This window comes from Humulus lupulus, chromosome 5 (assembly GCF_963169125.1).
Source record: "Humulus lupulus chromosome 5, drHumLupu1.1, whole genome shotgun sequence".
Classification (NCBI taxonomy): Eukaryota; Viridiplantae; Streptophyta; class Magnoliopsida; order Rosales; family Cannabaceae; genus Humulus; species Humulus lupulus.
In genome coordinates this window covers 176429310-176501398 of record NC_084797.1, presented here as the reverse complement: position 1 = coordinate 176501398, position 72089 = coordinate 176429310, and the positions used below count along the sequence as shown (strand labels likewise).

Genomic DNA, 72089 nt, shown 5'->3' with positions numbered 1-72089 from the left:
AACTAGTCAGCAACATAATCAGCAACCCAGAAATTCAATTTTAACTCATTTCATAAAATTGACAATAGCTCTCTTATCCTACTCACTTCCAATCGATTGTTTGTAGCAACCTAAATATTTACAGCAACCCATTCAGATTCAACCAAATCAATCAAGAAAATATAAAGAAAATAGAGAATATGTTAAGCAAGCTAGTCAGCAACCTTCATTAAACTTAAAGAAACTAGTCAGCAACATAATCAACAACCCAGAAATTCAATTTTAACTCATTTCATAAAATTGACAATAACTCTCTTATCCTACTCACTTCCAATCGATTGTTTGTAGCAACCTAAATATTTACAGCAATTCATTCAGATTCAACCAAATCAATCAAGAAAATATAAAGAAAATAGAGAATATGTTAAGCAAGCTAGTCAGCAACCTTCATTAAACTTAAAGAAACTAGTCAGCAACATAATCAGCAACCCAGAAATTCAGTTTTAACTCATTTCATAAAATTGACAATAGCTCTCTTATCCTACTCACTTCCAATCGATTGTTTGCAGCAACCTAAATATTTACAGCAACTCATTCAGATTCAACCAAATCAATCAAGAAAATATAAAGAAAATAGAGAATATGTTAAGCAAGCTAGTCAGCAACCTTCATTAAACTTAAAAAAAACTAGTCAGCAACATAATCAGCAACCCAGAAATTCAGTTTTAACTCATTTCATAAAATTGACAATAGCTATCTTATCCTACTCACTTCCAATCGATTGTTTGTAGCAACCTAAATATTTACAGCAACTCATTCAGATTCAACCAAATCAATCAAGAAAATATAAAGAAAATAGAGAATATGTTAAGCAAGTTAGTCAGCAACCTTCATTAAACTTAAAGAAACTAGTCAGCAACATAATCAGCAACCCAGAAATTCAATTTTAACTCATTTCATAAAATTGACAATAGCTCTCTTATCCTACTCACTTCCAATCGATTGTTTGTAGCAACCTAAATATTTACAGCAACCTAAATATTTACAGCAACCCATTCAGATTCAACCAAATCAATCAAGAAAATATAAAGAAAATAGAGAATATGTTAAGCAAGCTAGTCAGCAACCTTCATTAAACTTAAAGAAACTAGTCAGCAACATAATCAACAACCCAGAAATTCAATTTTAACTCATTTCATAAAATTGACAATAACTCTCTTATCCTACTCACTTCCAATCGATTGTTTGTAGCAACCTAAATATTTACAGCAACCCATTCAGATTCAACCAAATCAATCAAGAAAATATAAAGAAAATAGAGAATATGTTAAGCAAGCTAGTCAGCAACCTTCATTAAACTTAAAGAAACTAGTCAGCAACATAATCAGCAACCCAGAAATTCAGTTTTAACTCATTTCATAAAATTGACAATAGCTCTCTTATCCTACTCACTTCCAATCGATTGTTTGCAGCAACCTAAATATTTACAGCAATATGTACTAGATTCAGAGCAACCCATAAGCAACTTATTCAATATTCAGAGCAATCTTTGAAACACCAAACAACAAAAAACAGAGCAACAAAAGTAATAAGAACTTACCTGAAAGTTGCAATGATTTGAGTGGTTGGGTTTGTTTTTGAAGTCACAATGCAATAGGATTTCAACCTAATTGCAGATTTTGATGAGATTTTGTTGGTTTTTCAATTTTTTGTTGCGGATTTGAGTGTTTTGGATTTGACGAGAGGAGATTTCTGGTTGCTTTGTTGAAGTTATACAGTTCGGCAATGGCTGGTAGAGAATAAAAGATGAGATCATGAAGATGGGAGAGATGGAGATTGTGTAGAAGGAAGAGTGAGAGACCCACTTGCAAACCGTAATATTGAATACAATCTAAAATACATATATATTAATGAATTAAATATATAAGAACCGTATTTTTGCAAAAAAAGTTCCTCATATATGTATTTGCAAAAAAATCCCTATAATTATTAAATAAAAATTAGGATTATATATTATATGTTATATAATATTATAATAATAATAATATTTATAACATTTGAATTTATATTAATATAATTATTAAATATATAGTTTTGTATTAAATATTATTAATGATATTTTATAACATTTGAATTTATATTAATATAATTAATAAATATCTAGTTATAATAATAATATTTTATAATATTTAAATTTATATTAATATAATTAATAAATATTTATTTTTAATATATTTTAAAAATATATTCTGCTAAATATTTAGAATATTCTGTTAAAGTTAACAAAAGAAACCGTTTAAACATTTTTTTATATATATAAATATATATATGTTTCAAACTTTATTTTATTAAAAGGTCCTTGAAACTTTTTTGTAAATGAATATTTTTAAGTTTATTTTTGTTTTGCATCTTTTAATGTAATTAATTTTAAAAAATAAAAATCAATTTTAATTTATTAAAAAAATCTATTTTTCTTTAATATTTCAAACTTTATTTTATTAAAACGACCTTAGAACTTTTTGATGGACCCAAAACGGGTATGTTTTAAAAATTTATACTCATAAGCGCACGAATCGTATATGGAATATATTGTTCGTGTAAGCACGAGATCGAACCCAAAGGAGTTGTCTAAAATAGAAAAGAAAATTATTTTAAACCAAAATTAATAAATTCTAACCTAGCTCCAAAGATTGACGAGTTTTAATGTTATGAACATAAAATAAAAGATTGAAAATAAAACTATTTAAGAGAATAAAAATAAGTCAATAATGATTTGAAAATAAGTGGTAAAAATAAAGATTATTAAGATACTTGAATCTACAAAATGTAAGTTTAATAATATTTATTAGTATATTGATTCTCAAGTTTTAGTGATAGTTAAAATAAATCAAACTATCATTTTCCAAATATATTTATAAGTTTAAGCACAAATTACTTCTAAAAATATAGGATTTTTCTTCACTTTTCAAAATTTATAATTTCAAAGTATTTAATGTTAATCAACCTAATGAAACAAAAAAAAATCAAATAACATTATTTATAAGGCAAAACATATTATTTTTGTTCTAAACATGGATGTGTACAATTTAATGACACATCTTACACAAAGAATATTATGTTTTTGCAAAATAAAGAACAAAGTGCATATTATCTAGCAATCCAAAATATGAGATATTAAAGATGAAAGACATATATGAAGAAGAAAAATCCATAAACTTTGTTGCATTACAAGGGGAAATCAACATACAAAATAAATACTATATAGTTACAAATTGTTTTATCATCACCTTAATAATCTTAAAAAGATTAGAAACTCATAACTAGAATAGCAAATACACAATAAAAATTACAAACATAAATAGGAAAATTTGGAGGAGAAACCCCCAAAATTTTCCTCTAAAAATACATAGATAAAATCACCAAAAAGAAGAAGAAGATGAAGAGAATAGAGAGGTTTTGAAATGTGTAGAATTTGTGGTATGGTAACCCGCTCTAATATGCCCCTAAACTCCCTTATTTATAGCCAAAAAATGGGCATTAAACTAATCAATTTAAAATAATTGAATTGATTGATTAAATTAATTTAATTAATTATAATATGGCAAATATGAGTAAATTATATGGTGTAATAATGATGTTTTGGGGTAAAATGTGTAGAAAGTGTGGTAAAAAGTGGCATTTTTTAACATAAGGGACAAGAGTACATTGTGACATTTTTATGGGCTCAAGAAATATAAATGGGGCTGGTTGGGTGGCTAGGACAGGAAAGATGGGTGTGTTGGGAGAGCAGGCCGAAGGTGCTGGCAGGTGGGCTGGCTTGGTCTTATTGATGGCTGGCCCAGGCGGTTGGAGGAAATGGGGAAGCTTGGAGGCTAGGTGATGTTGGCAAGTGGAGGGAGCTTCGGTGCTGGTGAGGGAGTTGTTGGAGGAGTGCCAGGCGGGGCTTCAGAAGGCAGGCTGGAAGGATGGGCTCGGTTTGGGCCTGGGCAGAAGGGAGAATGGCTGGGCCTGGGCAAGTGCGGCCCAATCCGTGGCTGGGTAGGGGCCTGAATTTCAAAAATGCCACACTTTTTCATTCTTTTTCTTACTTTTTCAAGAGCAAAAAATACAACAACTTCTCTACAAAAATAAACATAAATTAAATTAAAACTAAATATTTTCAATAATAAAATATACAACATAAGTTCCATGAAAATATTAATTAAAACTTAATTTATTTAAGCTCAAAATTGCATCTTTTTACCTCAAATTAAACAACAATAATTCAAATAATTAACTACAACATTTTATAACAAAATAACTATAAAAATACACAAAAATCTATAAAATTAAAATAAACCTAATAAATTCAAAATTACTTAAAAACTTAATAAATTACTTAAAAACTCAAGAATTAAGCAACAATTATCACATAAAAAGTGGTAAAATAACTCTATTTTGTAGAGTTATCACTTTTTTAATTAATGAATATTTTTAAGATTATTTTTTAATTGATTTAAAAAAAAACATTTAAACTTAAAAAAATATTCATTAATTGACATTTTCTAAGACTCCTTTAAACATCTAAAATGAACACTAAAACACACAAAATATAGACATGTTAACAAAAACTAAAATAATATATGTAGTATATATATAGGAAAACTATTGGGCAGTGATTGTTTTTCATCACTGCCTATACATACTTTTAGTATTTTCGACATATAGATAAATTTTAACTTTAATTTTTTTATATGACCATGTATAATGCAGTGATAGGAGATCTTCCACAAATTTTCAAAAAATTCGGAGTAATTTAAGATGTTGTAATTAGGATTGAAACAGCTTATTGCATGCATGCTTGTTTCGAAATTTATACGTGTATGCAATAAACTATTTGAATTTTGATTTCGGCATCCTAAATTATTCTGAATTTCTTTAAAAATTATGAGAGATTCTTTCTAACTGCATTATATACCACCATATAAAAAAAAATAGAGTTGCAACTTATCTATGTACCAAAAATACTAAAAATACATATAGGTAGTGATTAAAAACAATCACTGCCCAATAATTTTCCTATAAATATATATACCTACATATATTATTATAATTTTTGTTAGCATGTATATATTTTGTGTTGTTTTAGTGTTCATTTTAGATATTTAAAGGAGTCTTAGAAAAATTTAATTAATGAATATGTGTTTAGTTTAAATGAATTTTTTTTAATTAATTAAAAATTTTGGAAAAATAAATTTAAAAATATTCATTAATTAAATTTTTCTAAGGCCCCTTTAATAAAATGTTTTAAATATTAAAGAAAAATAGATTTTTTAATAAATTAAATTTGATTTTTATTTTTTAAAATTAATTACATTAAAAGATGTAAAAGAAAATTCAACTTAAAAATATTCATTAACAAAAATATTCCAAGGCTCCTTTAATAACATAAAGTTTGAAATATATATTTATATATATAAAAGCACTAAAAACATATTTTTTAAGGATTTTTTAGTAGATTAATTTTATTAAAAATTAAACTTAAAAATATTCAATAATTAAAAAGTTTAGAGGTTCTTTTAATAAAATATAATTTGAAATAAATTAATTTTAAAAAAAAATTAAGAATAGGTATACAAGTGCAGCCCTCTTAAAATATTTGATATTTTCACAGCTAATTTCTCATAAATTCTAATTTCTTTAATGGATTGATACTAATATCTGCACCTAAAATATAACTTTTGGTATTTTTTGCTATCAAGTGCGACTTTTTTAAAAAATTAGGCATTTTTACCGCTAATTATATATAGATTCTTATTGGTGTTATATTTGATGAAATAAAAATAATTTAATCAAGTTTATTAAGTTAAATAGTTTTTGTAACTTACAAAGTTATTATGCAAAAGAAGTTACACAATAATTTTATCAATCATATTGTGAATTGAATTTAAAATTTTGTAACTCTGTACTATTCTCAATTAAACATCTGATTAGTCTCTCAATTATTGGAATTACAAAAGTATGCGAATTTTTTGAGATGGTAAGAGTTCTTCAAAACAATCTATTATAGAAGGGAAATTAAAAAAAAACTATGCATCAAGTGGGGGCATAATTAAAAACTATTTCACTTAATATATTCATTGGTAAAATATGCCAATTTTCATATTCTAAGAGAAAAATACCCTCGTCATTATTCTATGCCCGATGTTTTTTCTTCTTTCTCCTTCTTGGTCTCTCTTTACATCTCTTACTCACCACCGACCACATTGCCCTAACATCATCATCATGTTCTCAAAGAACGTTGAAATCGACCCAAAGATTGAAGTGAGCCCAAATCCTCAACCCAATACCATCAATTTTGAGGGTTCTTGGAAGAAAAAATCTATGGGTAAGTGTAGGAAAAACATACCGAATCGTGTTTATTATCATGTGATTTCTCATTTAATCAAAACATAAATAGAAATCCTAGAACATGCTTCTACTGAAATAAACAATAAAAACAAAGATAAAGTAAATTACTTACTTATATGAAGCGAAATTAATGAGACTCTACCCTTTCAGCTCTCTATCTTTTTGTCCTTTTTTTATTGCTATGTGTTTATCCCAAAAACTGACATGGTGATGTGGTATGACAAAATGACACGTGGCAACAAGAAACATTAATTTGACCAGCCTTTGTCGATAATACTCGACCAGAAGATGAAGAGGTGCATCCTCTAGTTCATCCAAATACGTCTAAAGGTTGTTGATCGAATAGTGTATGCCAACTACTTGCAACCTGCTCAAAGGAACACTGATCGCATGAAGATTCCTGAAGCAGCTCTAACGACCAGATCAATTTGCATTTCACGAGATATTTGTTTAACTGCAATTTGAATGTATTTTTTATTGTATAATCAGTTGTAAAAGACCCACATTATGCATGTAGGGCCCGTTTCAAACTTGTAAGGTCCAAGGCTCACTAGAAACTCTATAAATAATACCTCTCACAGTCATTAGAGGGAAGGGAATTGAAAAGATACACTTACATATAGAAACTCTGATCAAACTGTATTCTTTGTCTCAAGCTTAAGAAACTCGGTTGAATCTTGTTCTTTTGATCTTGGTTTTGAGACCTTTGTGATTAATAAAAGTGCAAGTGGACATAGGTCATTACCAACTCTTGGGGTTGAACCACTATAAAAAAAATTGTGTCGTTTACTTAAGTTTAGTTATTTCATTATTTATCATCATTACTTAAATGACTAAGTGTCAGTTGAGCAAATCGATGGTCAACATTTTGCTGTTATCGGTGAGAGTTGAACTCAATAAATAATTCCTCTCGTCAATCCACTGGATTCTAACAAATGACTATAAATACAAGAAGCCAAAGCCAAGAACCTCAAGGGGTAAACCAAGCCACTGGACAACATGATTGCCCTTCAAGCTGTCAGTTTCCTCCCTTGCATCCTGGCTAGCAGGTTCCTCTGACTGAGAATCTGCCTCATCGTGAAGTACTTTGTCATGAATGAGCCCCATGTAAACTTGGGGGAAGATCTTAACCCCGACATATAACTAAAGGAAGTCGTGGGCTAAATGCAAGAACAATTTGTTGCACTGCATGAAAATCAGGCAGCAACACAAGAGGCGGTAGCTGAAGCCATAAACAAGTAGAGACAAGACTTCCAAGCTTGGATGGATCAACTACAAAGGGCCTTTATGGCTCGACAAGATGAAGTTGGTAGTAGGAATGCTGAAGCATCTCGATTTCTAGAAGTTGTCTTACAACAAACTCAACTTAATGGGAATCAACCAATGAATCCACAACCTGACAAATGTTGGTGGAATTAGTGATGCTGAAGGACAAATTGGTCGAGTCGTTGGACCTAATCAACCAACAAGATCCTGAGATCAAGTTGTTCATCGTGGACAAACTCGGAGTAATCGAACAAACAAAGAAAATCGACCAGTGCATTATCGTCAGTTGCATCAAGATGAACAAGTCTTGCCTAATCGCAACTAAGAGCATTGTCATGGCAGACAAGTCTATGGAGAAGGAAGACATGTTGATGGACGACAACTGAGGTGATCAGTCTCAAGATGAGGAAGTCCTCCTAATCAACAAAATCAATGTTGGTCAACAATTCCAATAATTAAGGAATGAACGACCAACAAGTCAGAATCGAGGCCAACAACCTCAACATAACCGGGCAGCTGGGTATTATCAAGGTCAACAACCAAGGCATTATCACTGAAGAAACAACCAGAAAGTAAGCAGTGGATACCAGTCATCTTATAGAGATGGTTATAATGATGATGAGGGAGATAGTGGATATTACCAACCTATAAACAATCAGCATTATGATGCCCGCATGAATGATGGACCATGAGAACAATATGTTCCACCAAGGTTACCTGGTCCTCAAAACATACCTCCTCAAGACAACGTGCATCCTGAATGATTGTTTGTCCCACCAAGGCAGCCCGAGCAGCATAATCATCCTACTGGACCACCTCTTGTAGCCCCCCAAGCAGATAGCCAAAACGTTGGGGGTAACTAAGTGGAAACAATGTCTTTAACATACTTGGAAATAGAAGACAAGATCTTCACAATGTCCTCGACCAACTCAGAGAGGGAAATGGGTTGAATATTGTTGGACTCGTTGCACCATTAGACCCTTTAGCACCAAAACGAAGTGTCAGCAGTACCTGTTGTGTTACCTGTTGATGCGCCTATTGTTGCATCAACCATACAAGCGCAGTTAGATTCTTTGACTCGAATGGTTTAGGAACTAGCAGCCCCATAACCTACCGACATTGATATGGAAAGAAGGAAAAAATCTCTATTTTTTGATCGAGTAAATGCCACAGCAATCCTTATTGGGAATAACTTATACAAGATCTTACTTATTTTCATCTAAATCATATATTAAACAATTCAATATAAGAAAACCTAGAACATGTTTCTATAGTTGAATTTAAACAGAGATAATGATAAGAACACTTACATTATATGCAACGGAATGAATAAGTCATTCCTTGAGTTTCTCTAACCCTTGTATCTTTTAGGTCGCAAGGTATCACCAAGAAACCGAACCGATATTCAAATTTCTTTACAGTCTTCCATAGTATCCTTAGAATCACCTAGACTAGAGTGGAAAATTCTCAACACATGAGATAGATACAGAGAGAAGAAGAGAAGAGAATATAGATGCTTAGAAAAAGACTTTTGTTGTAGAGAGAGTCTAAAACCCTAAAACATCAAAGCTAGATCTTCTGTTTTCAACTTCCTCTTAACATTCCTTTTAAAGGCTCAATCAGGTCGCTTATTTAATTAACAAAACAATAAAATAATAGGTTAATTCAGCCCTTAGGTTGAAATTCTCATGGGCTATAGGCTCGTAAAATCTTTAATTTAATTATAAGCCCGTTGGACTTAAATTCAAGGCCCATATTATTTTTTATTGATTAATTAATTAAATAATTATTTAACTCCTTTATTAAATTAATTATTTATAATTTGAACCTTGATTTAAAATTATTTATTAATTTAGACACCAATTTATCTTAATTAATAAATATGCCATAAAATATATTTTCTTTTCTAAATTGCATAACTTTGTGAAATTATCCAAAATTGACCTGGTCAATTTTGATAATTCTAATTCATAATTGAATCAATTAATTGAGATTATCTAGATGATTTTATCCAAAGTACTGTGGGGACCATGAGCCTATGAAATCAAGTTCCAATAAGTTATCACAAATTTAACAAATAAATTTACTAACTTATTAATTCCTAGTGACTCCACTAAAGACTCGGAATTGCACTATTGAATTCATAGAACACTCTATAAGCAATATAGATATGTTATTAGTTATCCATTGTTACAACCATAATTATTACTCAATCATTTATAGACGGTCTACAATGAGATAAGACTAAAATACCGTTTTACCCCTCGTTGTATTTTATCCTTAAAATACTTAGTTCCTTGTAAATGGTATTTCAGTAAACTAATATTAATTACTGAAATGAGATCTCTATCATTTAGCACCTCGAACTAAACTAAAAGGAAACCATCGTTTTATTTCTTCATCAAAAGCTATAGATGTTCATATTTATGATTAACACTTCCACTCAATTATACTACCGAGTTCCCAAGATGTAAGTGGGCTAGTCTGTAGGGTAAGCTGGTAACGAACAAGTCAAATAACTCAAATAGTACAATCAGTTAGAATACTAACCACTCACAATTGAGATTGAATTAACCTATGGTCAACTATATGATATGACTAGAATAGATAATAACGACATGTCTTCTTATCTTATCAACTGTCAATATCGATCCAGTCCGATGTAACAAATACATTCAATCTTATCTACTTTGCTAATGTTATGAAAAGAACATAACACTGCAATGTGTAAGTAGATCATATCGTAGATTGGCAAGTCAGTGTAAATTATGTGCATTGACTAATCTTAGGACTAACTTATTTTTGAACATATAATCATATTTATATTCCATTGTGATTACGTCACTGTAAATATGATTAGCTATATGCTCAGGATTTAATAGAATTTTATATTAATAAATAATCATGAAAATAAAACATGTGAGTAAAGTGATTGACCAAGTAAAAAAGGATTTCTATTATTTTATTAATAATAAAATGAGATTACAAAGAAATTGAGTTTTAATTAGGGAATAAAACCCCAACAATCCCTCCCAAGTTTAAAATGCCAACTTGAAAAAATGTATACATGAAAAGAAGATCCAGTTTCACATGTGAATAATTTCAAAATCCAGACTGACCTGCAAGGCATTAGAGATGATGTTCGGTGTAGATTTTTTCCTGCTACATTGGTCGATCCTGTTGGTTTTTATTGATTAAATCAGAGATTATACGCAGCGGAACAACAATCAAATTGTTAGATTAATCCCATAAGATTTCTAGATCTACTTCTTCACATGCATATATATATATATATTGAATCAAGGACATGAACAGAAAAATGACCTCAGGTCCTTCCTTGCTGCTATCTTTTTGTATAGCTAAATTCCTTGAGATCTCACACCAAGATCTTCCAAAATGTTCTCAGGCACACAAAGAACGAGTGTGGGCTCGCTATACAAATAATAGGTAATAACTATTTATCAGATGTTCTCAACACATGAGATCTGATAAAGTTTGGACATAGGTTTTGTGAAGAACAATGACTTTAGTTTTTGTCACTGTTCTCTTTCTTTGAGAGAGATTCCTAGATATTTTTCTATCCCTGAAAAGTTACGTTCTGTGAAAAAACTGATATCCAATATTTAATAATATCCAATATATTCAAATATTTGTTATTTTAAACAAATTCAAAATAACTGATCAGTTATCAAATTTTTGTTTAAATAATAATATTTTAATCATATTAAAATATCTCATTATTTATTTAATATTTAAATAACTAAAATTGTGGAATCAAGAGACTGAGTATACTCTCTTATGCGTGTAGCACAGTGCATGTGCACTGTGCCACACGTGTACCACATGCCTGCGATGGCATGTGATTTTTCTCAATTTTTATTATTATTTAAATACCAAAAATCCCAAAAATAAATTAATTATATTTTTGTTAAATCAAATAATTAAGTAGTTAATTAATTACACATAATTAAACAATAATTATGTTTGATACATAGAAAAATATTTTACTTATCACATAAGTCATTTTTGCCCATTTTTTGTATTTGCCTTTGACAGTGATTGTTTGAGCCATTTCGGGGACCATAGACCTATAACATTAAGCTCCAATAAATTGAAACTAAATAATTAAACTCTTTAATTATAATAGTTAATTTATTAATTATGATATTACTCCACTATAAATTCAGAATTGCACTTTTTATGTTATAGATATACTTTTACAGAAATCTTTTTCTTAAGCCGTCCATTGATATAACCATCTTACAATAGTTCAACCCTCTAATTAATTAGTTCATAAATTAGAATGGAAGAATTACCATGTAACCTTTCTAATTTACTTCTTATTCCGTAAGTACCATTAATTCACTAGTGAATAATTAATCTATAATCTAATTATAGATTTGAGCTCAAAATCATTCAGTTCCAGAATTAACCCTTAAGGGAACTAATATACGATCCATTAGGAAATATTAGATTCCGTATTGTTGATACATGTTCCCAGCCATCCATGATATTAAATCTCCAAAACAAAAGTCATTAGCTTCATTCTTTGAAGAGACCTTAACAAATGAATCAAAATATTTAATAAACATGAACAGGAGTTCATGAACACTCAGAATTTAGGTTGATCTATAAATGATCATCAGTTATGATATGAATTACAAGTCTTTATTATTAAATGGTTTTTGGATAAAGACTCTAATTCATATCGGTCCATGCCGTATATAATCATATTATATAAATCACCTTTACCGAGATGTCTTTCCACATCAATAATCTGAATCTAGATTATTTGTATCATTATGATACTCAGTAAACCGTACTTACAACTCCAATTAAAGAATACCATAACTTTAATTTTTTGTTGTTGACTATTTTTATTCATTCATGTGATCTTAATTCTCTCGTACTAATACAAGATTACATCCTCAATAATGAATATGTAATTTTTCTGATATTTACAAAATTATTCAAACAATAATTTAACAATCTAAATACGACAATAATAATAAACCATCGTATTTATTTATTCACAGAAAAATAAATGTCTTTACATGCTTTTAGGACACACTCCTAACAGATCCTGCCCAACAATAGTTCTTTAAATAGAACCTGGGACCATCAATTATTGGGAAGCATTGGTGAGACTCTTATACTCACATTTTTTGCTGCTTGAACCCTACCTGCTGAACTCAATGACCTTGTTGATATTAAGCAAGGCACAAACGAGCCTCTTAAAGACTACGTGCAACGATTTATGTAAGAGGTTGCTCGTTCAAAAACTGTAAGTGATGATGAAAAACTGATGGCCATCATGGCTGGGATAAAGGTTAAGGAACCATCTATTGAGGCCAACAAGGCCATCGAGAAAATACAAATTAAACCATCTATTGAGGCATATCAAGATGGATATCATTAATCGAAAATATGCACAACATGAAGATATATTGAGATGAATCGAGCATTGAGATGCATCGAGCATTGTCTTTTCACTTCTTTTTGATCAAATATCATGAGCCCATCGAGAATAAAAAATGCAGAAAATCACATAAAAATTTAGATAAAAAAATCAAGAAGACACACAAATACAAACACAAATTTGTTGAAAATATGAAAATAAATGTTTAGAAACAACACCCATCACTACATTGAGGCCCTAATGAAGTTTTTTTTTTTCCAAGAACCCTCAAAATTGATGGTGCTTTGGGTATTGGGTTGGGGACTTGTGTTCACTTCATTCTTTGGGTCGATTTCAACATTCTTTAACAACGTGGTGGTGATGTTATGGCAATATAGTCAGATTGGGTAGAAGAACCATGAGAGAGTGAGAGAGATGGAAAGAGAGACCAAGAGGGAGAAAGAAGAGAGACACAGGGCATAGAATAATGACAATGATATTTTTGTATTAGAATAAGAAGATTGATATATTTTACAAACAAATAAATAAAATGAGATAGTTTTTAATTATGCCCCATTTAATGCATAACTTTTCAAATTTTCCTTATAGAATAGATGGCTCGGCAGCGTTGCCATTTGTCCAACAATTTTTTGTTCGAGCGGGTTCAACAACGTTTCAACTCCATAACCCTAATGCTCTAAAATCATCAAAGTGACTAATGAAAGTACATGGTTTCGTTCAAATTCAATTTATTTGAGAAAAAATATCATCGAGGGTAATCACAAACAACCATGTAGAGTATTATTGCACTCTCTTCTTTTCTTGAATTCTTCTAAAATTAATAATAAGAATAAATAGCGTTTTTGCCCCTTGAACTATGACCACTATATGATTGTGTCCCCTGAATGATTCACAATGTTGAAAATTCATCTCGAACTATGCACATTACTGAAATATAGGACTTCTGTTAAATTTTGTCCTAGGTGGCTTACGGATTGATGATGTGATATTTTGTCTGTTGATGTGACACTGTCATGTGTAGAATAATTAATAATTTTGCTCCCCAAACTTTGATCACTACCAAATTGTGCCATTTTTATTAAAACTAATTTTCTTTTAAGAAAGCCTAATTTTTTTTCTTAAAAATAATATTTATATCCTTAAAAAATAAAAAAATAATTGTAAAAGATTAAGAAAATAAACAATACTAAAAGTTTCAAATTAATTAAATAAATTTTTAAATACTCAAAAATAAAAATCTAATTAATAACAAATAATTTATTTTTTACTTTTTATTTTCTTTTACAATATAAAATAAATATATCTTAAAATAAAAATTAAAAATAAGTCCTAAAACAAAGTTTGTTCCCTTTTGTTCTCCTCTTCTTAAATTATTATTTTTTTAATGTAAGCCCTTCGTTATTCGTCATTTTTTTAATTAAATGTTTTTTTATTTGTTTTACTATTTATTTTAAATTTTCATTCTAAAATATATTTATTTTATATTGTAAAAGAAAAGTAAAAAAAGTTATTTGTTATCAATTAAAATTTTAATTTATTAAGGATTAAAACTATTATTTAAATTTTTTATTTTTTTTTTGATAAAAAGAGTATTGTTTGGTAGTAATCAAAGTTCGGGAGGCAAAAGTGCTAATTATTCTACACATGATAGTGCCATATCAATCGGCAAAATGCCACATCATCAATTCGTTAGCCACCTAAGACGAAATCTAATAAAAGTCACATATTTTAATAATGTGGATAATTCGTGAGGAATTTTTAACATCGCTAATTATTCGGGGGCACGATCATATAATGATTATAGTTCTATTGGCAAAAATGCTATTTATTCTAATAATAAATAGGCTTGAGTAATCCCAAAGTTCATTTCTATAAAAGTGGTCCAAAAGAATTTTAGAATGTGGGAGGAAATAGAACTGTTGGACAGATTTCTTATAACTTGTTCAAACTTATTTCTTTTCTTGTTTTTGTAATTTTCTTGTTCCTTTCTATTATACATTTGCATTTATATTTCCCTTTATAATTGTAATCTTTGGGTCTTTAATCTGATCTGATCTGATGGAGAAGTCTCACTCTTGTCCTCATTGGGAATTAGGAATAGAAGGGGTGAGGTCAAAGACGAAGCATTTTCTGCCCTGCCCAATTTTATCCTCTGTTTTTTTGGGGGTAAAATATAGTAAACGGCGGAAGTCACTCCGTTAAAATGAAGTAGCGTTATTTGACTGAGGATCTCCGATCTCGTTCCGTTAGTGTTTGGGAAAGAAAGAGTGGGTCACATAACATCATTGTGAATTTTAGCGGGAAAATGAGAAACCATTAATGCAGAGCAGAGATGTTTTCCCTCTAAAACGTGTGGTTGGATTTACAGCAGTGCAACACGTACGGGGATATGTGTTTTTGGCTGTATCCACATTCCCAATCCCATTCCCACGTATAAAGTTTTTCATTCCTTAAGCTGTGGAACAAATTTGACATTTTTCTCAACGACAAACTTCTAATTTCATTCCTTTTGTTGTATATTTATATAATTTTTCATTACTTCCCATATTTAGCATTTTAATATTGTGAAATTAAAATTAGTCGAAAAGAATTCGACTATGTATCATATCCTTTTCATGTCAGCTAAAGTATAGTACAATATGGTCAATGTTCAATGTTCACTAATATGGTTAATTAAGGATAGTAATAACTAATATTCCGGTTTTTATGCAGATAATTGTGGTAGTTTTTCTTTCATCAAGAATCTCAAATACTTGCCACCTCAATTGAACAATTGAATAAATATTTTTTCTTGAATATAATTAAAAATTTTAACCGTCAAATTAATGTACTATAGTTTTTTTCACATTAAGAACCATAAGAAATTAGAGTAAGAATAAACATTCGAGTTAGATGATGAACAGATTCTAAATTAATGTAAGAATAACTATAAATAATTACAAATATGATATGAAGATTAAAGTTTAATATTCTAATTACATATATAAAACTATTCTTAATTAGATGACACCACATTGAACGAAGAATTATAAAACAAAAAAAAAATTATTTTAGAGAATAAAGATAGAACTCATTAAAAAAAAAAAAATCACTTACGAGTAAAATATTATCAAGTCAACATTTTTAATAATATTTTGTAGAGGTTTTAAGTTATCCTAGAGTTAGCATTAATTTTTAATGTATTTATTCCATATGATTTTTTTGTTGATAAAATATTCCTTATGAATTGAGTTACTCAAGAATTAGTTAGGACATTCATCCAATCTAATATGTAATTGTTTTGAGACACTAAATTTAGTAGTAGTATAAGTTATAAAACACAATTATAATGAAAGCACAACACAAACAATTTTCGACAAAACTATTGAGTAAGAAAAAATTGAATTTAAAAAGGGATATACAAAACATACCTTATAAAAATTTATACATAAAAGTTAAAATGTTAAATATAAAAAAGGGGAAATCATATAACTGAAATTTAGATTTGAGAATTGAGAGGGTGAGTGAGAGGGAGTCCCCATTTTTGGTTAAAAATCAGAAGAGCGCGAGTTTTCCCTCCCTTTTCAAAACCCTTCGTTTCTCTTATTTTCGTCTTCCCTCTCTTATTTTTTGTTCACCGACTCTTTCAAATTCTCAGTTTCAGAAAGCCAAACCCCAAATTCATTTTCATTCTCGCTCCTAACCTTATTCATTCTTCCATGGATCCCAAACCACCTAACCCTATTTCCTTCAATTCGTCGGATGAGGAGTTTCCTCATCGATCGCAGCCGTCTTCTCCTCAATCGGACGCCATGCCTCGTCAAGATTTCCAAACTAGGTCTTCCTTCGATTCTGAATTGGCAGCAATTGATGATCTTTCTTTGGCTCCTTCCGATTCCCCTATCCAAACCCTAGCTAGTGGTCAGTCTTCCATTCCAATTGAGCCCGAGCCGATTTCTGCTGTAGATGGCGAGTCGTCGTCTTTGGTTCCTTCATTAAAACAGGGTTTAAATGGTGATAACTTATCTTTCGCTAGGGTTGAAGAAAAAGAAGCTCAGAGGGAAGAAGATTCGCCCACTTCGCCTTCTTATTGTGTTGAAGGTGGTTTATCGAATTATGATCCAAACCCGCATTGGTCTCCATTTGCCGACATTTCATTTTATATTCATGAAGCGAGACCCTCCATGGTGGTAAGAGCTTTCTCTTTACTAGTTTTCACTTTACGTCTTAAATCCTTTGTGGGTCTTTTAATTATGTTCATGTTCTTGTTTTGTGCAGGGTGCAGGACTGATCAATTTGGGCAATACGTGCTTTATCAATGCAGTTCTGCAATGCTTTACTCATACCGTGCCTCTGGTGAAGGGGCTTCGTTCTTGTAAACATGACATGCTCTGTAGAAGTAAGATTTGAATTCAATGATGTATATTTCCTTGTTTTTTCCCTCATTATTTATACGTATACGTATCTTATTTGGGGGTTAGTTGTTATTTTGGATTATTAATTATTCCAACTTTCATATATGATACTGTATTTTTATCAGGTGGATGCAGAGAGTTCTGTGTTATTTGTTCTATGTACGACCACATTCAACTTTCCATAGAATCTTCGGGAGGTTGTATTTCGCCGTTGAAGTTTGTTGATAATTTGAATCGTATCCTTTATTGTGAAGTATCAGAATTGATTGCACTGTTGTAATTCATTAGTCACTGCCTATCCTTTTTCTTGTTTTTGATAATTATCTTTCCTCTCACAATGTTTATTATTTATTTATTTATTTTTGATTCTTTGAATTTGAAAAAGAAAGTATTTATGTTTTCTTGGATATGCATAATGAAAGAAATTAAAGTTCACACCTTGGTGACCTTGACTTTTAATCAATTAGACTTCTCGACTTCTTTCATGAGATACCAACAGGAAGATGCCCATGAGTTTTTGCAGTGCTTCTTAGATAAACTTGAGAGGTGCTTTTTAAATTTTAATAAAGAGGAAAAAACTACTCCTCCAATTGAAAACCTTGTGCAAAAGGTTTTTGGTGGTCGTCTTATAAGTAGAGTAAGATGCCTTTTTCTGTTTTTTTTATTAAGAATGTAATGTGAAGTTATTGTTTTAATTCATAAATATCATTTTAACTTTATGTTCTACCTCTACTCACTGATTCTTCTTATGATGACTGGTTTTCAGCTTCAGTGCTGCCACTGTGGTCACTGTTCGGACACTTTTGAACCTCTGATTGATTTGAGTCTGGAGATTGAAAATGTAGAAAGCCTACCTAGTGCTCTGCAGTCTTTCACTAGTGAAGAAAAGATTGGAGATTCAGATACTAAGTTCACATGTGAAAATTGTAAGGAAAAGGTGGCAGTGGTGAAACAGCTTATGGTAGATCAGGCCCCATCAGTTGCTGTGTTTCATTTAAAAAGATTTAAGAATGATGGATCTTATGTTGAGAAGATTGACAAACATGTGAAGTTCCCTTTGGAGTTGGACTTGCAGTCATACACTACCAGTGCTAGTAGTGATGATGTGAGTACTTTACTTTGTATTGGTTTATTTGTGGTGCTAGCAGTGAGTTGACAGCGATCTAACATAATTGGTACATAGCAACATCAACTAAACATTACAGCCACATTTTTTTTTTTATCAAATAATCTTATCATTTAATTGGTCACAGATAATGTACATTACTAATTTGCTTTGATAATGATCCTATTTATATGGTATATTTAAATAACTTTAAGATTTGAAAAATCAAGACTGCCTAATGCTGTCTGATAGGTGTGTTTAGAGAAGAGCCTTATTTTCTTCTAATGCTGTCTGATAAGTGTGTTTAGAGAAGAGCCTTATTTTCTTCTAATGCTGTCTGATAAGTGTGTTTAGAGAAGAGTCTTACTTTCTTTATTTTTTCCTCCCTTCAAATATGCAAATTTTACTTTTGGTATTAAATTGAGAAAGTTTTGATGATTCTCTTAACTTTTTGCAATAGGTGGAGTTGATATATGATCTTTATGCAATTGTTGTTCATGTTGGGTTATCATCCATGTTTGGGCATTACTTCAGCTTTGTTCGGTCCTCTCCAGACACATGGCACAGGTTGGATGACTCTAAGGTAATATTTGCAGGTTATAATTTGTAAATCATTTTCTTTTCCTTTTATGTACATTACCTTTGATTATCATCGTGGAGTAGTTTTAGCATTTTTGCTTCAAAACAAATACAGGGTGATTAGTTACCTGCTCCTTTTTTTTGAATTACATGAACTTTCAATCGAGTGATTTAGTTATATATGCATGCTATTTTAACTGATAATTTGATAATTTACATGGGCATTGGCTACTATCTGTTTTGCTTTCTTAGTTTAACTGGTTAAGTTTATGTTAGCACTTCCATTTGATAGTATCTGACCATCATCCACTGTTACACAGTTTAAGATGTGATTTGGACTTCTGATCTTTACACAGATTGCTTATGAGAATAAAATGGATATGTATGCAGGTTACTAGGGTCGAAGAAGAATTTGTTCTATCTCAGGATGCATACATTCTTTTCTATGCAAGGCGTGGCACTCCCTGGTTTTCAAGTTTAGTAGGTGCAGAAATGAAATCTTTAGATCCAGCCATTTTATCTACATCACCTCAGTCGGTTCTAGATGCTGTTGAGAATACTTGTCCACTTCCTAATTCAGCATATATCAATGATGCTTCAGTTGCACCTGATGTTGTTAGTTGTTTACCAAAACTATCTTGTGTCAATCAAAATTTCATTACTACACCTATTGGAAAAAATGATTGCCCTGGAGTTGAATCCAGCAAAGCAGAAGCTAGTGGTGTAAATTGCATTACTACACCTATTAGGGAAAATGATTGCCAGGGAGTCGAATCCAGCAAAGTAAAAGCTAGTGATTTAAATTGCAATGCTACACCTTTTAGAGAAAATGATTTCCATGGAGTTGAATCCAGTGAGGTAAAAATTGGTGGAGATGATGTTTTCCATCCTCTTACACCGCCAAGATCTCAGAGTCCAGAATTGTTTTCTTTTGAGACTCCAGGTAAGAAAATACATAAAGTGATTTTATTTGCTTAAGATGTGAAACTTTTGAATGAAACCAACTTAATGAGGTTTGTGGTGTGGTTGATATCTTCAGCGTCAAGTTTTCAAATTCCACGTGACCATCTGAAATCTGAGGAGCGAGCTACTACACGTAAAAGATTGTCGAACAAGGTGCCTGATGATTCAAAGACCAAGGAGGCAATAAGATACCTTTCGAAGAGTATGCCTAGCTCGAGGGGCAGTAAACTCTTGGATGCCATGTGCAGGCCTCAAAGTGCAGGTGCTTCAAGGAAGAAGAAACGATTGGTCTCGCCATGTAAAAGGGCTGGCCCTGCTAATGCTCGACATAAATCAAGCCATGGATCCGTAGTGCATCCTGTGGCTGCAGTTCTACGCTGACTGTTTCTTATAGAGATCGGTTATATTTTTGGCCTTGTGTTCTTTACCAAAGTGTATTTTGTTCATATGGAAAGGCTTTGAATCTATAGAGTACTAAGAGGGTTTGTCTCTTTATTGAGTTTCAACTTTGTGGTTGGTGTAACCTAGTTTGTAGAATCCGACAACCAATTTTATAAACTAATAATATTTCACAAATGTAAAGTTCTTTGATTGTGATATACCTGGTTTTAGAATCAGTCGGCAATTGAGATAGCGTTTTATTTTCTTTCTTGGATACACCAACTAAAAGTTGGGTGGTTCATTGCTTGAAAGATGTTGTCTTGTTGGAGGTGACGTGAAAGTTGTAGATTCACAAAACGTTGTGGTTGCTTGTATTAAAACCAAGATAATTTTTTATTTATCTAAAAAAAAAATTAATCTAGGGTCTTAGCATTGATCAATAAATTAATTCCTATGCTATAAGCTATTATAATCATACCGAAAGATCTGAACAATATATTCCTTCACCAGATAAGTAAACCGAGGATGTTTTTTTATAGCTTAGTTTGTTGGTCCGTGCTAGAGTTTAGTATTCTAGCATAGGTTTTGTAATCCATTTTCGACCTTATCCTAAGGACACTACTTTGAATACAAGTTTAGTTTTAATTAAATAAGATCTAGAGATAAGAATGTTGAATCTTTTGGGAGATATGTGAATCATAGACATTAATTCACATATGGGAATCCTCAGAATTGTCGAAAAACAATGCTTCGTTTGTGTAATAATACTTAAAAGAAGTAACCCTTGATTTGATCGTATCAGATTCCAAAATTTGCATTTATCTATATAGACAAGACGAGTACACATGTATAAGAGGTAAGAGAAGTCGATCCAGCAATTTCCCTTTCCGCAAATATTTTTTACTTAATTTGATTTTTCTTTATATTCGTAAAGATTGCAGAAACGCTCAGTATAAAAACGATGGTTTTTTCTAAGTTGGGAGGCAAGAGACACAGAAATTTGAGAAGGCCTTTTATAAGGAGCATGAGTACTTCTCAAGGAGGTGATCTTAGATTTCATCTGGTTGATCCAAACGGGTCAAGCCCTACTAAAAATATTGTCATCGTGATGGATGGCCTGACCGAATTTACACCTGAGGTTCTTGAATGGGTTCTTCAAAACATAGTCACTCGTTCGGGATGTGCCATCACTCTTCTTGGAGTCATGCCTTGGCTAAACATTCCATGTTAGTATACTATTTCTTGAGTTTATTGTAACGTTTCTACACTGACTTATTATGATACACCAAAAAGAACTTTACCTTATTAAAGAAAAATAGCATAATAAAGTTCTGTACTAAAGACAAATGTGTCAAGGTAATTTAAAAATATATGGTTGATTCATGTAGTTCTATTCGTTTAGTTTTGAGTTATCTTGTTCCTATTCATTGCATGGCTGTTTTGCAGTGTCTACCAAGACTTGGTTGGATATTTGGTCAGTAGATTTAGAAGAACTTGCGAAAGAGAGAAGTGAAAACATCAAGAGCGATTTCAAGTATCTCAAGTTGAAGGCTGTTCTCGATCTTTGCCGAAGTTATGGGGTCCGTATTTATATAAATATATATATATATATATATATAAGATTTATTTCATGATTTAAATAGTTAAATCGTGTATATAACAATATTAATACTCACTCTATGTTGAACTTGCAATGCAGGTCGTGCTGCAGAAGAAAGTTGTAATGGGATATCCCTCACGACTTCTGGTTGTCGAGCAAATCATAAGCCTTGGTGCAACATGGGTCGTGTTTGATAGGTAGAGCTCTTTAATTTCAAGATTGAACAATGCGAAGGTTTATATACTCTGTGCAACATGCTTGTATTTATTTTGTAAAAAATAAGTATAGTATATTTATACTCTGCAATATTTTTGATGGCTCATAGCTAGGACTGCTATTCTCACAATTATAGCTAAGATATCTCTTTGAATTTTTATTCGGTTGCAGGCATCAAAAGAACACAGAGTTTTATGCCAAAAAAGTTCCATGCAACATGGTTGTGATGAACGAAAATGGTGAGGCAGACATGATTAAAGGACGAACCGTAGTAGAAAATAGCGGAGAAATGAACACTGCTACTGCTACGGCTGGAGAATCGCCTACTGTGGTACCACCTCCAGAGCTCGTTATTTCAAACCAACTCAAGGGATTCATTGAAAATGAGCGTTCTCAAGGAATTTACGACGACCAAGAATATGATGACAATGAAGTAGTTTTATGTGTTTAAAATATTACAAGCTATAGCCACCTTCATATACTTTTTACATATATATATATATATTAATGTGTTTTAGTATGTAATGCATTTGTCAATCAATGCGCATAACAAATAATAATGGACACATAAATTAGAGCTTAAAGATTATAGAAAGTATTTAGTCCTATCAGGATTCTTTGCCATCAACTGATATCTATGTTATGACTTTTAATGCTATCTATTAATAAATATGTCGCAGAAGAATCTGGATCTATCTCAACCTAGTATAAGTATCACCATTAAGAAAGAAACAAACAGAGAAACCAGAGAAGAGAAAACTTTTATTGAAAGAAAAAATGAAGCTCAGTTCATGAGCACTTGATTAGAAAGAGTGGTATTTATACATGATACCAGTAAGAGAGAAAAAAGTGGTATTTATACATGATACCAGTAAGAGAGAAAAAACTACTGTCTAACCAAGAATCAGTTACAACACACTAACAGACTATACAACCAAGCCTAAACAACCTCTAACTAGTCACAGCTGTCATTTGCCTCAGTTACATACTCAACAATCACTCATCTCAGTTACTTTATTATTACAAAAGTAATTACACCAAGATTTTAATACAATATTTTATCACAACACACTCTAAACATTTACATACTTTGTTTTGGAGCACTCACTTAATAACTTATCACACACTCTTTTTAGACACACTTATATACTACTCACTTAGACTCACACTTTTGCAACACTCTTTTAAACACACTTTTCTACAAATTTAGACACACAAAATACATTTGTATTTATAAAAAACATCCAAATCTTTCTAGAATTTTCTAATTTTCTAATTTATTTAACTATTTTCTACTTTTTTCTAAATAATTCTAGAACTTTCTATATATTATTTAATTAGTTCTAAGTTTCTTCAAGAACTTTCTAGAATGTTCTATGTTCTTCCTAGTATATTCTTGAACATTCTAGAACTCTAAAGCATTCTAGATAATTCTAGATATGATAGTGACTTTTAACAACTAATACTTCTTAATAAGTTGGTATAAAAACTAATAAATGAATTTTAATGGTGTCAATTGCTTCCTCTTCCTCCAGTACTCGTCGTTCTTTCCAATGTTGCCGACTTAGTTGTTTCCAGTTTTCTTTACCGTCCATTTGTTTGATCGAATCTGAAATACTGAAGGGAAAAAAAGGAAAAGGTAAAATGACGAAAATTTTGTATATCGAATTTTCTCCTCCACTGTTTACAACGAGAGCAATGCTCAGTACTTGTACACCTTCTTCAACACGCCCCCTCAAGCTCATGTTTGGTGATAGCAAAACAAGAAGTTTGTTGTTGTTGAGAAATGAGTGCTGAGTGATAGACAATGCTTTAGTTAAAACATCAGCATTCTGTTCTTCAGTAGAGGGACATATCGAATGTCCAATTTGTTGTTTTCAATTTTGTCTATGATGAAGTGCACATCTAACTCTGTGCTTTGTTTTTGCATGGAACACAACTTTATTTGCTAATTGTTTTGCTCCTGAATTATCACACCATAAAACAGGAATACCTTGCAATTGCACACCTATTTTAGCACACAAAGATTGTATCCAAGCTAGTTCAGTAGCACTCTGAGCAAGTTCTCTATACTCGGCTTCGGTGGTACTTGACCGAGCTATGGATTTTTGCTTCTTGGAACGCCCTGAAATCAAATTTCCACCATGATTATGCACGGCATAGCCAGTTGTAGATCGTCGGTCATCCAAAGAAGGTGCCCAGTCAGAATTACAAAAAACTTCTAAGTTGAGAGACTTTGCTGGAGTGAATGACAGTCCATGGCCGATGGTACCCTTAATGTAGCGTAAAATTCGTTTTCAAGCAGACCAATGGTTGAGAGTTGGAGCATGCATATATTGGCTTAATTTATTTACTGCAAAAGCAATGTGTGGGCAGCTTAAGGTGAGATATTGCAAGCCTCCTATGGCGCTTTGAAATAAAGTAACATTCTCAAATGGCTCACTGTCTTAAAGACTTAATTTGATGCCTTGGCACATAGGTGAAGGAGCTGCTTTGCAATTGAGCATATCAACTCATTGGAGAAGATCAATGCTACACTTGGTTTGAGATAAGTGAATACTATGATGCCCCATCACTATCTCAATTCCAAGAAAGTAAGTCACGAGTCCAAGGTACTTGAGTGCAAACTGATCATGTAGAAAAGTAATGATCTTGGATATTTTTCAGATTGATGGCTCCCTGTGAATAGTATGTCATCCATATAGACCAAGAGATAAAAGCACAACTGCATCATTTTTATAAATGAATAAAGAGGAGTCAGCTTGAGAATTTATAAAGCCAAGAGACAGCAAAGTAATGCGCAAGGTAGCAAACCAGGCACGAGGGGCGTGTTTTAAGCCATAAAGAGCACGATTTAAGCCACACACAACAGTGGGATGTTGAGGATTAGTGAAACCTTCGGGTTGGCGCATAAAAATTGTTTCATGCAGGGAGCCATTTAAGAATGCATTATTGATATCATCTTGTTGAATATCCCAGCCATTAGTTACAACCAAAGTAAGTATTAAATGAATGGTGGATGGTTTGACAACAGAACTGTAAGTCTAAAAAAAATCAATTCCAGGAGCTTGTTGAAAACCTTTGGCAACAAGGCAAGCCTTATAACGCTGAACAATGCCGTCAGAGTTGTGCTTGATGCAGAAAACCTATTTGTTGTCAACAACATTCATATCTGGTGTGGCAGGGACAAGAGTCCAGGTATTGATGCAAAGAAGAGCTTGATATTCATCTTCTATGGTAGTTTTCCATTTCAGAATGGTGAGTGTCTGCCTAACTGAGATTGGTTCAACATCATCTGTTAAGAGAGAAGAAAACATGAAAGAACAATTATATATTTTTGGCTTAAAAATTTCGGCTTTATACTTGGTGAGCATGGGATGGCGATTTGTAGAAGTTGAGGGTTGGTGAATAGAAGCAGAGAGATTAGTAGTGAAAGGGAGAGTTGCAGGGGAAGAAGTAGATGAGGAAATAAGAGAGAGAGATACATGTGGAGAGGGAAAACTTACTAGAGTTCTTTGATGATCAAAGCGAGGAGTTACTCTTGAAGAAGTGCATACTTTAGTATGAGATGTTGGTGGAGCTGAATCAGGCTGCTCAGAGGAGACAGGTGGACTGAAAACTGGAATGGAGAACCAACTGTTATTATCTACTGAAACCAAGGACTGAGAAGGCAGAGAAAGTGACTCAAGAAAAGAGCCATGAGAAAAAGGGAATGCAAGCTCATGAAACACAACACTCCTGGCAATGTACACACGACCACTGGAATGGAGGTAGAGATAACCTTTGTGCTTAGGATTTTAGCCAATTAATACAGACCTAAAATCTAACTTATGATTATTATATGAGTGTAAATGAGGAAAGCAAATAGAACCAAAATCTTTCAGATGAGTGTATAATGGAGTAGCACCAAAGAAAGTTTCAAAAGGGGAGGAATTTTTTATTATGAGAGTAAGAAGATTAATGAGGTAAGTGGAGGTAGGGAAGGCTTCCCACCAAAAAGATATCGGCATGTGTGCTTGTGAGAGTAAGGTGACATCCATTTCGACAATATGTCAATGTTTTCTCTCAACAACTCCATTTTGCTGATGATCACGGGGATAGAGGTGTCGAAAATGAACACCAAGAGCTTGGATGAAGGGAAGGAGACTGCGATATTCACCACCCAATCAGATTGTACAATTTTAATTTTTTTGTTGTCATATTTTCACTCAACTAACTGTTGAAACATCACAAAGATTTGCTTGATTTCAAATTTGAGTTCCATAGGAAAAATCCATGTGAATTTGGAGTAATAGTCAATGAAATGAACATAATAACGATAACGATCATAAGATGGAATAGGGGGTGGCCCTTAAACATCTGTGTGAAGAAGTTCTAAAATGGATGAAACTGTGGTAGAGGAACTAGGATAAAGCAGATGTTTTGATTTCTCAATAGTACACGCAGTACAATAATCAGAAAAAAGTGAATTGGATTTGTCTGATTTCATTGAAACTTGCTTCATGAAATTCAAGGAAGGGTACCCAAGACGCAAATGCCATAAAAAGCTAGGACAAACTCTATTGTTATGACCAAGACTCGACGAAAACTTAAACTAGGCGAAACATGCGAGCTGAAAGTCATAAATGGCGTGGAAAAAACTTAAAATGATGTTGAAGACGACACATCTGATGTGAATAAGGGAAGAGTGATTCGATACAACCCTTCATGCATGATCCCTTGAAGTAGCATCTTCTTCAAAGTGAGTTCCTTGACAAAACAATGATCAACAAAAAACTCAATGTAAATAGAGTTATCTTTAAGGAGTTGATGAACACTAAGCAATTTTTTTTTGATATCAGGGACACGAAGAATATTATGGAGATGTAGCTAAGAACTGTTATCTTCTAACTTAACAAGTGAGGAACCAAAATGAGTGATGGACAAAGAATCACCATTACCGATTATGAGACAGTGACTACCTTTATACCCAAACTTGTTGATGAGAGAGGAAGCATCATTGGTTATATGGTAGGAGGCACGACTATCAATATACCAAGCACAATCAGTGGAGGCAGTGGAGAGGCAAATAAAGCTTGTTGACCGGAGGAAATGCGAGGCATAGTTGACTGAGATTGAGGGGCTGAAGCAATGGAATATTGTGAACCGTGATAGGTGATATCAAATCGATGACAACATTTAATAGCAATATGACCAGGACGATTACATAGTTGGCACAAAAGGCAATTAGTAGGTCTGCGATTGCCAAACGAACGACCACGACCTCGACTTCGAGAAGAAGAGGAAGAGCCTCATCCAAAAAAGAAATTTGAACCAGAAGGAGGGGGAGAAGAGATGTCTAAGACAAGTGTGTTGAGTTGGTAAAGCCGCATTTCATGGCTCTGAAGAAGAAACTAAACCTCTTAAAGGGAAATGGACTCACGGGATGAAGTAATGTCCACTGCCACCAGATCATATTCTTGATTGAGACCTATCAATACATAAAGAAGAAGCTCTTCATCAGTGATAAGTTGACCATCAATAGCTAAGCTTTCAGCAATGTTCTTCATTTTAAGCACATAGTCATGGATGTTAAGAGACCCTTTCTAAGGGTTTGCATTTGGAGCAGAAGCTGTATGGACCGTGCCTTAGATTGAGTGGTGAACATGGAATCAAAAATGATCCAAATATGGTTGAAGGTAGTGGAGCACATAACATGGCCCATCATGGGCTCAGTAATGGAATTGAACAACCAGCTCATGAAAGTTTGGTCTAAGCGGAGCGATAGAGTATACACAAGATTGATATACCTAGAGGATGGGGTACATCGTCGAGATTGGTTAAATATAATGTCGAGATTGGTTAAATATAATGTCTTGCACAAGTGGTGGTGTAATACACTTAACTAAGGTGGTGTAATACACTTAACTATTTCACTTAAGTTGAAATAAAATTATGAGTTTTTGTTGTAGGTATCTATAGTTGAATTTTCTGGGTATAAAGTGATACAATGCCCAAAACGTTTGGGAACATTTACAAGTGTTTTAGGTCATTTTTGGAGAAGTTGATTAGTCATAGAGATGACGCGTCGCATGCCTTTTTTGGCCTATGCTAATAACTGACTGGAGACGCATTGCCTGGCTGCTCCGTACAATTACATATTTTGACTCCAAATGATGTGACTAAAATCTCTAATCCTATTATAACTACTACACTACGGAAATCAATAGTCACCATAAGAATTTTCGCTCTCTCGGAAGCTCCTCTCTCTCTGAAGTGAATGGTTTTGTCATGTAGGGTTCGAAGTATACCAATCTTAGGGTTTTATCACCAATAACCATGAATGATGATGGCTTAGCTGCTCTGTGTAATGCTCTAGATATTGACGAAGATGATGAAGACATCATCATGGCTGATCTAGATGCCTTGATCATAAAAAAAGGGTGGATAACGTGGCTAAATTGCTAGTGGGATGTGTTCTATCGACTCGTATGATACCACAAGAATCAATAGTTCATGCATATAATATATTTTGGAAACTAAAAGGACCTTTTGAGGTTGAATCTCTAAAGACCAATACTTTCTTATTTCGTTTCACAATGGAAACAGACAAGACTGTGTCCTTATGGGAGGGCCATGGATTTTGGAAAACTCTCTCTTGGTATTAGAAGAACCTAAGGGTATTGAAGACTATACTATGATGAAGTTTGAGAGACTGTCCTTCTGGATTTAACTGCATAATCTATGTAACGTCCCAAATTTGCTAATAAGACTTAGTGCCTTGATTAGTGTGCTGGGAGGGCATAATTGAATTTATATGTAAAATTAATTGAATATATGTGTGATTATGTAGTATATATGATTGACATGGTGATATGAATATTTATGCATGTTTATGTGTATTAAATATACATGTGAGCCTATTTTTGTTAATAAGATCATATTTTTAATTTTGATTCGTTGAGGGTATAAATGTAATAATATGTGTTATGTGATTGCGACCACATTATTATGTGGATATCTTTGCGATATTCGGCTTGAGGCGATCCTAGTGAGCGAGTTAGCGGTAAAGTCACAACGGGGTCAAATACCCGGCTCAGGGTGAGCCTAGGGGTATTTTAGTAATTTAATGCATAGTCAGAATTTATCGGGTGATGGGTAGTTGCTTGGTGATCTTTTGGGTATGTCGGGATTAATCAGGGATTTATAGTGATATTTGAGGATTAGCGGAAAATGTGGCAAATGACGACATTGCCATTGAGGACATTAAAGAGTAAGGTTTTGCTCAATGGGCATTTTAGTCTTTTGCATCAAAGGGATAGACTTAGCCTTGGATTGCCTTAGCCATCTAGAGACCTTAGGAACCTTCGAACAGGCAGAGTAGCTCACATCTCTCTCTCTCTCTCTCTTTCGTTCCTCTCTCTTGGTCACTTGGGAGGCTTGTGAAATTTTTGGAGAATTGGCCAGGGTATCTAAGGAGCTGAAGCTAGGATTGGGATTAAGAGATAGTTTGGGGTTGAAATCATTGTTGAGGTAAGATATGTATCCTGTTTTTGCTGCGAATTCTTTAATTAGTTCAAGTTTTGGCCGAGTTTTAACTCTAGCTTTGGTTTTGAGTTTTGGTAAGACTGTGGTTTAGTGGTTGGGGTAATTGTGTTGCTGATGCTATGTTATTGAGAGTCCTAGACTCAATTGGGACTTAAGTTCGACTTTGGGTTGGGTTTGGAGAGGCTTTGGCTCGGAGAAAACGCAGGAAAAACCCAGAATTTCTGGGTTCGTGGGGTTGCACTGCGGTGCTATTTTTGGAGCGCTGTGACCTACATGAACTCAAAGGCTAATGGAGGTTCTCTGAACCGCCTTAGCGTCGCAATGCGTGTCTAGGGAACTTAGGGATTTTTCTCTCTGACTTGTAGAGGGTCGCGACACCTGTGGGGGGCGCTGCGACTCAAATGGAGAATTTTGGCCAAATAGGGTTTTTAAGCTTGGGAGCTCAAACCTAAAGGCTTGAGAAGGGTTATGCTACCTGGTTTAGTAGATTTCGAGCTCCCGAAGGCTAGTGAGCAATTTCGAAGCTCTTAATTAGTTTAAATCTTGATGATTACCATTATTGTGTTGTGGCTAGGTTATACCGCTAAGGCTCGAGAGCAGGGATTGCGCTCGGGATCGCCATACGCTATCTGCTCGGGACTCGAGGTAAGAAAACTGCACCCTAGTTGTAATTAGGGCTCGACCCCTGTTAATGAATATAACTATGAATATACCTGTGATTATTTGATTAGACATGCTTGTATATGCTGCATCTGATTGGGGCGCCGGGGACAATAATAAGCGTGTGGAATGCAGGCCATTTGGCTAGGGCAACCTGTGAGTGCGATATGCACTTGGATAGCCCGAACGCCACCTAAATAATTATAAGTGTTGTCTGCACTTGTCTAACTCGTTGATTGTTTAAGTTGAGCTATGCGTTTGTTTGAGCAGGGTTGCTACTGCTAAGCTAGTTGTTTATATTCTGTTGCTTATTTGAATATGCTGATTTAAGTTTAAGTTGTCTGCACTTGGCTCACAGGTGCTATGTGGTGCATGTAAGGGGAATGAAAGTTGGACCGGCCATGAGTTGGAGAGCTTTAGGGGCGGCGTGTACATTTGCAGCTGCTTGACCGCCACGACCGAGGATTCAACAGGGACTAGAGTCAAACCTGAATTTTGTCGCTTAGGTCGGCTTATGTTGTAATTACTTTTGGAGTTGTAAATGCCTTGTAATACTTATTTTGGGATCCCATGTACAGACTCAAACTTTTAAATGAAAAACACTATTCCTATGATCAAAATTTTTAAACCCTAATCCATCAATTACCCTTAGGTACACATTTGTATCCAAATGACTTGATTAGCAAGTCCAACACTATTTAAAATACACAGTGTAATGGTCTTGGCTATCCAAGGCATTACAATCTACCTATTTTCTGTCTATCACCCAAGATTGTCCAATCCTTGGGTAAAGAAATAGGCGGCCTCATTGGTAATGTCATTGGAGTTGACCCCAACATTTTTGGTGACTACCAGGGAAGAATAGGGATGTAAATGGGCTGGGTCGGTCTCGCCCCGTTAAAGATCCGCCCCGACCCACTAAGCTTATGCCCTGACCCGCCCCGCCTCGTTAAGGAATTTGATGCGGGTCGGGTCAGACCCGCCTCGGATGTGATGGAGCGGGTCAGACCCGACCCGGTAAGGTTTTTTTTTTTTTTTTTTCTTTAATAAAAGAAAGACTAATTTTTTAAAATATGTTACAATATAAAAATAAATGGCAAAAAAATCTCTCATACTAGACATAAATGAGCTGCCTATTTTTTTTTTATAAATTGTAACGCCCTAGATAGCCAAGACCGTTACACTGTGTGATTATAAAGGTGCAAGACTTGCTAATCAAGTCATATAGTTGAAAACGTGATCCTAATGTCATAATTGTTAGGAGTGTGTCCTAAAAGCATGTAAAGACATTTGTTTTTTCTGTGAATAAATAAATACGATGGGTTTATTATTATTGTTATATTTAGATTGTTAAATTATTGTTTGAATAATTTTGTAAATATCAGAAAAATTCCATATTCATTATTGAGGATGTGATCTTGTATTAGTACGAGAGAATTAAGATCATATGAATGAATAAAAATAGTCAACAACAACAAATTAAAGTTATGGAATTCTTTAATTGGAGTTGTAAGTACGGTTTACTGAGTATCATTATGATACAAATAATCTAGATTCGGATTATTGATGTGGTAAGACATCTCGGTAAATGTGCTTTATATAATATGATTATATATGACAAGGACTGATGTGAATTAAAGTCTTTATCCAAAAACCATTTAACAATAAAGACTTGTAATTCATATCATAACTGATGATCATTTTTAGATCAACCTGAATCCTGAGTGTGCATGAACTCCTGTTCATGTTTATTAAATCTTTTGATTCATTCGTTAAGGTCTCTTCAAAGAATGAGGCTAATGACTTTTGTTTTGGAGATTTAATATCATGGATGGCTGGGAACATGTATCAACAATACGGAATCTAATCTTTCCTAACGGATCGTATATTAGTTCCCTTAAGGGTTAATTTTGGAACTGAATGATTTTGAGCTCAAATCTATAATTAGATTATAGATTAATTATTCACTAGTGAATTAATGGTACTTAAGGAATAAGAAGTAAATTAGAAATGTTAAATGGTAATTCTTCCATTCTAATTTATGAACTAATTAATTAGAGGGTTGAACTATCGTAAGATGGTTATATCAATGGACGACTTAAGAAAAATATTTCTGTAAAAGTATATCTATAACATAAAGAGTGCAATTCTGAATTTATAGTGGAGTAATATCATAATTAATAAATTAACTATTATAATTAAATAGTTTAATTATTTAGTTTCAATTTATTGGAGCTTAATGTTATAGGTCCATGGTCCCCGAAATGGCTCAAACAATCACTGTCAAAGGCAAATACAAAAATGGGCAAAAAGGACTTATGTGATAAGTAAAATATTTTTCTATGTATCAAACATAATTATTGATTAATTATGTGTAATTAATTAATTAAGAATTAATTAATTATTTGATTTAACAAAAATATAATTAATTTTGAATTAATTTATTTTTTGGGATTTTTGGTATTTAAATAATAATAAAATTGGGAAAAATCACATGCCTGCACATGCATGTGGTACACGTGTGGCGCAGTGCACAAGCACTGTGCTACACGCATAAGAGAGAGACTTGGTCTCTTGATTCCGCAATTTTAGTTATTTAAATATTAAATAAATAATGAGATATTTTGATTTGATTTAAATATTATTATTTAAGCAAAAATCTGATAACTGATCAGTTATTTTGAATTTGTTTAAAATAACAAATATTTTAATATATTGGATATTATTAAATATTGGATATCAGTTTTCACAGAACGTAAGTTTTTAGGGATAGAAAAATATCTAGGATTCTCTCAGAGAAAAAGATCAGTGACAAAAACAAAGGTCATTGTTCTTCACAAAACCTAGGTCCAAACTTTATCAGATCTCATGTGTTGAGAATATCTGATAAATAGTTATTGCCTATTATTTGTATAGCGAGCCCACACTCGTTCTTTGGGTGACTGAGAACATTTTGGAAGATCTTGGTGTGAGATCTCAAGGATTCAGCCATACGAAAAGATAGCAGCAAGGAAGGACCTGAGGTAATGTTTCTATTCTTGTCCTTGATTCAATATATATATGAGTGTGAAGAAGTAGATCTAGAAATCTTATGGGATTAATCTGACAATTTGATTGTTGTTCCGCTGCGCATAATCTCTGATTTGATCAATAAAAACCAACAAATGGTATCAAAGCCATCTTCACATATATATATATTGAATCTGTGTGGGTTTAATTTTATGCATTTATTTATGAATGGATGGCTTAATGTGATTGAATGCGTGGGAATGTTGAATCGTTAATTGTATGGTGTTTTTGGGTTAGGATTTGTTTATGATTAGATCATTGTGTAAGCCATTAAAGGGCATAGGATTTATGTAATTTTATTTGGTTTTCGACACCATAAAATTGTAATTCCGATCACACAAAAGTCAGAACGGAGCTTGGAATTCAGAAATCAGCCACTGCACCTCCGAGGCCAACCTTCGAGCCACTGCCCGGTGTCGTACGGACTCCGTATGGACGCCGTACGGACGGCTGTACGGACATGTCCGTACGGTCTGGCCCCGGCGGCCCCGCCGACAGTCCATAAATTTTTTTTTTTTCTGAAATTAATCTATTATTTTTTTTAAAATTTTAAAATGTTTAAATATCCTATTTTTGAAATTTGATATTTAAACAATGAGATATTTTTGTTGTCTTAACAAATTTTTTTTGAATATCTTATTTAAAATTTATTTTTTCAAAATAACAGATTTAAATTCATTTCAGTTTTTAATTAAAAGTTGTTTTAATTAAAAAGAAAAATAAAAAGAATGATTATTTAAAAGTTTGTTTTAATTAATAAAAAATAATTTGAAAATTGTTTTTTTATTATTGTTCTGGACCAACAATGCCACAAATCCTACCGACAGTAAAGTAAAGAAGCCCGATGGAGATCAATGCATTTTATTTTATTTTAATTTTATAAAGTGGTTGTAAAATTAGAAATACCCAAAAGCACCCGGTTCAACATTTATTGTTTATTTATTTATTTAAATAATTATTTTCATGTGGTTAATGTGATTGATAACATGTCCATGCATTGTATGCCATACATAAAAATCCCACACAATCATAATCATGCATCTCATTAGTAGAAACATGATTATTAGGATTGTCCTATATGTTTATATGAATTGTTTTGTGAAATCAATTGCATGTAAATTACTTAGTTTTATTTTGAAAACTTGGTAAAATTTCACACCAATTTTATTTAAGTCTTTATGACTTAATTTCTTTAAACCAACTTTATTTTAAAAAGTGTTTTTTAGTAAAGTTTAGATGAACATGATTGGTAATTTAAAATTGGACATGGACCTAGAAACTCGCTTTCTTTCCAATTTTAATTGTGTTCATAAAGTTTAAAGAAACTATAATTAATTTGGAATTAATTAGGTTAAAAACACTTATTTCAAAATAGTGAGTGGGAGAGGGTTGATATCTCAAACATAACCCATGGTCTCCATTATTAATATAACACCGTGAGATATGAATAGCGCCTCGCGACGGCTTTGTTTTCGTCCCCCTAAGGAAGGTGTCTGGACATATCAATAGCAAGGTTATATTTCTTACATAGATAGGAACTAATGATGTATTTTAGGCTTGACCGACCCTAAGGCGGCATGTCCTAAGTTAAGTCATGAACTCCGAAATAATGGGTTACACTCACAAAGTTATGATTAAGCTTGAGAGTGGATAATCATAACTTGACCAAACTAAGCGGTACTTTAATGTTTAAAAGAGAAAATAAAGAGTTATTTTAAGTATTAAACAATAAAGATAAGAATGTTTTATAAATTCTCTAAAATTAATTTGACCGACCCTAAGGCGGCACTTTAATTGTTAGAAAATTTTATCGTGGAAATTAATCTTTATTTTATGTGTTTTAATTGTGCTCATGCATCACGTTTAATTTCCGAAACTTTGATATTTATTTTTCTAAATATAATAATAATAATTTGTACTTATTTATTACCAGCAAAATGTCTATTGGTGAATCACACACCGATGCCTTTCTCAAATCCTTGGTTTTTGAACATGGAAATATGAAACACTGGTTTCGAGGCATGTTGACTATTTTTTCTTATAAGAAGATGATGTCAACTGTCTGTGAAAAACCTCCAACAGAACCACCTCTGGCTACTAGCTATGAAGCAGAAGAAAAATATGCAGATTGGATGAAATCTGATCGTATGGCACGTTATTGCATGCTTTCCACCATGCCTGACGAAACAAAGGAAAAATATATACACTATGACTCAGCCCATGAGATGTGGAGGAAGTCTATGCTGAGAGTCGTCGTTTATATCAAACGAAAAAGGTAAATAAGATTTACATATATTTTTCAACTTTGAATAATAGATTCAAATACAATGAATATCAGATTCAAATTTTTGGATAGTAGATTCAAAAATATATGCCACTAAACTATTTTTCTTTTGTCTTTCCTTTTGCAGAATCAGAACCCTGAAAAGGAGGAAGAGGCTGATGAGGATTTTGGTAGCGAGTAAGGAGCTGGAGAAGTTGGAGAGTAGTAATTTTATTTAGTAATTTTATTGTTAGTTGAACAATTTAAATTTCTTTATTTTGTTTTAGAAATTTTAGATTTCTTTAAACAAAGAAAACTACAGTCTAGAAATTTAGTTTATTGTTAATAATTTTGATTATTAATGTTTGGAAACTTATTTCTATTTTTGCATAACATTTATTTCTTTTATTAATAAAGTAGTTATTATTTAAAGAAATTATCTATTTATTTGTTATGCAAATGCTTTGGGATAAACAAAGTTTACATACTTATAATGAATGACAAATTTTTATAATTTTGAATTATTTAAAAACAACTAATCCTAGATCTATTAAACTGATTCTGATAGTGAAACATATCTGTGACACTTGAGATTGGACCATATTGGTCTAGACAGAATAAATAGGTTTGTAAAAGATAATCTTTAAGAGAACCATCTATTGGATCTCTCCCTGTTTATAAATCCTGTCTAGAAGGCAAAATGACCAAGAGACCTTTCTCAGCTAAAGGTTCAAGAGCCACAGGACCACTTCAGCTAATACATATGGATTTTGCAATCCACTTAATGTACAAGCAAGAGGAGGTTGTGAATATTTCGTCACTTTCATTGACGATTATTCGAGATATGGTTACCTATACTTATGCAAAGAAAATCTGAGACTTTTGGAAAGTCCAAAGAATTTCAAGCAAAGGCTAAAAAGAAATTAGGTAAATCACTAAAAAGCACTTCGATCTGATCGAGGAAGAGAGTACTTGAACTGTGAATTCAAGAACCATCAACGTGAGCATGGCATTCAATTCCAACTCACTACATCTGAAACGACACAGTAAAATGATGTTTCAGAAAGTCGGAATAAGAACGTTACTAGATATGGTTAGATGAATGATGAGTTTCTCATCATTACCACTGTCATTCAGGGGCTATACAATTCAATGTGTTTTATACACATTGAATGATGTTCCACCTAAGTCTATCCAAAAGACATCCATAGAATTATAGAATGGTTGTAAACTTAGTTTATACCATTTTAGAATTTGGGGGTGTCGTGCACACGTGCTTAAAGGAAAGACCGGGAAGTTGGAAACACGCTATGAAGTGTGTATGTTTGTGGGATATTCCAAAGAGACTAGTGGTGGAGTTTTCTATAGTCCAAAGAAAATAAAACATTTGTATTGACAAATGCAACTTTTCTTGTATATGGCTATGTTAATAACCACAAACCTCGCAGTAAGATTGTACTGAGGAGATGGTCTCAAATAAAGTCGCAAAGTCACCAGCAATAACCAATGAAAAACGGCAAGAAGAAACTACTAGTTCTAGTCAGAATAGTAGAGAACTTCATTGTAGTGGGAGGGTTAGTAAGTAATCCACACGCTATGAACATGAAGTTCAAATGCTTGTGCTTGACACAAACAAAGACGATCCATTGACATTGGAAGATGCAATGAATCATTCTGACAAGAAAAAATGGCAAGAAGCCATGAACCAAGAAATGGAATCGATGTATTCCAATTCTGTCTGGGTTCTTGAAAATCCACCTGAGAATATCAAATCCATTGGTTGCAAGTGGATATTCAAGAAGAAAAGAGGAGCAGATGGGAAAGTAGAGACTTTCAAAGCAAGGCTTGTAGCCAAAAGGTTACACACACAAAAGAAGAGGTTGACTATGAAGAAACATTTTCTCCTGTAAGATGGGTTGACTATGAAGAAACCTTTTCTCCATTAGCCATGCTAAAATCCATTCGTATACTTTTGTCCATAACTGTGTGCATGGATTATGAGATTTGGAAAATGGAAGTCAAAGCAGCTTTTCTGAATGGTTGCCTTGACAAAACCATTTACATGTCTCAACCAGAAGGGTTCGAATTAAAAGATCAAGAGCAAAAGGTTTGCAAGCTTCTTAGGTCCATTCATGGACTCAAACAAGCTTCTAGATCTTGGAATCTTAGATTTGATGACACAAGAAAAACATTTGGTTGTTGAACAAAATGTTGACGATCTTCGTGTCTATAAACAAATCAAAGATGATATAGTAGTATTCCTCGTTCTTTATGTTGATGATATCCTACTCATTGTGAATGATGTAGAGACATTATCAAATGTAAAGAACTGGTTAGCAGAACAATTCCAAATGTAAGATTTGGGAGAAGCCAAGTATGTTCTGGGCATTAAGATTCTTAGAGATAGACAGAACAAAACTTTGGCACTGTCTCAAGCAACTTATTTTGATAAGCTGCTACAACGCTTTAATAAGCAAAACTCCAATAAGGGTGATATGCCAACCCAATCTGGAGTATTCCTTTCCAAGAAGTAGTGTCTCAAAACACCTCAGGAAAAGGAAGACATGAGACAGTATCCCTATGCCTCGGCAGTAGGCAGTCTAATGTACGCCATGTAGTGTACAAGACCTGACATTTGTTATGCAGTAGGGATAGTCAGCCGTTATCAATCCAATCCTGGATTGAGTCATTGGATTGCAGTGAAGAATATTCTCAAGTATCTTAGAAATACTAGAGATTATATGCTTGTATATTCAGGTGGAGACCTGAACCCCACTGGTTACACTGATTCTGATTTTCAATCAGAAAGAGATAGTCAGAAATTGACTTCTGGATCAGTGTTTATTGTTGGAGGAGGAGCATTAGTCTGGAGAAGCATTAAGCAAACCAACATTGCAGACTCCACCATGGAAGCCGAGTATATAGCGGCTTGTGAAGCAGCTATGGAGGCTCTGTGACTCAAAAGGTTCTACTCCGATCTGAAAGTTGTTCCAGAATTGGAGAAACCACTTGTTCTTTACTGTGACAACAGTGGAGCAGTGACCAATTCTAAAGAACCAAGAAGCCACAAGAGGGGAAAGCATATAGAGCGCAAATACCAGTTAGTTAAAGAAATCGTACATAGAGGAGATGTGTCCATTCTGAAGTCGTATCAGAACACAACCTCGCAGACCCGTTCACGAAGACGCTTCCAACAAAGCAATTCGAGGGTCATGTACGTAATATGGGATTGAGAGAAATGTCTCACTTGCTTTAAGTACAAGTGGGAGATTGTTAGGAGTGTGTCCTAAAAGCATGTAAAGACATTTGTTTTTTCTGTGAATAAATAAATACGATGGGTTTATTATTATTGTTATATTTAGATTGTTAAATTATTGTTTGAATAATTTTGTAAATATCAGAAAAATTCCATATTCATTATTGAGGATGTGATCTTGTATTAGTACGAGAGAATTAAGATCATATGAATGAATAAAAATAGTCAACAACAACAAATTAAAGTTATGGAATTCTTTAATTGGAGTTGTAAGTACGGTTTACTGAGTATCATTATGATACAAATAATCTAGATTCAGATTATTGATGTGGTAAGACATCTCGGTAAATGTGCTTTATATAATATGATTATATATGACAAGGACCGATGTGAATTAAAGTCTTTATCCAAAAACCATTTAACAATAAAGACTTGTAATTCATATCATAACTGATGATCATTTTTAGATCAACCTGAATCCTGAGTGTGCATGAACTCCTGTTCATGTTTATTAAATCTTTTGATTCATTCGTTAAGGTCTCTTCAAAGAATGAGGCTAATGACTTTTGTTTTGGAGATTTAATATCATGGATGGCTGGGAACATGTATCAACAATACAGAATCTAATCTTTCCTAACGGATCGTATATTAGTTCCCTTAAGGGTTAATTCTGGAACTGAATGATTTTGAGCTCAAATCTATAATTAGATTATAGATTAATTATTCACTAGTGAATTAATGGTACTTAAGGAATAAGAAGTAAATTAGAAATGTTAAATGATAATTCTTCCATTCTAATTTATGAACTAATTAATTAGAGGGTTGAACTATCGTAAGATGGTTATATCAATGGACGACTTAAGAAAAAGATTTCTGTAAAAGTATATCTATAACATAAAGAGTGCAATTCTGAATTTATAGTGGAGTAATATCATAATTAATAAATTAACTATTATAATTAAATAGTTTAATTATTTAGTTTCAATTTATTGGAGCTTAATGTTATAGGTCCATGGTCCCCGAAATGGCTCAAACAATCACTGTCAAAGGCAAATACAAAAATGGGCAAAAAGGACTTATGTGATAAGTAAAATATTTTTCTATGTATCAAACATAATTATTGATTAATTATGTGTAATTAATTAATTAAGAATTAATTAATTATTTGATTTAACAAAAATATAATTAATTTTGAATTAATTTATTTTTTGGGATTTTTGGTATTTAAATAATAATAAAATTGGGAAAAATCACATGCCTGCACATGCATGTGGTACACGTGTGGCGCAGTGCACAGGCACTGTGCTACACGCATAAGAGAGAGACTTGGTCTCTTGATTCCACAATTTTAGTTATTTAAATATTAAATAAATAATGAGATATTTTGATTTGATTTAAATATTATTATTTAAGCAAAAATCTGATAACTGATCAGTTATTTTGAATTTGTTTAAAATAACAAATATTTTAATATATTGGATATTATTAAATATTGGATATCAGTTTTCACAGAACGTAAGTTTTCAGGGATAGAAAAATATCTAGGATTCTCTCAGAGAAAAAGATTAGTGACAAAAACAAAGGTCATTGTTCTTCACAAAACCTAGGTCCAAACTTTATCAGATCTCATGTGTTGAGAATATCTAATAAATAGTTATTGCCTATTATTTGTATAGCGAGCCCACACTCGTTCTTTGGGTGACTGAGAACATTTTGGAAGATCTTGGTGTGAGATCTCAAGGATTCAGCCATACGAAAAGATAGCAGCAAGGAAGGACCTGAGGTAATGTTTCTATTCTTGTCCTTGATTCAATATATATATGAGTGTGAAGAAGTAGATCTAGAAATCTTATGGGATTAATCTGACAATTTGATTGTTGTTCCGCTGCACATAATCTCTGATTTGATCAATAAAAACCAACAATAATTAGGCAAAGATTAAAAGGTTTTAGTCATAAATAGATAATTTTCATATAAAATGTTTGTTTAGTACATGGGATCCCAAAACAGGGTTTAAAAGACACGTTTACAAAAATTCCTGAAGTCGTAAATAACTCAGGCCACTCTAATGGAAAAATACACATTTTAGCTTTCTATCCCTGTACAAACCCTCGACCGTGGTAGCCGAGAAGCTGACAATGCACAACTCGCTCCCAGAGCTCTCCAACTCATGGTTGATCCAACATATCCTTGCCTTTACCTGCACCACGTAGCACCCGTGAGTCGAGGCCCAGCAAGAAAACATAATATCGCAGCATGATCAATATCAATAATCAAATACTTCATAAGCATGACCAAATATTCAACAATTCATAAAATTCACTTATTCAATGATAACAAACGACAAATTAACAATTTGTCATCCAGATAATCAACATATCATATTCATCAGGTTAACAACAATAATCACATTCATAATCAACAGTTTATCACAACCATCAAATGATACTCAGGGCCGGCGCCCTTAGGTCGCACCCTTTGTTTAACCCACTGTCTTCGGCTCACTTAGGCCGCCCCCAGTGTTATACCCACTGACTCTGGCCAGCTTAACCGAGCTCAGTGATTAATAAGCTGTCCTCAGCTACCAGTGGCTGAGCCGCTCCCTGTGCGCAAATATTGATTCCGGCACTCTTATGCCGTTTATCATATGTCCCCGTGGCGTAATACCACCTCATGACATTATATACAAATATAGGGAACTCCTAGTCCTAGTACAATCACATATCACAATCATACAGTAATGTATACAAATATAGGGAACACTTAGTCCCAACTTAACCACCTAACCGGGTGCAGTTTTCTTACCTTAGATTCCGATAGCTTTTCCTAGCGAAATTGACCTTCAAGCACGACCCCGTCCGAGCCCTAGCGTACACCTAGTCACAGCCACAAATTAGAATCATCACCAAACTTCAATTCCAAAACCTAGCCTCGGGACCAATCCTGAGCCCTCGGGAAGCCCTAATTCCACCAAACGGAGTGGTGGAATCAAACCCCGAGCCCCTGGGCAAAAACCCTAAGAAATAACCCAAAAATCCCCTTTTGGAAACAGGGTAGCGCTACAACGCCCTAAAGTGGGTGCTATGGCACTACAACCAGAGCCAAAATGCCCTAAGCACCCAAGCCTAGCGCTGTAGCGCCCAAATGCTAGCGCTACAGCGCTAGTCACAGACCTGCAACACCTTGTTTTTCTTCCTTCGTTTTTCCTCGAACCAAAACCCCTTGGAACCCTTCCAAACCTCAACTATACTTCAAATCAAGCCTACCAATCACTACACCTCACCCCAAATGGCCCAACAACCCAAAACTTAGCCACATGCACCTTTAAATAAAGAAAAGAAGATTTGACTCCAAGACTCAAGAACTCAACCAGAAAACTAGAACAACCCAGAAATTCAAGTGTTCAAGCTCATAATTCTTACCTCAAGTGGGGAATTCAACCTTGGGTTACCCTTAGTATCCTTCCAGCCTTTAGCTCCTCAATTCTTCAAGCTTAATTCCCTAGAATTCCCATCCAAATCTCAATTCAAGCACAACTCATCAAAACCAGAAAAAACTCAGACTAAACTCTTTAAGCCTTACCTTAATTTGATGGTTAATCCTAGCTAACCCTCTACAACTTCTTCAAGGATCAAGGTTCCAAAGCTTAGCTGTGACTCCCTCAGGATTAACAACTTCAAATTCCTCTAGAAATGGTGAAGAGATGACCCAACCGAGAGAGAGAAAGAGATATACCATATACCCTGTTTTTCCTTCTCTTTTCTTTCCTTTAATTTCTAAGACTTTCTACAGCTTCCACTAAAGCCATAAAGCAGAAAACATCCTTATCACTTCTTAACCAGCAAAATGACTACTTTGCCCTCCCATTTTAAACCTAAATATTAAATCATCCTAAGGGCATTTCAGTCATTACTCCCAATTCCCGATAATTCCTCGAGTGTCCCTAATAATTACCGCTTACATCCCGACACCTAACTAATCACCAATTATTTTCCTCAGTATCAAATAGTCTCCAATATATTTCCCAGATTCCCAAAAATACCCTCAGACTCCCCCAAGCCAGGTATAAATCCTCACTGTGACTTTTTCGCTAAATCGCTCACAAGGATTGCCTTGAGTCTCAAACTGCAAATATATCCACATAATAATGTGGTCTCAACAATTTATCACAAATAATCATGTTTATGCCCTCAACAGGCCAAAATTACAATTATACCCTTATAACCTAATCAGGGCCTACATGCATACTAATACTCATAGTCATGCATCTCATATATTCATATAATCATATAAGCATGCTTATCACATAACCATGCATCTAATCATTCATTCACATAGATACCAATTATGTCCTCCTGGCACACTAATCAAGGCCCTTAAGCCTTATTAGCAATTTTTTTTTTGGTCGTTACATAAATGGTCTTGCATACTAAAATAAAATAAAATTTAATATACTTCAAAGCAAAACATCAATTTTCTCTTCTATCTCTCTTAAATATAATTTGTCTTATTTATATATATTTGGATCGTGGATCACCCTAAATAGTGGTAGTAATTATTTAAAAAAAAACAACAACAACCGGGTCAGGTCGTGATCCGACCTGCTTCAATTGCTAGCGGGTCGGGTCGGATCTCAACCTGCTCCCTTTTTGCCCCGCTTATATTCGGATCAGGGGTGCCCCATCAGGTCGGGGCTCTAACTCGCCTCGATCTGCCGGGTTTTTTTTTTCCATCCCTAGGGAAGAACTATCAGAGTGAGGACATCCATAGACATCTCTAAACCCCTCCCTTGGGCTGTCAAAGTCGGTCTAATAGATAGAGAACCAAAAACACTCATTGCTTTCAAATATGAACGATTACAAGACCTATGCTACAACCATAGTATACTTGGGCATCCACTACGTGAATGCAAAGCAATAAAAATCATGATCAATGGAAAAAACCTATTTAAGTATCAAAGCTGATGTTCTATCTAAACAAACTGCCCCGACTAAACGCAGTCGCACTACCGCCACCTTGCCGACATCAAGCGGCAAGCTTCTAAGCAATCCCGCCTCTCTGGTCTCGCTGCCGACAACCTGTTGGAAAAAGAAACTGATTCAGGTTGAAGGTGGTGCTCCTACTGCTTCTGCAAAAGGAAAGGCCATTAATAATAGAGTTAGGATTTATTTTCTGCTTGTTTGTTAATCTTTCTGTTATGTAATATTATGTTAGTAATATAATCTTCTCTTACCTTTGGTGAACCTTATTTACTTGACCTATATATGGTCCTCTGATGTACACTTACTCAACTGGTTCAATATGTTGACTGTCCTTTTAGCCAACGACGTGAGAACGTCAATAACGACAAGCCTTCAAGAGAATGTAAACGACAACAGACAGTTTAATAAAGAAAATAAAGAATACACAAGAGATTTTTATAGTGGTTCAGCCCCGATTGTCGGTAATAGCCTAATCCACTTAGAGTTGTGATTTATATATATCTGTACTCAAGATCAGATGGACTGAGCCAACTAAGTTTCTTCAATACAGATTACAAAAATACAAGAATTCTCTCTTATTTCAACACTTTCTCTCTCTAGAATACTCAGACCCAATTTTCTCTCTCTAGAAAGAAGAAGCAGAAGAAAAACCTCTCTCTCATCCCATAAGCTCTCGATTTATAGGCCTGGGATCCTCAACTGATATCCCCTTACGATAGGGATATTTTATTATTCATCTTATATTTATATTACAAGAAATATTCAAAATTCGAAATGTAACAAACCCCCCATTTGTGGGAAGAATGAGAGATTCCCGTGTATGTTGTTGAAGTTGTCTCTGGGAATCTTGACTTAGTCTCCTCTAGCTAGTTGATCCATCTCCTACTGACCACCCATGCAAGTGCTGGTCGAACGTGCATGGTGGTAGGACTTGTGCATGGTGGACATGCACTTCTCTCCTCTAACATGGCACTCTCCTCTAGCATGCCATGTTTCTCCTCGAACCAATCTCCTTGGCTTCTCCTCGGACCAAGGTGATCCGAGGCATCTCACCTCACCTCCTTGGCATCTTACCTCGGATAGGTCCGAGGCAACCTCCTTGGCATCTCACCTCGGATAGGTCCGAGGCATCCTCCTTGGACTTCTCCTCGGACCAAATCCTTGGGGTCTCCTAGGACCACCCTCTTGGGGTCTCCTAGGACCACATCCACCTTGGGGTCTCCTAGGACTACCTTCTTGAGTTCTCCTCGGATGCAATTCCTTAGCTCTCCTTGGATGCATTTTCCTTAGCCTCCTAGGATGCATTTTCCTTAGCCTCCTAGCATCAAGGTGCACTTGGCTTGGCTATGACATCTTTCAAGCAGTCCAAATTCTTCGTCAGTCTACCGGGTCACTTCATCACAACTCTGAGGAGTCAATGTATTTATTGACTATTAACGTGTATTTTACTGACCATGCACTGCTACTTGTCACATTTATTGCCACGTCCTTGATCTCCAATTTTTGGGTATAACACAATACAATATAATATGTCATTTTTTCTCAAAGCTTCTTCAAATATGGTATCAGACACAGTAGCCTAAATCCAATCTTTTCCTTTCTCCTTCTCTTTCTTGCTTCCGCTCATCTCCATGGCCAGACGGAGAACTCGAAGCTCCATTACCACCAATGACACATCCAATCCCGACCTAACCATTTCTGCTGCTGGTGCTCCTGATTCTAACACTGACCTTCCTGTTTCTTCTCCTAATCCTCAGCGCCTTGTTCAATCTAAATGACCAACTCAAACTCATGAATCTCTTGAAGACTGTTAATGGGGATCTTCTATTCTTGACTGTTTTCCAGCCGAGAATGCCTGAATCTTGAAGATACTCCATATTTCTTGACCTTTGTTGATCATCCCAACTACATCCTCACCTCTTCTCTTCTTCTTGGACCCAACTATCAGTCATGGAAAATGGGTTTCTCTGTTTCTCTTGCTTCTAAGAACAAGATGGCTTTCATTGATGGCTATCTCTCTCTCATCCTTCTCCCAATGATCCTCTCCTATCAGCTTGGCTTAGATGCAATAACATGATAATCTCTTGGATTCTTCATTCTATTTCTAAAGAAATTGCTGAAATTGTTATGTTCAGAGATACCATCGATGCTATATGGAAGGATTTATCTAATCGTTTCAACCATAGTAATGGTCCCCATATGTTCCAACTCAGGGAGTTAGCTACTGCCCTCAAACAAAGAAATCAAGACATCAACACCTACTTCACTAGACTGAAAGTTCTATGGGATGAATTTGCTGAGTTCCACCCCACTGCTGTTTGCACTTATGGTGCCATGGAAAAGCTCAATGATTTTTATAATCTTGATCAAGTCTTACAATTCTTAACAGGGCTCAATGACTCGTATCAGCCTATTCGTGCACAAATTCTTTTGATAGATTCTCTCCCCAACATATCAAAAGTGTTCTCCATGGTCATTCAAGAAAAGAGGCAACATACTCTTAGCACTACCACTATTTATGCGATTGCTGCTGCCACTTCAACAAGCACCACTCAACCCCCAAGGTCTAAGAAGCCAAGACCTTTCTGCACTCATTGCAAATGACCTGGTCATCTAATCGACAAAAGCTTCTTCTTGCACGGATTTCCTCCTGGATATGGTGATCACAAAAAGCCTCAAGAAAGTTCCAAGGCTACTGTCAACCACACCATTTCCACCGATGCAACCACACCCAAAGTTCTCGATCTAACTCTCTTGACAGATCAATGCCAACATTTAATCCAACTCTTAACCCAACAATTGAACAAAGGAGCATCCACATCTGATTCCACTCCAGCACCTGCTTCAAACTTTGAGACTTGGGATAGCTAACAAGTCGACCAATCTCTATCTCCTTCAGCAAGATAACTCACTTGCATATAACTTTCAATAACCCATTTTGTGTAACAATGTGTTTGATGCTTCTCAATGGCACACACCTTTGGGACATCCCTCTATGTTTATCACCAAAAGCTTGAATAAAACATTTGATTTTTCTGTACAAAAGCCCTGTGAAAAACATTGTAATATCTGCCATTTTTCCAAATAAAGGAAATTACCTTTCATTTCTCATAATAATATGTCTTCTAATCCTTTTGATTTGGTTCATTTAGACATTTGGGGTCCTTTTCATGTTATTAGTGTAGAGGGTTACAATTATTTCCTTACCATTGTTGATGATTGCACACGCTATACATGGGTATATATACTTAAATCCAAATCTAATGTGAATGTTATTATTCCCAATTTTTTTGCTCTTGTCAATACTCAATATAAAAGCTATAAGATTTGACAATGCTAAGGAACTCAATTTAAATTCTTTCCATGCTACCAAAGGTACTTTGCATCAACATTCTTGTGTCGACATACCTCAACAAAATTCAGTTGTTGAGAGAAAACATCAACATATTTTGAATGTTGCTGGCTACCTTTTTGTCGACCATGTGAAAGGTGTCAGAAATTAGGTGCCCTGTCCCGACGACATATGATGCCATTAAACCCAATTCTTGTAATAGAAATATTCGATTGTTGGGGGATAGACTTTATGGGACCATTTCCACCTTCTTCTGGCTACCTTTACATTCTCCTCGCCATGGACTATGTCTCAAAATGGGTGGAAGCTGTGCCTTGTCGAAATAATGATAACACAACTGTTGTGAAATTCTTAAAGGGCAATGTGCTATCTAGGTTTGGCACACCTCGGGCTATCATAAGTGATCAAGGCACCCATTTTTGCAACTATTCTTTTGAGACTTTAATGCAAAAATATGGTGTAATTCATAAGGTTGCATTGCCTTATCACCCACAGACAAATGGCCAAGCTGAGTTAGCCAACCGAGAAATTAAGCAAATCTTAGAAAAGACGGTTAATCCTGACCGCAAAGATTGGTACTCACGACTTCTCGATGCTCTCTGGGCATACCGCACTGCTTACAAAACTCAACTTGGTATGTCTCCTTATAGGCTAGTCTATGGTAAAGCCTGCCACCTTCCTGTTGAGCTAGAACACAAAGCTTATTGGGCTGTTAAAAGCCTAAATTTTGATCTCAAGGCGACAGGACTCAATCGTAAGCTTCAGTTGTCAGAAATTGAAGAATTAAGAAATGATGCTTATGACAACTCTAAGATCTACAAGGACAAAATGAAAGCGACCCATGACAAGCAGATCATCAGAAAAGAATTTGAGCCAAAACCAACGAGTGCATCTTTATGACTCTCGTCTGCATATCCACCCTGGCAAGCTGAGATCAAGGTGGACTGGCCCATATGTTGTGAAAACCGTCTTTCCCAACGGTGCTGTTAAGGTCATAGACCCAACTGATGGGAGAGAATTCAAAGTAAATGGCCAACGACTGAAACACTACATAGAGAGGGTGACCCAGCCTGAAGAAGTCACCCTCGTGGAACTGGTTTACCAAGTCTGAGTAGTGTTCCAAATTGTTTGTACATAGGTTTGTTTTCTGTTTATTTCCCTTTTGTCATTTTATTTTATTTGTTATCATTTTGTGTTTTCAATTTTTCATGTTTTAGAGAATCAATATTCGCTCTGTCACTCGACGCTCGCTATCCAGATGTTCTCTTTCCCTACTCTTTTACATTTATTATCTTTTGAGGCATTGAGGACACTGTCAGATTTTGGTTGGGGTTCGTGAGCATATTCATGCACGTTCATGTTGATTTTTTATCATATTAATATTTTCACGGTCAAATTTTTTAAAAATTACTTATATATTTTTGCAAAATGTTACTTTTGGTCAATTTTTGTTATCTGTATTACTAAGAGTTTCTCTAGAATTACCTAATGCACATGCCAATTGTTGTGGTAAGAAGGTTGTTAGCACATATTTGCTTAAAAATTTGCCATGTTTAAGTAATTCATTCTTTTGTGTGAGAAGTGAGACTTGAGAAAACAACTTTTAAATTTTTATTGATTCTTAGAAATTGTTATAATTATTTGGACAAGGTATTGTGGTATGAATGGATGATGTTTTAGGGATAATATTTTTTATAGACAAATCTTATTAGAGAGTCTTTTATTATGTTGTTCATGAAAAAAAAGAAGAAAAAAAAAATATAGAAAAAAAAGAGAAAGACACAAGAGCAATATTTCTATCATTTTCAATTATGTTGTCTCTTGTGTCCAAAAAAAAAATGTGTGTTTATTAATTTCATGTTTTATTTTATAGCTCTTAGAATAAATGTAAAGATTGTCTATTTAACTTAAAATCTCGAAAAACTAGTTTTGTGGTACTCTTTATGGTGGTTGTCCAAATAGTTTATTTCCTATCTTCGTTTCAATAATTATTTAAGAGTTTATCCTAAATATATACCCATTTGATGAGTGCTTACTTCTTTTCCAACTCCATGAGTGAAACCCTTAAACTTTAAATATTTTCAATTACATTAGAGGTTAATGAAGTTGAGACTTTTACTTGGCATAATTTCAAAGGCTTTATGTGCTATGGTTTGCGGTAAGAAGGTTCAAGTTTGGTGCACACACTCACAACTCTAGATTTATTCGAAGTAATTTTGATAACTCTTGTGGACTTGTTACTAACATTTTGTGTTAATACTTAAGTTCTTTTATCATTTTTGACCTGAAATATATCATGTTGACATTTCTTATTTCGCTTCAATTGCTAGAGACTAGCAATAAGCTAGTTGGGGGTTGTGATTAGTGCTCAAAAATATCATTTTATTAGTTTTAAAGTTTAAAATTAATTAAGTTTTAAATAATATTTTCATGGATTTATTGTAATAAATTTTATATTTGAAAATATTAATTTTGATTTAATTTGTGTTTAATTTTTAGGAAATAAAATGTATTTTTGACACAAACAAAAAGAAAGAAGAAAGAAAGAAATATAATTGAAAAAAAAATGATAATAAAGTGGTATTTTTGAAGGAGAAATAGGCCCAAAACTAGGCCCAAAAAGGAGCCCAGTCGCCAGCCAAACAGCCTATGGCTGTTCTCACGCTGCCACATGGCAGCTTTCCATTCATCCAACCGAGCCACGCCTCCGCCTCCAGCTGAGCCGCCTGACGCCACTGCGCACCTGACACGACTGACGCCTCCAGTCGCGCCATCCAACCCGAGCCGCCACCTGTCCCCTGTCGTCAGCCTCTGTCCCCCACTCAGCAACACGCCAGCCAACCGGAGCCTGCCACGTCGCCAGGCTGCTCCACACGCGCCCGACAAGCCTGCCAACGTGTCTGCTGCACTTGTCCCACTTTGCACCTATTTTGCAGCCATTTTCCCACTATTTTGTACACGGTTCTACACGTTTTTGAGTCCTATTTACACTATAAATAGAGTACCAAATGGAGTAAAATCTCATTAGATTGTGGAAGGGAGTATAGAGAGTATTGTTGGAGAGAAAAACACTTATTTCTTCATTTTCTTTCATTTATTTTACATTACTTTGAGTGAAAACAATGCCTATTTTAGGCTAAATTCTCTTATGGAAAGGCTAGAGTGAAGTTCATGTTTTACATTATATTGTTAATATATTGATTCTTTATTTTGTTCTTCATTTCTATATCTTTGTTACAATTAAATTTATTAGTGTCTTTTACATAAGTCTAGTCATGCTCTTCTTATGTAATTTAGGCTCTTAATTTAATTTAGGATATTTGTTATATTGCATGCTTTTTACTGCATTCTGCCATTGGTATTTTGTTGCTCTAAGGTATATAATATGACAGGTTTTTAAAATTAGAAGTTAGTATAATTTAATTAAAGAACATAATTTAATGTGAGTTTTATTATATATATTTTCCAACTATAATTAATGGTGTAGAATTATAGTTGAGTATAATGAATCAATTTTATTAAAATATATATATGTTTGCATGAATGAAACTTATGTCTTCCATATTTTCTTTCTGATTATAATTCCTCGATTTTATTCATTTAATGTTTATATTCTTTTTTAAAGTTATATTATTTCAAAGTTTATTATTTCTGATTTACTAATCTTTCTTTTTACTTGTATTTTACCTCTCTGTGGATAGGACATAGCCTGATTACTACTGCGACCGCTTAGGAGTTATTGGGCAATATCAATGGTACGTACCTTTGTTTACTTAATCAATCGGACACCATCCCAATTACTAAAAAATAACACTTCTTTTCAGCTTTTACATGGCACACCTCCTGCTTATGATCTTCTCAAAGTTTTTGGTTGTTTAACTTATGCTTCTACTTTAGCTACTCACCGACACAAATTCACACCACGCTCAAAAGCATGTGTTTTTATTGGGTATCCTGATGAAATGAAAGTATACACTTTTCTTGACATTCAAACTAACCAAATATTTCATTCTCGTGATGTTCAATTCCACGAGCACACTTTTCCTTTTCATAACAATGATCAATCTAACTTGACTGACAATTTCTTTTCTCTAACTATTTTACCTTCTTTCAGGCAAGAACAAACCTATACGGTAGCCCCTCTTTTAGACTCAACTACAATTAATGACACTACCACTCAGGCTGGCCATCATGTTTCTCGCCCTTCTCATTTAAAAGATTATATTTGCGGCTGCACACATCATTCTTCTACAACTCATTCTATTAACTCTTTTCTCTCTTATAGTAAGTTTTCTTCATCTTTCAGGGCTGCCATTCTTGCTGCACACAATATACAAGAGCCAACCAGCTATAAAATTACCTTTCAAGTCCCTGAATGGTGCCAAGCAATGCAGGTTTAACTTGAAGCTTTACACACAAATCGTACTTGGGATATTGTCAATCTTCCTCTCGGTCATCATACCATTGGCGGATAATGGTTCTACAAAGTGAAATACACTCCAAGTGGTCAAATAGATCATTACAAAGCTAGATTGGTCACAAAGGGATATACTCAAAAGCATAGAATTGATTATATTGATACTTATGCACCTGTAGCTAAGTTTAACACTTTTATATTAATTCTTGCTCTAGCAGCCATTCACAATTGCACTCTACATTAAATGTATATCAACAACGCATTCCTCCATGGTGATCTTCATGAAGTCGTTTACATGAAAATTCCTCATGGTTATATCCATCATGGTCAACTACCACCAAAACCGGTTTGTAAACTCAACAAGAGCTTGTATGGTCTCAAACAAGCCTCATGCCAATTAATGGTATTATAAACTCATCACTACTCTCATTCAAGATGGCTTTATTCAATCCTCTTCCCACCATTCTCTGTTTATTAAACATAATTCAGGTGTATTTCTTGCCATACTCATTTATGTTGATGATATACTTGTTGCAAGTAATAACAATTAATCTGTTGAATCATTTAAAGTTTATTTGAACAAAAAATTCAAGCTAAAAGATTTAGGCATTCTCAGATTTTTTTCTCGGCTTGGAAATTGGCAGAAATGCTAATGAAATTTTAGTCTTACAACACCCTTTTACTCTTCAACTTTTATCCGATGCACGATACTCGGGTTCAAAAATTTCTTCCACACCAATGAAACCTAACATTAAACTTAGTAAAGACATTGGTGAACCATTGTCTGATGCTACTTCTCATCGTAGTCTCATTGGTAAACTTATATATTTAACTATCACTAGACCTGACATTAGTTTTGCTGTCAATAGATTAAGTCAATTCCTTGCCGACCCAAGACTTCCTCATCTCCATGCGGCTTAAAAGATACTTCAATATCTCAAAGATACACTTGGTCAAGGACTGTTTTTTCATTCTCTTCACAATCAAACTATTACTCAAGCCCTTCAACTAAAGGCTTTTGTAGATGCAGATTGGGGCAATTGCATTGACACAAGGTGTTCAACCTCATGCTACTATGTATTCCTTGGAAAATCTCTAATTTCATGGAAATCAAAGAAGCAATTAACTTTTTCTTGCTCATCTGCCGAAGCTGAATATCGAGCTATGGACAACACTACTTGCGAGATCACTTGCCTTCTTGCCATACTCAAAGACCTCATAATACAACATCAAGGGCCTGCATTACTCTTTTGTGATAAGAATGCGGTGATCCACATATCTGAAAACCCTGTTTTCTACAAGAGGGCAAAACATATCGATATCGACTTCCATATAGTTCGAGAAAATGTTCACAAAGGCATCATCAAAATGATACATGTCAACACCAAAGGCAATCTTGCATACACCTTTACTAAGGCTCTATTTCTCTCTGTTTTTACTAATCTCATATCCAAAATGGGTGTAAAAAATCTTTGCACTCCATCTTAAAGGGGGCTATTAGAGTTAGGATTTATTTTCTATTAGTTTGTTATTCTTTTTGTTATGTATTATTTTGTTAGTAACAAAATCATCTCTTACCTTTGGTGAACCTTATTTACTTGACCTTTATATGGTCCTCTGATGTACACTTACTCGACTGATTCAATACAATATAGTATTTCATTTTTTATTTTTTCTCAAAGGTTCTTCTAATAATTAATGATGGTTTTAAAATCATTAATGAGAAAAATAAGTCAGTTTCTGTATTTGGAGCAAATCCACCTATTAACACTTGTAAGTTTAGTTCAGTACTGCTCGATTCCTATGATGTGAAAATTGACAATTCTGGAACTAAATCCGTCTCTTCTAAAACTTTCCTTAATTCTAGTAGACCTTTGACAATTGGCGAGTCATCACCTAGTCATAGGAATTTAAGTACACATTGTTCATTGAATCAGAAAGTCTTTGAGGATCAATTTAAAGAAGGTCACGTGACATTAGATAATATGGGCCCCACTACTAATTCAGATGAGAAAAATCAAGGCCAGGTTAATGAGGAGATACATAAGCCCAACTTTGTATGGAATCTCAAAGCCCATGAACCTACTAAAAAAGACTCTCACGTGCCAATTGCTTCTCTTGCCTTGGTCCCTGACAATGCCCCCGATATATCACTGACTCCAAATGACGGTAGATTTGAAAGATTGAAGAGCTTCAAACCCGTATCCTTTCTGCAAGTTTGCTTAGCCTTAACAAAGCTAGTGGTCGTGGAAGGGGTTCAACCAAGCGTAGTATCAAAACTCCTGCATGCAAAATTGGTAAATCTAAAGCTTCTGTTTTTCCATTACCTATAACTAGAAAGGAGATTGTGGAGCCTCACCACCCTTCTCCACTCATTTTTTAGGAGGTATCGTTACAAACTTTAGCTTAAGATGCTCTACAAATCCCTGTTGGCAATGAAGCTACCATCCCGGTCTTGTCGGCGGAGCCTGCAGAGCAGGCCCGCCGGTCGCAATGAATATTCTAGCATGGAATGTCCAAGGCTTGGGTAGTGACAGGACGTTCCAGGCTCTTCACTCCCACGTTCGGGATATCAACCAGGACATTATTTTTTCAGAAACTCTAAGCTCTCGTGTTAAACTTGAAACTCTCTGTGTCCGTTTGGATTTTAATGCTAAATTGGTGATTGACAATATTGGTCACAATGGAGGACTTTGTCTCATGTGGAAAGATCCCTTGATTATCAGTCTACTCTCGTACACTCGTGCTCACAATGACGTCCTTATCTCTAATGTTGGTGAGGTTCCTTGGAGATTCACGAGTCTGTATGGTCAGCCAGATGCAAGCCAACGTCATTTCTTTTGGGAATTATTAGCTATTTGTTCCAAAGAAAACTCTGCCCCTTGGTTATGTGGAGGAGACTTAAATGAGATACTCTTTAGTCATGAAAAGGATGGAGGGGGCCTTAGACCAAATTATCTCATGAACAACTTTAAAAATGCTCTTCAAGAGTGTAGTTTGGCGGATTTGGGGTTCATTAGACCTAAGTTTACATGGTGCAATAACCATCCATCATTCAATGCCGACTTGATCGAATGCTTTGCAATGCAAATTGGTTGAGTCTCTTTCCAGGGACTACTGTCCGTCACTTGGGATTTAGAGGTAGTGATCTTCTTCCTCTCCACACTACTATATGCTTTGATTTATAGTTTTTCCCAGCTAGAGGACAATTACCCAAGAGGCGGTTCCATTTTGAGAATGCTTGGGCTGATGAAAAAGATTGTCATGCTCTAGTTAATCAGTGTTGGTCCAAGATGTCATCCTTCTCCCCTAATATTTTCTAGCAAAACATCAAAGAGGTTATCGAGGCTTTTGGTCATTGGAATCACACCCAATAATGCAGACATCAAAAGGCTATTAATAAGAAAAAAAAGAAGTTACATGATGCCGATATCTCACTCAATCATGGCTCTTGGAGGAACTATAGTTAGCTGGAAAATGATCTTAATGTCCTTTACTATAAATAGGAAAATGTTACGATGAATGCCCTAAAAGTGTATGTAAATATATTTTTTTGTTTTAAATAAAAGTACAATTTTATTATATTTGAATGTTATAATTATTGTTTGAATTAATTATATAATAATATCAAGAAAATTTTCTTTTCATTCATGAGAATATGATCTTTGTATTAGTACGAGAGAATTAAGATCATATATAATGAATAAAATAGCCAGTAACATATTAACATAAGAAATCTTTAATGGATGATTACTAGTACAATTTGCTAAGCATATGAGATGCAAGTAATCTAGATTCAGATTACTGATGTGGATAGACATCTTAGTAAATGTGCTATATATAATAGAGATTATATATGAAAGGAATGATGAGAATTAATTATTTTTATGAACTTGCCGTTTGACGTAAAGATTTAATTATTGTCATAATAGATGATCATTTGTAGATTAGTCTAAATCCTGAGTATTCATGAACTCATGTTTATGTTTATTATTTGATCTTTTGATTCACTCGTTAAGGTCTCTTAGAATAATGAAGCTAATGACTTTTGTTTTGGAGATTCAATATCATGGATGGCTGGGAACATGAATTACAATATTGGAATCCATACTTTTCTAATGGATCGAATATTGGTTCCCTTAAGGGTTGATTCTGGAACTGAATAGTTATTGAGCTCAAATCTATAATTAGATTATAGATTAATTATTCGCTAGTGAATTAATGGTACTTAAGGTCAAAATGTAATTAGAAAGGTAAAACAATAATTTTGACTAGCTCTAATTAACGAACCAATAATGGAAGACAGAACTACATATATTGATTATATTAATGGACTACTAGAGAAAACTCTGTAAATATAATTCTATAAATACTTAGAGTATAATTCCATATTTATAGTGGAGTAATCATGAAATTAATAAATAAGATTATTAGATTAAAGAGTTTAATTAATAATCTGGTTTATTGAAGCTTCGTATTATAGGTCCATGGTCTCCAGATCACCTCTGTCCTACACTGTCAAAGGTAAGGATGTCAAAAGAAAGATTTGTTAAGAGAAATGACTAAATTGCAAAGGAATTAATTTTCTAGGGCAAGGAAATAATTATTTGATAATTATGGGTAATTGATTAATTGTGAATTAATTAATTATTTTACTATAAGATTTTATTTTGAAAAGGTAAAATTAATATTAATCTTGTTTGGATTAATATAAAGAGAGAAATATTAATCTTGTTTAGATTAATATAAAGAAAGAAAATAATAAATATCTTATTTATAATATGATATTGTTGACTGCGTTTTTAGCCAACGACGTGAGAACGTCAATAACGACAAGCCTTCAAGAGAAATAAAAACGACACAGACAGTACAATCAAGAAAATAAAGAACACACGAGATTTTTATAGTGGTTCAGCCCCGATTGTCGGTAATAGCCTAATCCACTTAGAGTTGTGATTTATAAATCTATACTCAAGATCAGATGGACTGTGCCAACTGAGTTTCTTCAGTACAGATTGTGAAAATACAAGAATTCTCTCTAATTTCAGCACTTTCTCTCTCTAGAATAGACAGACCCAATTTTATCTCTCTAGAAAGAAGAAGCAAAAGGAGCCCCTTCTCATCCCATCAACTCTCTATTTATAGAGATGGGATCCTCAACTGATATCCCCTTATAATAGGGATATTTTATTATATTTATTACATTTATATTACAAATAAACATTCAAAATTCAAAATTCAAAATTCAAAATGTAACAAATTCCCCATTTGTGGGAAGAATGAGAGATTCCCGCGCATGTTGTTGAAGTTGTGTCTGACTTAGTCTCCTCTAGTTAGTTGGTCTACCTCCTACTCACTACCCATGCAAGTGCTGGTTAAACATGCATGGTGGTAGGACATGCTTTGGGTGGGTTGAACGTGCATGGTTCTCCTCTAACATGTACTCTCCTCTAGCATGCCATGTTCCTCCTTGAACCAATCTCCTTGGCTTCTCCTCGGACCAAGGTGGTCCGAGGCAACCTCCTTGGCACCTCACCTTGAACGACATTGAGGCAACCTCACCTTGAACAACATTGAGGCAACCTCACCTTGAACAACATTGAGGCAACCTCACCTTGGACAACATTGAGGCAACCTCACCTTGGACAACATTGAGGCAACCTCACCTTGGACAACATTGAGGCAACCTCCTTTAGCATCTCCCAAACATGTCCGATCGAACATTGTATAGACTTTCCTTATGAAAGTCTAAGTCTCCATTCTCTTGCATGAGACTCCTCCTCCTTAGCTATTTACCTTGGGCACGTTCGAGCCAACACTTAGAAAACCTTGGGAGGCTTACCTCCTACACACCCTTGGGGTCTCCTAGGACCACACCCTCCTTGGGGTCTCCTAGGAACACCCTCTTAGCCCTCCTAGGAGGCACTCTCCTAGATGCATTCTCCTTAGCCTCCTAGGATGCATTCTCCAATTTTTGGGTATAACAGATATTTATTTATTTAATTTAAAACTGATATTTTAAGATAAAATTAATTTTGAATTAACTGATATTTATGTTGGAATAAATATCGTGTCTTAAAAGTTAATTAAATAAACAAATGAGAAAATTATGGCAACCCTAATAGGGCTGGGCGAGTACAATACAGTGTGTGGCGCCTAGCATCAAGGTTTTTATCCCTGAGATTTGAATTTTGAATTTCAAATAAATTTGTTTAATTAGTTATTTAATTATTATTTTTAAATATGATTTAAATAGATAATTAAATGAAAGTATCTAATCAATTTTAATTTGAATTATATTTTAATTAAATAAAGATTATTTAATTAGATTAAATATCTTTATAAATCTGATATACGTGATATTCAGATAATGATGGATAATCAGACTCTCTCTCAAAAAAGCGATAGTTTTCTCTAAACCTGAAAACTATTCTAAACCTTCTCTCTGTCAAAAACTCTCTAGATCTCATGTGTTGAGTACATTTAGGGAGTCACATAAATCAGTCTTTTGAATCCTACGTACCCACACACGTCCTTGTGTGTTTGAGGATTGGCCTGGAAGATCAGGGTGTGAGATCTCAGAACACTGGATAAGAAGATTGTTGATTTATACAAAAAGACTCAAGGACACTTGATAGGCTACAAGACGTAATCCCCGATCTATTTGTATGTGATTTAATATTTATATATGTATATGATCTTGGCTGGTATTAATATTTATTAAAATGAGTCCATATATTCTGTTGCGTACCTTTGATTTGATCATTTAATACCAATAGAAAAATACTGGGCTGCTCGATCCAAACATAGTTGGACGAAGCTTGGTGACAAAAACATTGCCTTCTTCAATAGTAGTGCAACCTGTCGTAAACGGAAAAACCACATTAGCAAGCTTCATTATAATGATGGTTCTGTGGTTGAGGGTCAACATTCTATCTCCATGGTGTTTCAAGACTATTTCGACAATCTCTTCACTTCGAGCACAAGAGATGTTGAAGCCACCAACTGAGTTCTTAATGTTATTCATGAGTGTTTTCAACACGATGAATGAGCATCTAATCAGGAAATTCATGCTTAATGAAGTCAAATATGCGTTATTCCAAATGAGCCCTAGTACCAGCCCAAGCGTGGATGGATTGACAGCAAGCTTCTATCAGAAGTTTTGGGATACTATTGGTCATGATGTTTCTTGTTTTTGTCTCTCATTCTTGAATGGCGATGATAATATTGATGACATAAACAAAACTCTTATTGCTCTAACTCCAAAAGTGGCTAACCCTTCTAATGCTTCAAATTTCAGACCAATAAGCCTTTGTAACGTCATCTATAAGATTATTGCAAAGGCTATGACAAACAGACTTCGTGAGGTGTTGGGTGATGTCATTTCTAAAGATCAAAGGGTGTCCTCTCAGGTAGACTCATTACTGATAATGCTATGATTGAGTTTGAGTGTGTAAATGTGCTCAAGAGACACCTCACAAGTAAGATTGGTGGTCATGGTTTGAAACTGGATATGTCTAATGCCTATGATAGAGTAGAGTGGCATTTTCTTTGTGCCATTATGAGAAAGTTGGGGTTCCATGAAGCTTGGGTCCAAACAATTCTTGCATTTCTTCATTTCATTACTTTGTTATTGTGAATGGTGAAGTCACAGGTAATATCACTCCTGGAAAAGGCCTCAGACAAGGTGACCCTCTCTCCCCTTTTCTCTTCCTGCGTTGTGCTGAAGGCCTCTCGGCCTTTGTCAAGAAGGACCGTGAAGTTGGAATCCTCTCTGGTATTGCTTGTAGCAGAACTGGGCCCTCTATTTCCCATTTGTTATTTATAGATGATAGTTTATTCTTCCTTAAAGCTTCAGTCAGTTCTTGCATACACTTCAAAGAAATTCTTCAGTGGTATAGTCAAGCTTCTGGCCAGCTGGTAAATTTTTCAAAATTTGTTGTTTGTTTCAGTTCAGGAATTCTTGATGAAGATAAAATTATTATGGCCAATACCTTGGGAGTTAATCTTGTTGCAACTCATGAAAAGTATTTTGGCATTCCCTATTTTGTTGGCGCAAATAAATAATCACTTTTCCAATCAATCAAGGATCGTATATGGCAAAAACTGTTCAGTTGGAAAGCGAAGTTGTTCTCTGCAGGAGGTAAAGAAATTCTAGGCAGTGATTCAATCCATTCCTACATATTCTATGAATCTTTTTTTGTTGCCTTTTTCACTAATTCTAGAAATACACAAGATTTGTGCCAAATTTTGGTGGGGAGAGGATGGCACAAAAAGGAAACTTCATTAGTGTCATTGGGAAAAATTGTGTTGGCATAAGCATAAGGGTGGTCTGGGTTTCGTGACTTATTCTTTTCAATCAGGCTTTGTTAGATAAACAAGCATGGTGCCTTCTATCCTATCCTGATTCCCTCATGAGGCGAGTAATGAAAGGGCTCTATCACCACTCTGAATCCTTCCTACAAGCTCGCTCGCCTAACCAAGCTTCTTACAAGCTCGCTCGCCTAAAGTATTCTCTGGGGCAGAGATCTTCATCAAGGTGGTCTTAGATGACAAGTTGAAAATGGAAGCAATATCTCAATCTATAGGGACAAGTGAATTCCAAAAGGAGATTGGCTCTTATCTATATCTCATCGCACTCTTCCTCTTAATGTGACAGTGGATTCACTGCTTCTTCCTTCTGGTCAATGGAATTCTTCATTAATTTATGAGAATTTCTCTAAAGATGAAGCAAATTCCATCCACTCCATCCCGTTATTCATGGCCAACAGACACAATTTCATAGTTTGGCACCATGACAAATCTGGCAATTACATAATTAGAAGTGGTTATTGGCTTGCTGCTAAGAACAGAGGATTGGGTCAAGCGGAGTCGTCTCAGTGATCTTCAAAATGGTGGAAAAGGTTATGGAGCCTTAACCTTCCTCCAAAGATCAAATTATTTGCTTGGAAAGCTTCCCAAAATTGGTTGCCCACAATGCATAACTTGCAATCTCGTGGCATGGACATAAATAAAGCTTGCCAATTATGCCATAAGGGTCTCGATACCAGCTTCCATGCCTTGTGGGGGTGCTTAGGTCTCTATCACTTTCGCAATCTCGCTGGCCTCTATATCAAAATCCCTAAATTCTAACACGTGCATCTATGAGTTTATCCAAGCTGTTTTACATTTTACTAGATGTGGAGCTTCAAAAAATGCTTACAATACTGTGGTGCATTTGGCTCTATAGGAATAAACTTGTTATTGAAGGCAATCAGATTCATAAGGACTTAATTGTCCCATGGGATTTTGATTATGCTGACCTCTACACAAAAGCCAATACTTCCAACTCAGATGAGGAGTCTTCTACTAGAAGGCATCACAGAAGGGAGACCCCACGCTGGCAAGCTCTTGCCCATTCGATCCTCAAAGGTAACACTGAAGCTTGAGTATTGGGAAAGTCAGAATGGGAATGATAATTTAGGACCATGAGGGTGAATCCAAACATTTGGCCACTTGGATGCTTCATGCAACCCATACTCCATTAGTTGCTGAAGCCTTGGGAGTGCTTAAGAGCTTGCAATTTTGTCAAAGCTTGAACCTGTCTCATGTTGCCTTGGAATTTGATTGCCTACAAGTTATTCAAGCCATCAATAATAAGAGACTTTATAACTCTTATTTTGGCTCAATTATTAGGGATATCATTGTAATGTGTGACCGTTTTGTTGTCATCTCTTTCAGATTTTGTGCTAGACTTACTAATAATGCTGCTCAATCTCTAGCCAAGTTAGCATTATCTATGGATAACCAGATGAATTGGTGGATTGGGTCCTTATTGTATAAAATCTCTTATTGAGGTTGATGCCTTTATGCAATGATATCCCCTTGGTACTCTTTTTTCCTCTTGAGATTTTCCCACTGGGTTTGCTCTTGGGGGTATTAATGAGGCTAAATTTTCTTAAAAAATAATTATAATCCTATTGGTTAGACTTAATGATGGTGTCTACACTATAAAATGGGTCATTTATAGTTGTAAAGCCTTGAATACACTTTCAACTCTCTCTCTAACCCTTTTTATCTTTAACTTTCTAAGAACACTCATTTTCTCCAAGAAACTAACCAAGAATTGCTTGACTTGTGTGAGTTTCAAAGGCTTGGAATAGAGATTTTTTACAGCGATACTCCTCGTGTATAAGCCTTTTGATGTTCCCTCAAGTTTGAAGACTAAGTTGTTCAATTCAAAGCTTGTATATCTCTACAACCATAACTATTTGAGATAAACTATTTTGATTTTGATTTTAAGTTTCCCATTATATTTTGTGATTTTATCTTTGATAGTTCTATTATATTGTATGTGAGGATTCCATTTATCTAGAAGGTGTATTTTCACTCTCCATTTTTATCATGTTTTAGACTTTGCTTTACTCTTTGAATTTTCAAGATTTGTCTTCATATTATGCATGTGATTCTTGATTAGTCTCTAGGGTTTGTATTATTGAATTTATTTATATTATTCATTGTTGATTTAGTGAATGTAAGCCATAAATTCCAAACAAAGAGGTCATGACTGAAGCAGGAGTCTTAATAAATTGGGAAGAGCAAGCGTTATTACCTAAAAGAAAACCCTCAAGATCAGAAGCCTTAAATGTGCTCAAAACTGATTTTATCTGTTCAATTTGATGGTAAGGGGCACTAAATGCTGAAGATAAGAAAAGGTTGGGGTAGAGTAGGGAAAGTTGCAACTAGAGAAAGGGTAGTCACGGGAGGGGAAGATATAGGAGGCGATGAATGTGGGTTAGAGATGGGGGGAGTTTTGGGAGGGTTGGAGGTCACAGGGACACCAGTAGAAGTGATGGAAGACTCGAACTCAGAATCCATAGATGGTGGTCACGTATGGCTCTTGATACCAAATTTGAAATACTAAAAAAAAAAAAGGAAAAGGTAAAATGACTAAAACCTTGTGTATTGTATTTTATCCTCCACCGTTTACAATGAAAACAATACTCAATACTTATTTATACACCTTAGTGAAATATTCTAGAGATAAGTTTTGTTACACCAACTCTACAATCAAGGGCACAAATCATGAGGGAATACAAAAAGTTGTAACAGAATGGTTGTTGCAGTATACAATAGAGCACAATACATATCTTATCCTTATGGACAATCAACAATTGATGTACAATACATATCCTATCCTTATGGACAATCAACAATTGATGTGTAATTCATATAATCACCTTCTTCAATAGATCGAACCAATTATTGGTTTTGGTAATCTCATGTATGTATGTTGCATACCGATCTACATGCTCATGATTGCACGAGCTCGTCTAGAGGGTTTATTTTTAATCATGCAAATTCAACCTTGTCGATTCATAATCCAACTCATAGTGGTTGGATTAGTGTTGATCAATAGTCTTGTTGAGTTGGTTTATGTACTCTTCCATGTCTAGAGCTATATATTACTACTACAAAAACGAGCTTTCCCGACTGTTTTAAACTGTCGCTGTTGAGCAATAATGACAGTCGACTAATTATCGTATTTGCCTATGCCGGCGTAAGGGTAGCTACGCCGACAGTTAAACACTGTCGTCGTTGCTGGCAACGCCGATAGTTAATAAGTGTCGTCGTTGCTAGCTACGCCGACAGTTAATAGGTGTTGTCATTGCTGGCAACACCGACAGTTAATAGGTGTCGTCGTTGCTGGCAACGCCGACTATTATTAGGTATCGTCGTTGCTAAAAACGCTGACAATTATTAAGTGCCGCTGTAACATTAAATTTATATGTATAAATAATAATTTTTCGATATATGTTTTTTAAAACTTTTAATTATATTTTTAATAATTGAAGTTTGATATAAATTTAAATAAAAAAATTACTCACATATTACCATAACTTGTAAAAAAATTATATTTATCATAATAAAAATTCATATACATACAACATTTATTCATACAATTGAAATGTAAATAATACATCAAATCCTCATGAGACTAAATAATTCTCAATAAAAATTCAATATAATATTATAAATCCATAAACTTCAAAATATATAATACAACAAATCTCAACAAGGAAACTTAATTCTCTTCTCCAAATCATTGCAAACTCAATCATATTTCTTTTCTCAATATTCTTCCTAATAAATCTAGGTATCTGTTGATCCCAAAAGAGGGTGTTTTAATATTTAAACTCACAAGTGTACGAATCGTTTCGGAATATAATGTTCATGTAAGTACGAGGTCGAACCCATGTGAGTTGACTAACATCAAAAGAAACTATTTCAAACAAATCAAGAATATTCTAACCTAGTTCCAAATATTTGATGAGATTTTGTTTTAGAAAAATAAAAGACAAGTAATAAAAAGATTTAAGATTAAATAAAAAAATGGCTTTCAAATGATATATGTAAAATAAGATTATTAAGATGTTAGAATCCACAAAATGCAAATTCAATAGTATTTATAAGTATATTGATTCCCAAGTTTAGATATAGTTGAAATAAATCACACTATATTTTTTTAAGATACATTTTCTATTCAATCACAAGTTACTTTAAAAAAGCTAGGATTTTTCTTCACTTATAAAAGATATCATTTCTAAGCATTAGTTGTGATACAACCTAATGAAACTACAAGAAATCAAAGAGATTATGTTTAGGCAAAATATGATACTTATGCTCTAAGAATTAGATGTGAACAATTTAATGAAAAACATTTAATCAAAGAATATCATATTTTTGCATAATGAAGAACTAAGTGTAATATGCTTTAACACTTAATAATATATGAAAAATGCATATCTTTGATAGAAAAATCCATAAACAATGTTACACAAATGGAAAATCAACATACAACAAAAAATACTGTCTAGTTACATTTTGCTTAATCATCATCTTAATAACCTTTGAAAAAAATTAGAAACTCATAACTAGATTGAAATAAAAATGACAAAATAACATACTTGACATGCTCTTCAAAAGATAAAAATGATAGATAGAAAATAGTGAAAAAAAGAGAAAAATATGGAGTGTAGAAGATGTTGAAAAAAAGATAAAGAAAAAGAGCTCCCCAAGACTATTTATAGGCAAAATATAGAGATTAAATTAATCAAATTAAAATAAATAAATAGATTAATTTAATTGTGTTGGGAAGTGGTAGAATAAATAAAGTATGTATAAGAGTATTGGAAAGATGAAATGTTTGGTTAGGTAAAATATTAGTGAAAAGGTAGGGTAAAAAAAATGAATTAAGAATGTTTATTTAGGTAAAAAAAATATTGGGAATAAAAATGTGGTTTTTGGCCTTTTGGCAGCTTGGTTGTCTTGGCATGGGAGCGTTGGGCCTTGGAGGGAAATTGGGCCACGACGGGTGGGCTGGCAACAGCTGAATGAATGTTGGGCCATGGGCCGCTGGGTGATGTGGTGCATCATGTAATGGCTGGTTTGTTGATGAAGAGCCAGGCGTTGGGGATGCTGAGTGTTGAGGAGAATGGGACAGGTGGCGTGATTTGCTGAAGGAGCTGGGAATTGCTGAATTGTGAGGTGCTGGTAGCACTTAATTTATGCAGCTGATGGATAGGCCAACTGGAGAGGAGATTGTTGGAGGAGCTGTTGGGCTTGGGCCCAAATGACGCTTTTTATAAATGCCAACTCTTTGTCATGCTTTCTTGAAAATGTCATATTGTCTTCATTTTTCTTTCTTTTTAAGAGCATACATTCCCTACAAAATAAATATAAAATAAATCATAATACAATATTTTCAACTATAAAATAAATCAATTTAATTATTTGAAAATATTAATTATAACTTAATTTATATTTTCATTTAAGTTCAATAATACAACATTTTTTTACCACTAACTTAACAATAATAATTCAAATAATTAACTACAACATTTTACAACAAAATACTTATAAAAACACACAAAAATATATAAAATCATGATAAGACTACTAAATTTAAAATTACTTAAAAACTTAATAAATTAATTAAAAACTCAAGAATTAAGCAACAGTTAGCACATAAAAAGTGATAAAATAACTCTATTTTGTAGAGTTATCAGCATCCACCTTAAAAGTCAGTTCTATAGTATTCCTTGCACAAATGAATTAAAGACTTCAAATTATAATTAAATAGTATATCTTACCATAATATATTAACGAATGAATGAGAGAACCAACCATATAAATATGTAAAATTAGTTGATTAATCCCTCTTAGAGATTATTAAACAAAAACTAACCTTGTAAGAATGTCGACAAAGTTTGAGATGGTTGAGAGACCAATGATGTTGTGAATTACAGTATAACAAAATTCCCAATTTAATCATCATAAGGATTTCAGAAAGAAAAAAAAAACTTATTATGGGTATTTATGATACTTTGTATGCCTTTAAAAAGATAAGAGCACAATAAGTCCTATAATCACCAACATAATAAGCATACTCATTATTTTAACATCAGCAAAAAAAAAAAAATGAAACCATAAATATAATTAACCATAATAATACTAGAAAGAAATATCCAAACAGAATACATTTATATATAGATATATATATATACTAAAATCAATGAATGTAAAAAATGAATCACAAAAAAGAACTTAATTACAATAGTACACATATATACTCTAAATCTGAATAAACCTAACAAAATCAAAGGCAAAGTATCGAACAGAAAATATTTACATAATTTTCCACTTTCACCATATTACTCAATAAACACCACAGATAAATTAGGTGAGTCATCCTGGGTACGGAGAAGATTTAATCTACATATCAACTGTGACAAAGCCAATGCTCAAAAGCAAACCATGAACTAAAATTTTAAGAGTTGCTGTACAAAACCTGATTCAGTATGAGACAACACTTTGAACAATACTCTTTTATTATTTCCTCAATTCCCACTTCTAATAAAAGGTTGCAAAATAAAGATATAAAAAGTGGAGAGAGAATTAAGGATGTGAGATAGTACCTTGCCTACTAACTTAGAAAGGAATAAACAATCCAATTGTTTTGTAGTCACCTGCCTATTATATAGTAGTCACCTGCTTCTTCATATATGGACATATATTATACAGTAGTCAATAAACAATCAAATTGTTCTACGTCAGTCATATATGAAAGCTCTCATGTCAAACTAGGCATGAGTTATAATTCTAAAATGCAACATCTATGACTGCTAACACACCCAAGGATAAAACATTAAGCAAGTAGGTCAAAGTGCAAGCACATGACTGAAGCTGTCAGAGCATGAACAAGAGTGTTTAACCGTTTAAGCATAAATTGCCTTTTATGTATTCCCTATCTTGACATGATTGTACAAAATTGCATTTTATGCATTCCCTATCTTGTTGTCTGTACATGAGCAGGAGGGTTTAATGGCTTGCCCAGAAATATTATTTCATTCTTTGTGCTTCTGCATTTAACATGATTGTGCAAAATTACATTTTAGTATTCCTTATCATTTCTAATGAAAAAACAAAAACAGTGATCAAACCTACATACCACCAAAGTTTTTATATAAAACTAGAACATTGATCTGAAATTCTGTATAAATCAAATATCAGATATTAGATACTAATATTAATACCAAAAAACTAAATTGTCTTTTTCATTTATCAGCAAAAAAAAAAAAATTGTGTTAGATCTAAAACTTACCATCTTTAGGTTCACATAGCATTATATTATATTAATTAAACATAGCAAAAGAACATCCCATATTTGATTCAATACCTTGCATGCAATTGAGATAATCGAGGCCAATCTTCATCATCGTTCGTGGTAGAGCTCTTTAAAGATTGCAAATTATTAGATACTTGTCCAGGTTTACCTTAAAATAGGAAGCTATGTCAACATCCAACTCATTTTTATAAGGAAACTCAACAGAAATGCAGAGTGAAAGTTATATAAGCAGTAACATAGCCCATCATAGAGTTGGAGACAGAGAACGTACAAAAAGAACAAATAATGACAACAAGTACCAATCATTTACAATCTTCCTTATAAAAAATAACAATGGTAGAAGGAGCTCATCAAAGAGCGCAGACTATTTTGAAAAAGAATATTGCAGAACATATGTATACACGTAATTTATTCTTCTGGTCTATAATTGTGTATTTAAAATTTGAAATTTTCTGACAGTCCAAACACATGACATTTAAAATACAAGAAATAGAAGTAGCAAGCATGACAAGAGTCTTCAAACATAATAAAATAAAAGCATTTCTAGTTACTTGAAAAGATAAACTAAATATTTATAAGTTCATTAAAGGAATATAGAAATGAGGGCCAGATCAATACAAAATTTGAACAAGAGATGCCCCAAACAAGTCCAAATTGAATTAAAAATGGAAGAACCAAAGTAATATCATTGACACTATAGTGAAGCAAGTGCAGCAAGAATAATTACACTAACTTTCTCTTAAAAATTAAACCTAGTTTTGTAATATAAACTTAAAACTATTTGTTTGCCTAAATTAATGAAAGTAGGCCAAAATCGTAATGAATACGAACATAGACATTGTTAATACATTAGTATAATAAAACAAGTTATATGACTAATTTACAAGCAACATCATAGAAAAGTGAATCAGAACATTACATTGATTTTGATTTCTATTTTTAAGCTTATATATACTGAAGCTCTTCTCATTCAATTGATATAATTTAAACACAAACTGACATGTCAAAGAAATATTTACCTCAAAGAAAAGTTCATTAACAACCTTTTTTGTCTGCATTGAAACCGAACTTGAACAAATCTACAAAGAAACAAATTAAAATCAGAAGAAAACAGAAAAACAAAACCTTGGTGCGTTCATGCCCTTCGTCGAAGTTTTTGTTGTCGTCTAATCCAATGCCATCGTCGTCAAAGTCGTTGCTATCGTTTGTAGAAGCCCATCGTCCAGTCACCGAGCCTCTAAGCAGACGTTCATCACGTTGCGGAGCCTCCCCGCTGTAGCCCGTCGTCGTGTCGCCGAGCCATCACTACGCCCCTCCGACCTCCCCATCAATCCACCTGCAAGAGTGAGAGTGATAGTGCCGTGAGGGAGAGGGAAAAAGAGTGAGCGGTGGGAGAACGTGAGGGAAAATGTTAGATTTAGGTTTGAGGGAAATGAATGGGTTTTGGGCTGGGCTTCTTACTGAGAAAAAAATTGGGATAAGTTGAAAATTAGCAATTTAACGAGCTCTTAACTAAAATTATCTCGAAAATATTTTTAGTTTAGTTCTATTCATTTTTATCACAAACAATTCCAAAAATACCATTGACCATATGGTTCTCTTCTAAAAATAGTATCCACATATTATAGGGGTATAATAGGTATATTGATTGAAATAGTGGGTATTATACTAAAACTTAAAAAATGTAGATAAAAAATAAAACGCTTACCTAAAAGTGGCTACTGGATCTAATTTCTACAAAAAAATTAGAAAATAATTGAGCCCTAACCTCCAAATCCGAAAAAAAATAAGTGAATGGGGACTAATTTTAATAAATACATCTTTATATAATTTAGTTTATTTTTTAAATTTTATAAATGTGTTAAAGAATAATATAGTTAATTTAATTTATAAATATGTTAAAGAATATTAAATTTAAATTTTGATATAAAAATTATTATAAATACAAAATTTAATAATATGAAAAATTTAGAAACAAAAATAAATCTAGTTTTTAATAAATACATAATTTTTATTATAAATATATATATTTACATAATTTACTTTATTTTTAAATTTATACTATTCATTAAATTTTTACAATATTTTTCCAATTAATAAAATAATTATTTTTTAACTAATACAAATTTTATAAATGTGTTAAAGAATAATATAGTTAATTTTATAAATATGTTAAAGAATAATAAATTTAAATTTTGATATAAAAATTATTATAAGTACAAAAGTTAATAATATAAAAAATTTAGAAACAAAAAAAATCTAGTTTTAAAAGTTTTTGATAAATATATAATTTTTATAAATATATATTTACATAATTTAGTCTATTTTTAAAATTATACAATTCATTAATTTTTTTACAATATTTTTCCAATTAATAAAACAACTCTATTTTAACTAATAAAAATTTTATAAATATGTGAAAGAATTATATAGTTAATTTTATAAATATGTTAAAGAATAATAAATTTAAATTTTGATATAAAAATTATTATAAATACAAAAGTTAATAATATGAAAAAATTAGAAAAAAATATATATAGTTTTAAAAGTTTTTAATAAACACATCATTTTATAAATATATATTTACATAATTTAGTTTATTTTTAAAATTATACTATTCATTAATTATAATTTTTTATTTGAATTTTGGCGACATTTTGTGACTGTCGGCATTGGACTTTTATTAACTGTCGGCGTTGGGGTCAATAGCGACAGTCAAAAGCAATGGTGACAGTTATTAGCTGTCGGCGTTAGTCTCTATGCCTACAGTTTTTAATTGTCGGCGTAGAGTCCCGCTAAGCAATTACGACAGTCAACAGAGTTGACTGTCGTGGTTGGGTATCGGGAAAACCCAGTTTTGTGGTAGTGTATGCTTGGACATGTGGTTCATTGTGTTGGGCACGGTGCCCTTAAAGCAATGAAAGTAGTTCGTTATTTATGAAATTTATAAAATAAATATTTATATATAATTAATGTTTATTATTATCGAATAATATTTAGATAAATATAAAAAAAATCCTAATTTATTAATGTAGCTATCTTGTATTGGTACGAGGTGATTAGGATGATAGAGATTGAATTACATAGTTCATAGTTTATATTAAAGTTATGGAATCTTTAATCAAACACTGTGAGTACGGTCCACTGGTATTATAAATACATGTGATCTAACCCCAGATCACTGGTGTAGTAGGACATCTTAGTGGAGGTGCTTTATACAATAAGATTGTATAAGACTCGACCAGATTTGCATTTAACTCTTTATTAAAATATCGTTTACCATAAAGAGTTATAATCATATTACTCGATGATCATATGCAAATCGATCTAAATCCTGAAGTTATCATGAATTCATGTTTGTGTTATTTGAATCTTTTGATTCACTCGTTAGGGCCTGTCAGAATGATCAGGTTAACGACTTTTGTTTTGGGGGCTCATTGATGTAGATGGTTGGAGGTATGATTTACAGATATGGAATCCAATCCTTCTTCATAAGATGATTGAATGATGGTTCCCTTAAGTGTTAATTCTGGAACTAAATAGTTTGAGACCTCTAATTTATAAGAAGTTGCCAGTGAATTAATAGTACTTAAGGATAAAAAGGTAATTAGAGGGGTAAAACGATAATTTCACCTAGCTCTAATAATGAACAAATTATTGAAGGATTGAATTGCATGAAGTGATTAAATCAATGGACACTTAATAAAGTACTCAGTAAATATAAGTCTATAATTACAAGAGTGAAATCTCATATTTTTAGTGGAATAACATTGTGATTAATAAATAATATTATTATACTAATGAGTTTGATTGGAGCTTGAAATTATTGGTTCATAGGTCCCCGAACCGACTCTATAAACATTGTACAAAGTAAGAGTAACAGTAGAACAAGTATGAGTATATTTGTCAAGAAAATTAGTTTTTGGGCGAATTCGTAATTATAAGATAATTATGGAACATATATTTATTATTTAAATAATTGTAATTTTCGTAATTATTAATTAATTAATATAATTAATTTTGAATTAATTATGTCATCTTATTTTAAATTAGTTTGAGAAATTAATTTAATATTTAAATTTAGATAACTAATTTGAAATAAATCAGATATATTATCTGGATTATTAGATTGATTTTGAATCAATTTAAATTCAATTAAATATATTTTGAATATATAATATCTATTTTAGTTGAATTAATTAAACAAAATAAATTGGAAAAGTATATCTTGTAATTTTTACTATCTTATTCTATCATTATAAATTAAAATTATTTTAATTAATAAAACCCTAGATGAATATTAATATATATATATTATATTTCTCTAAAAAATATATACAAATCGTGAAATTCAATCTGACTGTAAGAGAAAATTTTCTCAGGGCAAAAAATAAAAGGAGAAAAGAAATTGTTTTAACTATTCTCTTTACCTAAACCCTATTGATCTCATGTGTTGAGAATATTAATGGAGTCCTAGGTTGTCCTATTGAATCTCGATGTGCCCACACACATACTGTTATGATGATATTACGATCTGGAAGACTTTGGTGTGAGTATTGCGTGCTTGGATATAATGATCATTTATTATACAAAAAAATAGCAAA

The 72089-nt window shown here is 33.5% G+C and overlaps 3 protein-coding genes and 1 long non-coding RNA gene across 5 annotated transcripts; 3 read left to right on the top strand and 1 right to left on the bottom strand.

The window, feature by feature from the left end:
• The first annotated feature begins 16541 nt into the window (after positions 1–16541).
• LOC133777877 (ubiquitin carboxyl-terminal hydrolase 20-like) lies at positions 16542–20741 on the top strand. Its single transcript, XM_062217632.1, has 8 exons — positions 16542–17223; positions 17312–17432; positions 17574–17684; positions 17916–18085; positions 18215–18553; positions 19014–19136; positions 19523–20075; positions 20172–20741. The coding sequence occupies exons 1-8, from the start codon at positions 16753–16755 to the stop codon at positions 20474–20476; spliced, it is 2193 nt and encodes a 730-aa protein (XP_062073616.1). The 5' UTR covers positions 16542–16752; the 3' UTR covers positions 20477–20741.
• A 326-nt stretch (positions 20742–21067) lies between these two features.
• Positions 21068–22967, top strand: LOC133777876 (uncharacterized). Of its 2 annotated transcripts, none has more exons than XM_062217631.1 (5): positions 21068–21332; positions 21418–21702; positions 21923–22056; positions 22176–22273; positions 22464–22967. In XM_062217631.1, the coding sequence occupies exons 2-5, from the start codon at positions 21438–21440 to the stop codon at positions 22741–22743; spliced, it is 777 nt and encodes a 258-aa protein (XP_062073615.1). In that variant the 5' UTR covers positions 21068–21332; positions 21418–21437; the 3' UTR covers positions 22744–22967. The 2 variants fall into 2 exon arrangements, with proteins under 2 accessions (XP_062073615.1, XP_062073614.1); XM_062217630.1 differs by having other exon boundaries at positions 21074–21332; positions 21411–21702; positions 22464–22965.
• A 23155-nt stretch (positions 22968–46122) lies between these two features.
• On the top strand, positions 46123–46653 carry LOC133779725 (uncharacterized). Its single transcript, XM_062219645.1, has one exon. The coding sequence runs from the start codon at positions 46123–46125 to the stop codon at positions 46651–46653; it is 531 nt and encodes a 176-aa protein (XP_062075629.1).
• An 18243-nt stretch (positions 46654–64896) lies between these two features.
• On the bottom strand, positions 64897–68926 carry LOC133777874 (uncharacterized). The gene is made up of 4 exons (XR_009868895.1): positions 68505–68926; positions 67537–67633; positions 66776–66854; positions 64897–65523 (listed from the first exon to the last, which is right to left on the bottom strand). It is a non-coding gene; the product is annotated as an uncharacterized LOC133777874 (long non-coding RNA).
• Positions 68927–72089: the final 3163 nt, after the last annotated feature.

What these genes read in the sequence shown, in the direction of transcription:
- LOC133777877 (XM_062217632.1), top strand. Translation starts at nt 16,753, where the DNA reads ATGGATCCCAAACCACCTAACCCTATTTCCTTCAATTCGTCGGATGAG. An exon ending in GTTTGTTGATAATTTGAATC is followed by an intron (nt 17,685 to 17,915) that starts GTATCCTTTATT and finishes TTAATCAATTAG; the next exon opens with ACTTCTCGACTTCTTTCATG. An exon ending in CCAGTGCTAGTAGTGATGAT is followed by an intron (nt 18,554 to 19,013) that starts GTGAGTACTTTA and finishes TTTTTGCAATAG; the next exon opens with GTGGAGTTGATATATGATCT.
- LOC133777876 (XM_062217631.1), top strand. Translation starts at nt 21,438, where the DNA reads ATGGTTTTTTCTAAGTTGGGAGGCAAGAGACACAGAAATTTGAGAAGG. An exon ending in GCCTTGGCTAAACATTCCAT is followed by an intron (nt 21,703 to 21,922) that starts GTTAGTATACTA and finishes GCTGTTTTGCAG; the next exon opens with TGTCTACCAAGACTTGGTTG. An exon ending in ACATGGGTCGTGTTTGATAG is followed by an intron (nt 22,274 to 22,463) that starts GTAGAGCTCTTT and finishes ATTCGGTTGCAG; the next exon opens with GCATCAAAAGAACACAGAGT.
- LOC133779725 (XM_062219645.1), top strand. Translation starts at nt 46,123, where the DNA reads ATGATAATCTCTTGGATTCTTCATTCTATTTCTAAAGAAATTGCTGAA.